This window comes from Miscanthus floridulus, chromosome 2, assembly GCF_019320115.1.
Source record: "Miscanthus floridulus cultivar M001 chromosome 2, ASM1932011v1, whole genome shotgun sequence".
NCBI classification, from domain to species: domain Eukaryota; kingdom Viridiplantae; phylum Streptophyta; class Magnoliopsida; order Poales; family Poaceae; genus Miscanthus; species Miscanthus floridulus.
Genome location: NC_089581.1, coordinates 139721534 through 139791434, shown reverse-complemented (window position 1 = coordinate 139791434; position 69901 = coordinate 139721534). Strand labels below are relative to the sequence as shown.

Below are 69901 nucleotides of genomic sequence, written 5' to 3'. Positions count from 1 at the left end.
GTCCCCCGATAAACTCAGCTGAAACAACAGATACCACCGAACGAACGCCCATGGGACCAAATTAGACAGACGAATACGTGGGCCAACCGAATCGGGCTGTTGAGACGGCAGAAACCCTCGAACCTGGGGGAGATTCGGCGGTGGACAGCGCGGTGCGAGGCGATGAGGGGGTTTCGCCTGCGGCGGCCGCGAGACGAGAGGGGGTGGGGGAAAGGTAGCCGCCGTAAGGGTTTTAGCTCTGCTAGGGCTTGGCGCTGGAGTAATATATCGGAGAGGACAAAGGGGCTCGGTGGCCCATCTGGCCGTTGCCCGAGCGGGGCCGTGCCGCTGGGCCGTTGGATGGTTTGTCTGGAGTTTTAGGTTACCGGGACTTTGGAGTGCTCACGAGCTGGTGGCGGATGCCATCAAGTAGCATAGCAACATGAGGACGGACGACACCGACGGAGAAAACCAGTGCCACCAACTCACGGCCTTTCGATGCAGAAGAGCCAGCCAAAAAAATCGGTGAGGACCATATCTACCACGACAACGTGCGGATATATGCTGACACGTGACCTATGGGGGTAATTAAATCACCATGCGTACGTTTAAAATAATATTGTAGCCAACATTTTAGTTGCATAGTCATCGCCACGTCCTAGTTGGATAGTCCTCACTGATTTTTTTTTTCTAGAGCCAGCCCGACGCAGAGCCCTTCCTGTGCCGCTTGCGACATGCCGCCCTCCCCGCCCTTCTGCCTGCACCCCTCCCGTGCCGCCGTCGCGCTGGCGTCCCTCACTCACCCATCCTCGATTGATTCTTAGCATCTAGGTTCTCTCTGAGAACGATGGGTCGAGAGGAACGAAGATGTAGAACACGTAAGATGCCACATTTTTAAGTCATGGTACAAAGGAGCAGTGGCGGATGCACGATGCGGGATAAGGGGGGCTAAAACAATGGAGATGTTGATTTGCATGAAGATTTAATGGTGAAATCAAGCTTTTGCTACAGTGATTAGTATTGAAATCAAGCCATTAGGGGGGCTGGGGGGGGGATCCGCCCCTGCAAAGGAGTATACATATTTATATTGTTTGTTGAGAGATGGAACATATGCTTACCATGATTGGAACAAAGTTCTCGGAACGGGGAACATGTTTCATTTTGGTAATGCGTCTCGAAGCAACTAATACGAACTTGTTTTTACTGTAGCTCGTTAGATTTTCATCTAGTGTCCATACAGTAGCTACGTAAACAACACAAGGCATCGAGTCGAATTGCATGGTAAGACTGTCTCCAACGAACGACCTAAACGCAAAAATGCGTTCAGCATAGTGTTTTTTTTTTACCAAAACACTCCTCCAACGGAGAACCGAAACCAGCTACCCATTATGGGTCCTCTGCGATTGGTAAGGCAAATATGCGTTTCGAAGAGAGACGACGCAAATGGTGGGACCCGTCGGGGCAGGGTGCGGCCGTCGGGGCAAGACGACGCAAGAGCTCCGCCGGGCGCAAGCTCCGCCGAGCCGCGGGCGCGAGATCCGCCGGCGCGGGCGCGAGCTCGGCCGGGCCGCGGGGGCGAGCTCCGCCGGACGCGAGCTCCGCCGAGCCGCGGGTGCGAAGAAGGAGAAGGAGAGGGAGGGGGACCGGACGCGGGCGCGAGCTCCGCCGGGCTCGGGGAAGAAGAAGGAGAGGGAGGGGGGCCGGATCCGGGCGCGAGTGTCGATGTTTTACCACCGATAGCCTGCCACAGGGGTACCCGGGGCAGTATGTTCGGGCTTCGGCGTATGCCGAACTCGATGGTTTACGCAAGAGACAGCCGATTTATCCTGGTTCAGGCCCTCGATCGTAGATCGAGTAATAACCTTACGTCCAGTCGGCCTTAGCCTTTGCGTTGGATTGATTATGATCTGCTCTGTTCTCTCTTTTGACAGGAGCATTGCCCTCCTTTATATAGTCAGGAGGCCAGAGTCCTAGTCGATTTACAATGAGATTTCCTAGTAGGATTACTTGATAGTTCTACTACTAAGATTTATATGGGAAGAATCCTAGTTGAACTAGATCTTCTCTCTCCCTTACGGGGTATCCTGTGGGTCCCGTATCGATAAACCCCCGAGCACTTCATGGTTGAGCTCTGAAAGTCTCGCTCTGCCCCTTCAAGTCTTGTTGAGTAGGAATAAGATGTCATCCGAGTGCTTTCTGGAGTGAAACCTTGTAGCGCTTCTTAGGATCTTTGAGTGGTGAGTGCTTTTCTAAAGAAAAAATACATCCATCTGGTTGTAGCCCCCGAGCCTCTTGCTATTTAGAACAAGGAGCTGGAGGATCTTGTCTTGAAGTTGTTCCGATTGTTCGTTGAAGTTTTATAAAAAAGAACTCGAATATGGCTCGTTCCGAGTTCTTTTTGTCGTAATGTCTTGAAATGGTCTGTGTTGAGGAAGTCTTTTGGTGATGTGCGCTTTTTCAAAGAAAAAGTGCACTCACTGAGTGTAGCCCCCGAGCCTCTTGCTATTTGGAACAAAAAGTTGGAGGGTCTTAATCCTTTATGTTGTTTGAAAATTTGTGTTCTGAAGTAGTCCCCAAGACTTGGATTAAACCATCGTCCGAGTAGTCTCGCGGCATCCTTCCGAAGCGGCCTTTTAGTCTTGGATTAAACCATCATCCGAGTAGTTTTGCGGCATGCAGCCTCCGAGCTTATGTCCGGGTTCCTTTTTGGTGAAATTGCACTCACTGAGTGTACGAGCCTCGTGCTTTTGGGTTTATCCCGCAGCTCCGCGCTTTCTCCGAGTTCTTCTCTTTAGAAAAGAAGTCGGATGAAGAGTCTTGATGTATCGTCGTCGTTGTAGTCTTGAGTTTCTTGTATTCTTGGTCCTTTGTCTTTGGTTCCGAGCCTCCAGAAGTAGTTGAAATGAAAACCGGGTTCCCTAGCTTAGTGTTGATTAGGCTATGGTGCTGGTCAAGCCTCCGAGCGTATATCCGTGTTGTTTTGTTCAGGAAGAAATCGGATGCGAGGTCCTGGCGTATTCTTTGATGGTCTGCTGTTGCCAGATGTAGTTGTATGGTGGTGATTGAGTGTAAATGCATTTTGTTCACGGGTTGTACTGTGCTGGTATATTCTTCCGAATATGCCCGTCTTCGAGTACTGCTTCCTCTCGCCTGAGTCATCTTTTATTGAGTCCTGTCTTTTCACTGTGTCCTTTGTTAGGCTTATTTCGTTGGTACTCCTAGTCCATGTGCGCCGATCCTTTGGTCTATAAATATTGTCCCGGAGTGCTTGTTTTCATTCATTGGATATTCTGTTGAAACCTTGGTGGTCATGAACATGGTAGTTTGTGAAGTAGAGCAGCCCCCGGGCATGTTTTGTAGTTCCTGTGTGTCTTGTCGTAGCTGGAGGAAGTCTTGTGATAGGGATTAGAGGTAGGCTAATCCCGCGACAGCATTGTGCCAGGATGTACGTGGTGGTAGTTGGAGGAAGTCTTGTGATGTGGGCTTCGTTCCTTCATCCGGCAGTTCTGGGTTGATCCTCGTCGCCTGTCTTGAGACCGTCCGGTGCAGATCAACACCATATCCAGCATCACATCGGTCTTGGGTAGACAGATGCCTGCCGGCCTTCTATGCTTCATGTTGCCCTGCCATGCTGTCGATTTCCGCCTTGAATGCACTGCGTCCGTCCTTTGAAGAAAACAGTGTAACTGATGGCGGTTTGTCCTTCCGAGTAGCAATTTGGGACACGTAGTCGTTCCAAAGCCTAGTCGTGTCCGTGTTCCTCTTTGCTACTTTGCTTTTCGTGGTGCCGAGTTCGTTGGGTCTTGTAAGATTTGTAATCTTCTATTTTTGAAGTCGCTTGTAATGTAACGAATCTTGTCTTCTGAGTTGTCTTTGACTTTTCTGTTGTGATCCCTGTTGTTCGTGAGACTACCGAGTTCTTTCTTACATAACCAGGTTCTTTTGTTCCTCGTGAGGTAGCCCTTTCTTTCTTCTTTCTTTCTTCTTGGTTTGATAGGTTGTTCTTGTATCAATCTGATAACCCTGCCGTGGCGTTGGACGGATAAGTCTGAAATCTGCCCGTTGGTTTGTACCGTTGTGAGGATTCGTGCCCTCCGTCGTTTTAGCTGCGTCGGTAAATGGACCATTGCGTTCCCACATTGTGTTTTAACGGGCTTTGTGGGCCGTTTGTATCACTGAAAAATCTATTTAAAGACCTTTTATCTTCCTTTCCCTTGTCGCCCAGCTCTTGCCTTTAAACCCTAGCTCTCAGAAATCCGCCGCCGTCATTGTCACCATCACCCGAGCACCATCATTCTAGCTTCATCTTCCTTAGTGCCTTTTTTGCTTCCGCCAGTTCATGGGAAAGAAGAAAACCGCAAGCAAGTCTCAGGCAACCTTTGTGGACGAGGAGTCATCCCTGTCTTTGATTAAAAACTAGGAGTTCGTGGCCATGAGGGCAGCTCAGAAGGTTTGGCTGGCTCCAACAACAAACGAAGACCAGCTGCGCGAGCTCGTTAGCGACGGCTTGATCCAAAGCAAAGTCATCGCTGAATGGAGAGTTCCAGGCGAGCATCGGGTTCCGGCTCCGGGTCCTGGTGAGATTGTCCTTTTTGTTTCCTTTGTCCGTGCTGGACTTTGTCTTTCTACTTCCGCCTTCCTTCATCAGTTTCTTGGTTATTTTGGGGTTAGTCTGAACCATCTAACCCCCAATGCCGTTCTCCATCTTTCTATTTTTGTTCACCTTTGTGAAGCCTTCCTTGGGATCCCTCCTTCTCTATCTCTTTTTCGCTTTTTCTTTCGTCTGAAACCTCAACCCCACCGTGAAGAAACCAGTGCCCTCGGCGGTTGTGGGATTCAGTTTCGCCAGGGTCTCAAAATTAAGTTTTTTTATTATGACCTGGTCGATTCTGTCAAAGATTGGAGTGTCGAGTGGTTCTACGCTGCCAATTTGATCCCTTCTCTTGTCGTTCACTCCGGATCTGGTCCTGTGGTGAATGACCGATGGGACAAGAAGCTTGAGTCACCTGCTGAGATTCAAGCGATCCAGCCACTTCTTGATAGGATTAGCATGCTGAAACAGCAGGGTTTGACCGGCTTTAGTATTGTTTCAAGCTTCCTTCGTCGCCGGGTTCAGCCTTTGAAAGAGCAGGAGCATCTCGGCTTTGAGTATTCTGGGGCCGAGGATCCTTCACGCATGGTCCTAGCTCTTGAGCTGACCGGTGAGGAGGTACTCGAGCGCCTCCAGAAGATGTTGAAAGGAGTGAGCGTCATTCCTCCTGCCGTCTCTAAGTTCTCGGCCATCAACCCGCCCCTAGCTGTGAGTTGTCTATCTTTTTGTTTGAGTTCTTTATGTACTCTTGCTGCATCCGTTCTTGCTTAGCTTTTCTTTGTCTCGGTGTTTTATCTTTTTTCGTAGGAGCTTGGGCGGAACTTTGTCGATCCGATCCCCCTTGATGTTCTCCCTACCGTGGCGGAGACTGGGGATCGTCTAGCTGGTACTTCTGCAATTAGTAAGTCTCAAACCTTTACAGCCCTTCCTGGGGTTTCTTTCAGATTTGTTGATGTATATGAAGAATATGTTCCTCATCTAGTCCCTTGCGGTCCTCACAGTGTCCCGAAGAGGGGGCGAATGGATGGGTCTTCATCTGGCTTGCCTGTCTCTAAGAAGCCTCGCAAACCAAGTACTCCCTTAGGTACTCCAGTTGTTGCTAGCATGCTCTTAGGTGAGCACATTTAATACTCTTTGTTCTTTTATTTTCATGTTTCTCTCTTGAACCGAGTACTTTTCATCTCCTTTTCAGCAGGTGCTCTGGTTTCATTGGCTGAGGAAGAAGAGGATGATGAAGTCCCCCTCATCATGCGGCGGTGAGTTGTTTTTCATATTCTTGTTGCATTGAATTTCTCCTCTTTGTTTTGAATTTTAGTCTTGAACTTTTTGAAGTAATCGGAGGTCGGGTGTGAGTTCTTCCGAGGCTCCCGCGCCGACTTCTTCTGAAGCTCCAGTGTCGAGTTCTTTGGTTGCCTCTGTCTCGAGCTGTACCGCTCCTCCGGTGCGGAGTTCTTCCATGGCTCCAGCCCCGGCTTCTTCCACGGCTCCGTTGTCGCCTGTCCCGCTCCCGTCGCCGGGTGGCGGGGACGTCTCCGCCATCGTGGTTCCCCCTGCGAGGCTTTCTCTTAGCTTCGCGAAGAAAAAAGTAGTCGGGTGAGTAGATTCTAGCTTTATCTTTTTGGCTTTTATCTTCCTTCCTCTGGTTTTTATTGGTGCTTCCTTTTATCACTTTTCAGTGTTTCGTCTTCTCTAATTTCTTTATCGACTTCTTCTCTGCCTCCCGCCGTGCCAACGAGTTCCGAGCCTCGAGACTCACAACATTCTGTTGATGAAGTCACCGCTAGGGCTTCAGAGCTACCTGGCGGAGTTGCGGACTTGGTCGCTCTGGAGGTAACTGTGGCCGTCGCGCCGGGTCCTTCTGAGGGTTTGGCTCCGGCTTCCCTGGAGGTTGCTTTGGTCGTTCCTTCTTCACCCCAGTCGGCCTCTCCTTCCCCTTCTCTTACTTTCGGCGGCCCCTCCTTTTTCGGTGACGTGGTGCAACAGTTCGATGCCACTCATCGGTTATCGGAGCTGACCGCAGCCTGGGGGAGCTTATCGACCCTCACGACTTCTTTTGGTGAAAAGCTCCAGGTAGGTTTTACTGCCACTCCTCTTTTGCATGCTTGTTTTTCTTCTATCCTTACGCCTTGTTTCTCTTTGCCTCTTTTTGCTCAGTCTTTCTCTCGTGATCATTCTGGCTTCTTTTTCTCATCTAAAAATGAGAGGAAGTTGTCTTCGGAGGTGGACGCTCTGAAAGCCGATCTTGACCTCCTCCGGGCTAAGTTGGAGACGGAGCGTCAAATGCACCAAAAGGAGGAGAAAGCCCTTCGCGCCCGGGTAGTGGAGACAGAGAAACAGAGAGATGCTGCGGTGGAGTCTACGAAGAATGAATGCAAAGGTGACGCGGGTTCTGCCTGTTTCTTCTTGTATTTTGACTTCTTTTTCCGCTGACTTGTTCTTGGGTGTCCTGTCTAGCTCTCCGAGTTGAGAAGCAGAAGCTCTCGGAGAGTATTGATGAAATGAGGGCCCTTGTCCATTCTAGTCATAATAGAGCTGAGGAGGTAATTACTCATGCTGAGGAAGAACTCGCCCTTGCTAAGCTGATTAGGCGCGGAGCTGACAGAGATCTTGTGCAGGCCCAAAAAACTATTGAAGGCTTGTCCGGGAAGCTGGCGACGGCTACTGAGAATTGGAATGTTTTGTGGAAATCTTTTCGTTCAGTAGCCGATGTCCTCCGGACTCCAGTGGATGACAGGCAATCTTGGGCGCAGTTCATTCCTCGGATTTCGACTCGTTTCCAAGAGTTCGCGAAGAGGTGTGCCCAAGTATGTACCAAGAATGTGCTGGCCTAGGTCCAGGTCCTTGCTCCAGAGGCGCCTCTCTCCAAGATAGCAGAAGAAGCTGAAAGCCAAGAATATCTTGACGCCGTTGAGAGGATGGAGTCTGAGGTCGAAGGTCTAGCCAGTAGGGTTGTAGACAGTCTAAATATTGACATTTCCCTTTCTGATGACAACGCCTGACTCGATTGAGCATCCCCTTGTAATATTACACTCCTTTTTAAATGAAGATTCTTTATTTTTGTTGATGTATTCTTTACCTGGGTGCGGTTGAAGTTACTTGACTTGCTGAGTACTTTGTCCTGTTCCCGTCTCTGCTCCACAAAACAACTCTGTGCGTTATTCTGACGAGACCCCTCGATTTGTCGAGTACTTTTCTTTTCTTCCTCCTTTGTGATCCGTCGAGTGCTTTGTCCGTGCTATGACTTGTTAGATGTAGATCTTTGCGTTAACAACCTTTCGCCTGCGCTATGTAAAACGACTCGGTATAGAATGTTGCCTTGACAAACTTCGGCATCCGAGTGCTTTCTTGAATGGCGCTTGTGCTTTTCTGAGGAAAAAGTATTCCTATCTGGATGTAGCCCCCGAGCCTCTTGCTTTTCGGAACAAAGTGCTGGAGGGTCTTTTGAAGTTAAATTTCAGTCGACTCAGCCATTTTGCTTTTTGTTTCAGGTGTTAGCTTTTAGCTACCCTCATTGGCGAGCTCAAGCGTTTTTTCAGCTATTTTGCTCTCGGCCGGGATGCTCAGGCATGTTTTCAGCCATTTTGCTTTTTTGTTTCGGGTGTTAGCTTTTAGCTACCCTTATCGGCGGGCTTAAGCATTTTTTCAGCTATTTTGCTCTCGGCCGGGATGCTCAGGCATGTTTTCAGCCATTTTGCTTTTTTGTTTCGGGTGTTAGCTTTTAGCTACCCTCATCGGCGGGCTCAAGCGTTTTTCAGCTATTTTGCTCTCGGCCGGGATGCTCAGGCATTTTTCAGCCATTTTGCTTTTTTGTTTCGGGTGTTAGCTTTTAGCTACCCTCATCGGCGGGCTCAAGTGTTTTTTCAGCTATTTTGCTCTCAGCCGAGATGCTCAGACATGTTTTCAGCCATTTTGCTTTTTTGTTTCGGGTGTTAGCTTTTAGCTACCCTCATCGGCGGGCTCAAGCATTTTTTCAGCTATTTTGCTCTCGGCCGGGATGCTCAGGCATGTTTTCAGCCATTTTGTTTTTTTGTTTCGGGTGTTAGCTTTTAGCTACCCTCATCGGCGGGCTCAAGCGTTTTTTTCAGCTATTTTGCTCTCGGCCGGGATGCTTAGGCATGTTTTCAGCCATTTAGCTTTTTGTTTCGTGAAAACAACTCGTTGAAGGTCATGACAAGACATGCTGTGGATGAATGCCATCTTTATTGATCATGAGTATAAACTACTACATATGTTGTTGAAGAGTATTGCTTTTCGTCGATTGTGAACGTTGGTCCCTTGTGGCTTGCATATCTGTTTTTTCTTGAGTTGTTTCTATGCGTAGAATCTTCTTAGCTGGCTGATGTGCCATGTATTGCTGACTTCTTTTCCATCTTCGGTTATTAACTTGTATGTGCCTAGTCTGGTGACTTTTATGACAATGAAGGGACCTTCCCATGGACTGAGTAGCTTATGTCGTCCGTCAGTCTTCTATATCCTTCTTAGTACTAAGTCTCCGACTTATAGTGATCGAGGTTGGGTACTCTTGTTGTAATGCCGTCTTAAACCTTGTAGGTATCTGGCTAATTGGAGGGTAGCGTTTACTCTGATTTCTTCTGAGCTGTCAAGTTCTAATCTTCTTGTGTGTTCTGCTTCTCCTTCATCGTATTGCTCTATCTTTGGGGATGTCCAGATCAAGTCGGTGGGCAGTACGGCCTCTGACCCATAAACTAGGAAGAAAGGTGAGTAGCCTGTTGCTCTGCTTATTTAAGTTCGTAGTCCCCATACTACTTTCGGTAATTCTTCAATCCATTTGGACCCATAGTCCACTAGTTCTTCGTATAATCTTGGCTTTAATCCGGCTAGTATGAGTCCATTAGCTCTTTCTACTTGTCCGTTGGCCTCTGGATGTGCAACAGACGCATAGTCTACACTGAAACCATAGTCTTGTGCCCAGCCCTTGAATTCTATAGCTGTGAAAGGGGAGCCTAGATCTGTGATGATTCGATTGGGCATGCCGAAGCGGTGCATAATGTCTTGGATGAACTCGACTGCTTTGGTTGTGCTGTACTTCGCGAGTGGTTTGTATTTAATCCACTTGGTGAATTTGTCGATTGCTATAAAGATGTACTCGAAGCCGCCTTTTGCTTTTTTCAGGGGTCCTACTTGATCTAGCCCCCAGCAGGAAAAAGGCCAAGCGGGTGGGATGCAGATAAGATTGTGAGCTGGTATGTGGGCTTGTCTTGCAAACATTTGGCAACCTTTGCATTTTTTGACAAGCTCTTCTGCGTCTTTCAAAGCGGTTGGCCAGTAGAATCCGGTGCGAAATGCTTTGCCAACCAGTGTCCTTGAAGCGGCATGATTTCCACAGCAACCTGAGTGTATTTCATCTAGGATTTCTTTGCCTTCTTCAAATGAGACATATTTTAGTAGTACTCCTGATGATGCTGCTCTTCTGTAGAGTTTATCCCCTACTAGAACGTAGTTTTTGCTTCTGCGAACAACTTGTGTGGCCTCTGCTTTATCTGCTGGCAGTTTATTTTCTTTGATATAGTCAATGAGAACTTGGGTCCATGAAGTGTTGATTATCAAGATCTGAACGCCTTTAGCCTGAATTTCATGTGTTGTTTCACCGGGTTGTTTGATAGAGGGAACTGATAGCTCTTCTATGAATACGCCGGGTGGAACTTTTGCTCTGTCTGATCCGAGCTTGGCAAGGACATCTGCCGCAATGTTGGAATTGCGTAGGACGTGTAAAATTTCTAATCCTTGGAAATGTTTTTCAAGTTTCCGTATTTCAGCACAATAAGCACCCATGTTTTTTTTGGTGCAATCCCAATCTTTGTTGACTTGGTTGATGACCACTGCTGAATCGCCGTATACGAGTAATCTTTTTATTCTGAGGGTAATCGTCACTCATAGCCCGTGGATGAGGGCTTCATATTCTGCTTTGTTATTTGTAGCTTGCCATAATATCTGAAGGACGTACTTAAGTTGTTTTCCTTCTAGAGAAATGAGGAGAACGCCTGCACCGGCCCCGCCTAGTTTGAGTGATCCGTCAAAGTACATCTTCTAGTGGTCAAGGATTGTATCTGATAAAGGCTGTTGAATCTCTATCCATTCGGCCATGAAATCGGCGAGGGCTTGAGATTTGATTGCTTTCCATGGGGTGAAATTGATGTCAAGAGCTCCAATTTCAACTGCCCACTTGGATATGCGCCCCGTGGCATCTTTATTGTGTAGGATGTCTCCGAGTGGAAAATCTATCACCACGGTAATCTTGTGGCTTTCGAAATAGTGGCGAAGCTTCCGTGAGGTAATGAGTAGAGCGTAGAGTAGTTTTTGTACATGCGGGTACCGGATTTTGGATTCTGACAGTACTTCGCTGATGTAGTATACGGGACGTTGCACTTTATACACGTGCCCTTGTTCTTCTCTTTCTATGACTATTGCTGTGCTGATTACGGTAGGAGTTGCCACAATATATAGCATCATATCTTCATCTTTCTTTGGAGGTGTCAGGATAGGCGATGAAGTGAGGTATTCTTTAAGTTTTTTGAAAGCTTCGTCGGCCTCTATTGTCCACTCGAACTTGTCTGTCTTCTTTAGTAGTTTAAAAAAAGGTAACCCCTTTTCACCGAGTCTTGATATGAAACGGTTGAGGGCCGCCATGCATCCTGTTAGTTTCTGCACATCTTTGACACTTCTAGGTGGGCCCATTTCTGTTATAGCTCAAATTTGCTTGGTGCTGGCTTCGATCCCATGCTGACTGACCAAAAATCCGAGTAGTTGTCCCAAGGGAACTCTAAATACACATTTATTTGGGTTTAATTTCCATCTCCATTTCTTCAAGTTTTCGAAGGTTTGCTTTAAATCTTCAATTAGAGTGTCTGGGTTCTTTGTTTTCACCACCACATCGTCCACGTATGCCTCCACATTTTCACCGATTTGATTCCCAAGGCAAGTCTGGATAGCTCTTTGGTACGTGGCGCCAGCGTTCTTTAGTCCAAACGACATGGTCTTGTAGTAGTAGGCACCAAACGGGGTGATGAAAGATGTCTTGCTCTGGTCTTCTTCTTTTAGTGCGATCTGGTGATATCCTGAATAGCAATCGAGAAAAGATAATAGCGCAGATCCTACTGTCGAGTCAACTATCTGGTCAATGCGTGGTAGCCTGAACAGATCTTTTGGGCAATGTTTGTTGAGATCTGTGTAATCGACGCACATACGCCACTCGTCCATGTTTTTCTTCTGTACAAGGACCGGGTTTGCTAGCCAATCTGGATGAAGGATCTCCTCGATGAATCCGGCTGCCATCAGTTTTGTTATTTCCTTTTTAATTGCTGCCTTCTTATCGGGTGAGAATCGTTGTAGCCGTTGTTTTACAGGTTTGGAGCTTTTGTTAACATCAATTCTGTGCTCAGCCAACTCCCTTGGGACTCCTGGCATGTCGGCTGGCTTCCAAGCGAAGATATCTTTATTGTCCCGGAGAAAGTTGGTGAGCGCGAGTTCCTATTTTGCCGAGAGGTGAGCACTGATAGTTGCTGTCTTGGAGGTATCGCCTGTGCCTAAGTCGATTTGCTTGACGTCGGCTTCTTTTGGTGGTGCGATGATGCTGGGCTTTTTAGCCGGTATTTCTAATTCTTCTTGGCTTGTTTCTACAGCGATTACGGCTATTTCTTTTCTTCCATTGTCGGCTTGCGCTTTAGCTGCAATTTGGATCGCCTGAACGTCGCAGTCAAAAGCGCGCTTTAAATCGCTTCGAAGAGAAAGGATACCGTTGGGTCCTGGCATCTTAAGCAGTAAGTACGGATAATGTGGTATTGCCATGAATTTGGCCAGTGCTGGACGTCCGAGGATTGCATGATATGATGAATCGAAGTCGGCGACTTCAAATTTGATAAACTCTGTTCGGTAGTTTGAAGGAGTTCCAAAGGTAACAGGTAAAGTAATTTGTCCGAGTGGCATGGCTGCTTTGCCGGGTACTATTCTGTAAAAAGGTGTGCTTGTTGGCGTAATCATCCCGGCGAGTTGTAGTCCCATTTTCCTTAGAGTTTCTGAAAAGATGATGTTAAGTCCAGCTCCTCCATCGATTAGTACTTTGGTGACGGTCATACCAGCAATAGTCGGATCTAGAACCAGTGGATAATGGCCTGTGTTTCCCACGCTAGTCCATTGGTCTTCTCTGGTAAATTGGATAGGATACTGTGACCAATTGAGGTATCTTGGTGTAGCCGGTTCTGCTGTCATAATGGTCCGTAGTGCTAGTTTTTCTTGATGTTTGCTTCTGCAATCCGGAGCCCCTAAGAAAATCACTGCTACCGTTCCCCTAGGTTTTTGGAATCCTTTGTCCTCATGGTTGTCTTCTTCTCTTTTCTGATTGTCCTCTTTGGTGTTTTCCTTACTATCTTTTCTTGTGTATCGATCATTGAAAGTGTAGCAATTTCCGATGGTGTGCCTCCCACTAGGGTGCAATGGGCAACGTATGTTTTCAATGTCATCATATCTTCTGGGTTTGGGAAACTTCTTTGATTTGTCGGCCATTGCCACAGTATTGTCTGGTCTACATTTTCTTTCTTAATGTCTGCTATTTCGGTGATTTTGCTTGTCCGGGTTGTCTTGGTTGCTTTTGTCCAGGAACCTCTCTCGTGTTTTTTCTTCTGCAGTAATTATCTTTTCTACTATATGTCTGAATTCTTCATTGTTTCTCGGATTTTCTTTGCAGAAGTCTTGAAATTGCCATCTAGCCATGATTTCGTGAGAGAAAGCTTCAATTACTTCTCGTTCGGTTATGTCATGCACTTGAGCTCGTAGTTCGCCGAATCGTCGATAGTAGTTTCTAAGACTTTCACCTCCCTTTTGCTTGAGTCCTTTTAGTTCTGCATGAGTGATTAGGTGTGTAATGATTCCTGCGAAATTCTCACAAAAAGCTCTTTGCAAATCCTCCCAATTTCTGATAGATCCTGGATTTAGTTTATCAAACCATTGGAGGGGCATGGCCTCCAGTGCCATGGGGAAGAAAAGGGTTTTGATATCGTCGTCTCCTCCGGCTAGTTCAATTGATTGTGAATATATTCTGAGCCATTGCTTTGGTTCAGTTTTGCCATCATACTTGGAGTGATTAGACGGTTTGAATTTGTGAGGTAATCACACCAATGCGAGCCTGTTCGCGAAGTAGGGGAACCTATCGTGTGCCTTGGTTTCTTTGAATTCAGATTCGGCACCTTCCTCTGGCCAACTGTTGTTCTGATGGGAACAATCTTGCGAGGTTGTCTGGGTAGGTACCCTGCTCCTAGTCTTCCTTAGTTGTTCAAATCGGTGGCCTTGATTATGTTCCTTCCTACTTCCTCCGTCATGGCTTCCACCTGGCCCAAGTCTTTCGAAAGCGAATTTCCTTTGATTTTGATCTTCTTTCCGGTGGGTTGTTGATCTGGCGGGTAGTCTTGATCGAGCTTTCTCTTCATGCGTTCTCGGGATTGTCGATCGGAGCAAGTCCTGGAGCTGTTCATACTTCTCACCAGGATGCGAAGTTGCTCCGAGTTCTTCTAATGCTTCTCGAATCTTATCGTAAGACGTATTCACCGTGCGTCTTCCTTTGACTTCTCGTTGCGATTTTCTTTTGTCGTACTCAGCCAATTCTGACTCGTATCTGATCCAAGCTTCCCTGCGCTGCCTAGCACGGTGTTGGCGCCCTTGCTTCAACTTGTTTTTTCTTTCTCTAGCTTGTTTCTGACTATCTGTTTCTCCGTCGTAGCCCTAGGCAAAGGGTGATATGTTGGATTCTGATTCATCTAATGATCTGACATAGGGTGCTTCTAGGGGATTTAATGGTGACCGCGGTCGTTGAACCATGAGCACTTCTCGTGCATGAGTCATTCTGTTATTAGCGTTAGTTTTCATGCTGTCGGAGTCGCTGATAACTTTAGTGGATGCCTCGGTGTCGTAGATCGAGTCTCCTTCTTGGTAAGGTAAAATAGCTGTTGTTGTTGTGCCGACTAGTTGGGTTCCGCTACCCTCAGGAACGGAATCCGGCCAGTGGATGATACAGTCCTGCGATGTTATCGTTAGCACGAGACCCTCCTGAGCTCCTGTCAGTGGTATCCCGAATCTTGGATTGAAAAATCTTTCGACCTATCCCTGATAGGATTTTGTCATGTTGTCGAGCCCAAATGGAAAAGAACTCGACTTCTTGAGAGAATTCTGGGGGTAATCCGAGTTGTTTTGGGTTGTGCTCTGGAATCTTGCCAAAAAAGAACTCGGTTTCTTGAAAGCACTCGGATAAAACTTCGCCTTGGAGCTTGAATTCGAATCGGATACGAGTGGTCGTGAAATCCGATTTGACTCGGATACTATGAGCTACGTGAATCTTCTGGTGAGCTGATCCGTTGCAGTTGTTGAAATAGGAACTTCTTTTAGATGATGTGGATCTTCGAGGAGATGGCTTTGAAGCTTGTCGTTGTTGTCTGCCTCGCAGATCCATGAGCCGAATATGAAAGTTGATCCCGTCGGGAAAATTATGTTGTCGAGGTCCATCGAGCTCTCAGAAGCAAAGTCGCCGAAAGCCCCTACCTGGCACGCCAACTGTCGATGTTTTACCACCGATAGCCTGCCACGGGGGTTCCCGGGGTAGTATGTTCGGGCTTCGGCGTATGCCAAACTCGATGGTTTACGCAAGAGACAGCCGATTTATCCTGGTTCAGGCCCTCGATCGTAGATCGAGTAATAACCTTACGTCTAGTCGGCCTTAGCCTTTGCGTTGGATTGATTATGATCTGCTCTGTTCTCTCTTTTGACAGGAGCATTGCCCTCCTTTATATAGTTAGGAGGCCAGAGTCCTAGTCGGTTTACAATGAGATTTCCTAGTAGGATTACTTGATAGTTCTACTACTAAGATTTATATGGGAAGAATCCTAGTTGAACTAGATCTTCTCTCTCCCTTGCGGGGTATCCTGTGGGTCCCGTATCGATAGCGAGCTCGGCCGGGCCGCGGGGGCGAGTTCCGCCGGGCCGCGGGGGCGAGCTCCACCGAGCCGCGGGCGCGAGATCCGCCGGTGCGGGTGCGAGCTCGGCCGGGCGCGAGCTCGGCCGGGTGCGACCTCCACCGGACGCGAGCTCCGCCGAACCGTGGGCGCGAAGAAGGAGAAGGAGAGGGAGGGGGGCCGGACGTGGGCGCGAGCTCCACCGGGCTCGGGGGAGAAGGATAGGGAGGGGGGCTGGATCCGGGCGCGACCTCGGTCGGGCCGCGGGGGCGAGTTCCGTCGAGCCACGGGGGCGAGCTCCATCGAGCCGCGGGCGCGAGATCCGCCGGCGCGGGCGCGAGCTTGGCCGGGCGCGACCTCCGCCAGACACTCCGCTGAACCACGGGCGCGAAGGAGAAGGAGAGGGAGGGGGGCCGGACGTGGGCGTGAGCTCCGCCGGGCTCGGGGAAGAAGGAGAGGGAGGGGGCCAGATCCGAGCGCCGCGCCAGCGCCAGAGTGCGCCGTCGCCCCACGTCGTCGCCGTCGCCATGCCCGCGTGGGAGAGAGGACCGAAGATATTTGCCTTCGCCGTTGGAAACGGAGGAATTTGGGTATCACACTCATTCACTGTGCATCACCCAAATTCTGGAATGGGTCTTTGGAATGGGTCTTTCTCATTGGAGATAGTCTAAGGGTGAGGAAATTGGCTAGTCTAACCTATCTTTTGCATTTTAGTTAGAAAATACCCTCCGTGACAAGTTATACAAATGAAAGAAAAGTATGGTCAAATAAGCTAGTCTGACCTATCTTTTGCATTTTAGTAAAAATAGAGATAGTGAAAAGCGTGGTCAGGAAAGAATGCAAAAAAACATGTTGTTTGGTTTCAAGTTTCAACCTATTTTGGTTATAAACAACTTAACAGGGCTCTGGACTCGTAGTATTGTTCCTCCCATTCATATGTTCAATCTGGGTCAAGTTCCAACCTGCATTTAGAATGATGTTTCATGTTATTTCCATTTCTCATCTGTGAATAGAGTTGTCAAAATGTGAAAAGAGACCATGTTCCACATGATAAGGCTGCTAAGGGTTGATCACATACTCCCAAGGGCGATGTAGATTACATGACCCATAGATATCATCATGAAGGACGAATACGGTCTCTTGAAAATGTGCTATGAGGATGCAAGGTCAACTACTTGGAGTCTAGAGTCTAGATGAGGTACAAAACAGTTAAAAACCTCATTACATACGATACGGGATTCATTTGTACATGATGAGTAAATCAATCTGTAACACAATTCACTAACAACATTGATATTGTAACCTTTCTTCTCGAACTTGTAACACGAGATTTGATTGATTTTTATGTTGCTTTTGTTAGTATTTTTTTGAGTCATGACTTGTAATAATAATAATAATAATAATAATAATAATAATAATACTAATAATAATAATAATAATAATAATAATAATAACAACAACAACAACAACAACAACAATAATAATAACAACAATAATAACAACAATAATAATAACAATAATAACAACAATAATAACAATAATAATAATAATAATAACAACAACAACAACAACAACAACAATAATAATAATAATAATAATAATAATAATAATAATAATAATAATAATAATAATAATAATAATAATAACAACAACAACAACAACAACAATAATAATGATGATGATGATGATGATGATGATGCTTGTATGCATGTAACTAAGAGCATTTTTACGATGGTTGGAAATGCTTCCTAACGCTTGCTGACCCTTTCTAATGCCTACCCAAAATAGCTATTTTTATTGATTTTATTCGTTCAAGGGCATTATGGTCATTTCATAGGGCCCTCCCCCCCCACCACTCACGTGACACACGTCGAACTCACCGGTCTCTCGCACGCACCTAGCTCTCTGTCTCCCTCGTCCTAGCCGCAGCCGCCCTGCTCTCTCCCTCGCTCTAGCCGCCGCTGCCCTCGCACGGGCGTCGCGCCAGCCAAGGGTTCACCCGGTCACCCCACGCCAATAGGAACTGCCTTCGTGCCCTCGCCTCCGCTGGAATTATTTCACCATCGAACTCTCCAGAAACCAGGACGACAACGAAGACGACGATGAGTTCCTGCCATTGGAGATCCAGGATGACGACGAGGACAGCGACTTCCTCCGATCTATCTCCCTCAACCGGCATCCTTCTCTGGCTCTGTCTACATCGACAGAGAGACGGCCTCTACCTCCGCCCCTTCTCCCGCGGCAAGCTCGCAACAACCCTCCGGAAGGTACCGATTAGAATTACTCTCATTCTTCTCTTATTGCGTGTAGGGCCAATTTGAGTATTGTTATGTGTATATCTAAAATCCTACAGATCTGCTATTTTATTTTTGTGATTCAGTACTAGAAGCTTTAGTGATTAACCTTTAGAGAAATTAGCGGATGATGCATCTAATGTAGTTCTGTAGTAAGCTGATGTCCATTGGTTCTAGTGGCCTGGTGGATTTGACCACAAATCCTGAAAACATGCCCAATGTAATTTGGTTCAGTGCTTCGCATCCTTTTTCTGAACCCATTGTCCCAATATTACAGATTTGAGTGCCATGATTGTGAAGGGTTGTACAGCAATAGCTGCTCGCCATGTTGTTTGCTGCTGCAGTTCGCACCTTGCAAGACTACAACATTGAGGCCTTGAGGGTAAGATGTAGTCTACCTTACATGTAGCAGCCACATAATATTATCAAAATGAAAAATTTTGAGATAAGACCTTTCATTGCATATGGTAGGTGATTATTTCATGCCACAAGTTATTGTCTAGTGCAGGTGGCCATCACCATGCTCAATATAAAATTCAGGTCATAGATTACTCTATTTCTGTTCCTAGAACTACTGTGTTTTGCAGCAGTGTATGAAAGTAATTAGTATCTGCTGACCCGTCTATTTTTGCAATGATTAACAATCATATATTTGTTCCTGGTGCTTAATCATAGTTTTTTCTATTTCTAGCTTTTTTTGTTTGGGGACACAGGTGATTTCTCAAATGACAGAGGGTGGTTTCTTATATTCTTATGTTTGTTTGGGGATGGAAACAGTGCTCAGTCACTTTTGCAATGACAGACAGGGTGCTGAATCACATTCATGTTCCTGTCTGCTTTGTATACTGAACATAGCTAGTCTCACTGTTCCTGTAGTGACTTTAGTTCGGCTTAGATAAATCAATCTTTGCTTGTCCTGACTTAATGCATCCTAGTGCGTCTGCTCGAATCTAATGGAGAATTGGCTATTTTCATGGCTCATTCTCGCGTTGCTCACGTCCTCGCTTTGTCAGACACTCTCCACGGCAGATCTATGCGACCCGAATATATCCGTGCTGATTGCAAAGAAGCTACGTGAGTTTCACGATCTCGTCATGCCTGGATGCAGGAACGTGTCATTATGGCAGAGGCTCAGATATGCTTTTTCCTCATCGTTGCTTTTCTGATTTTGATGAGAAATGTGTTTGAGTTCTAATTCAGTTCTAAGTGCTTGGTGTTGTATGCATCAGGCGGTGGCTTGAGGAGGCAGTGCTGGAGAAGATGCTCTCAGGAGTCGAACAATCAGTAGGATTTTGCCATAATGATCTTGCTATTTAAGTTACGTTTGTTGCTTGATTTTATTGCTCTGCACTATTCCAGACATTGAGGAGCAGAGAAGAACAGGGAATCTTTTTTTAGCTTTCATGTTAAGATTTCCCAGAATTATGAGACCAAATGTTTTAATTTATGCATCTTACAAGGTGCATATGAATGTTGATTTGCAGCAGTTTACTGGAAGTGTGGAACCACTTCTGATGTTGTCTTTGTAACTATATTGATAGAGCTAGCTGAGTAGAAATGGATTGCAGTCAAGAGCCCTTCTTTTGATATGAACAGTCTAAATTTTAGTTGATGTACAACAAGGAAAATCAGTATATGATATTTTTTGGTTTTCAGGTCTCTTCATCTGGAACATTTCTTGGCTGCTTTCTGACTGGACTATGATGTCCCTAGCGCCCATCAAGGTGAGGCCTTCCTCTCCCTCACTCAGATTTGTATATAGGTCAGAATGTTGCAAAATAGCATATGAAATTCCTTCCTACATGGTGCTACAGATGAGCAATGGTTTTGTTTAATAGTCTTCGTTTCATATATCCAGGCATAGTTATGATTGGAGATACTTTGTATATTTCGCTACAAGTACATATTTGCATGGAGCGCTCTCAATGAACTTGTCAAATTTATATAAAATGGAAAACATGCTATCCTATGTTGCTAATTAATAGTTTGATCAGTGATGGTGCCATCGGAGTATTTAGCTGCAAATAACAGCAACCTCCTGTTACTTGGAGACTCATGCTGGTAATCTGGCATGTGTTGTTTTGAAGTAATTGAGCCCTTTCATTTGACCGCACCAAACCTTTTGCCTCTTAAAAGTTATTTTTTCAAACGGCTCAAACAAGGATTGTAGTCATCGATATGTTCCTTTTTTGTAAGAAGCAATAAAAAGAAACCCAATCATGGCTATTATTATTACCAATGCTTTGATGATATGTTTTTTATCGCAACAATCGAAAATGGATAGACATAGATAAACTTGCTACACTTTTTGTGCAGGTCACAATTGGTCGAAGAAATGTGCCCAAGGGGAGGGTGTGGAACCCTATGGAGCAGAGCAAATGAACTAAGGTTAGTAGCATTGTAAACTACACTCAGATTTTTTTCACGTCGGTTGGGGGTCACCCGCAAAATGTCCAGCTATGGTCGGCCAGGGATCACCCGCGGGAGGGAAACTACACTCAAATTTTGTGGGGTTAAAATTTATTATCAATTGTTTTTCTCTTTCACACATCATTTGGTGGGTTTTTTATCTGATTGGCAATCACAGTGTTTGGAAGACATCATGGTTGCACAGACCAAAATGTTGCCTGTAAGAGGGAGGTGAAATGATGACAGAAGGCTATGCACAACATGAAGCTTCTCTGCTGCATATATGAAAGATTGTTTTTTATGAAGATTGTTTTATTTTTAACTTTCCCCCGTCATGCTGAAATGGAACTTCTTTACATTTCAAATGAGAGATGCAATAATTGATTAAGGCTTTTAGAAAAGTATGTGAGCACCCTTCTTCTAACTATTCTGTATGCGGTGACAACATTTTCGGGATCTATTTTCTGTCTACTCACGTGCTTTGATTGATGTTTCCCATACCATTACTAAGAAGGCAAGGATGTATTTAGATTGGTAATATTTAGATTCTGAAACCAATATTTCATTATGGAATCCTTATTGATATACAAGTATTTTTGGAATAGTAGTTCACTCTGCCAAAATGTGAGAGTGAGCGATTGACTCGTTAACACGGACAAGTGATGCTTAAATAAGTCCATAGAAAAAACAAAAAATTAAAAAATAGCCATAGTGGTAGGGATCGAACCTAAGAGTGGGCGATTGACTATCTCACAGTAGTTCACTTGAACAAAATGTGAGTGAGCAACTGACTTGTTAACATCAAAAAGTAATGCTTGAATAAGTCAATAGGAAAAACGAATTTTTTTAAAAAAATGGACAAAGTGGTAGGGATCGAACCTATTCCCTCTGCAGTCAAAAGTTGCAAGATTTACCACTAAGCTATGCTTCAGTGTGCAGCTAAGTTTAAGTTACAAGGGCTCTTTTGGAAGCAAGGGGGAGCAAAACCCAGGGATAAAAAACCTCCCACTAAAAACCAATAGAAACTAGAATGATATCCCCATGGATTACCCACCTAAGGAAAAGTCGGGATGCCTGAGGGATTGGAGTTTTCAAATTAGGCATAAATATTTGTCCGTAAAAATGAACTCATAAAAGGTACAGATTTGTCATACTTTCCTTTTCCATTGTTTTTTTTTTCAAATTTGTCTTCCAAAGTAGATAATGAATCCGTTTCGGGCAATTCCTATAATGTTGTTCAGCAGTACTTGAATGTCTTGATTTTTTGAAATTCCTATAAATATACAAAAAAAATTCAAAATAAAATAAAATAAAAATGATATCAGAATGTATCTCGGCCTGTTAGCAGGAGAAAAAAAAAACATCAAAAAATTGGCGTGCAAAATGTGGTGCACAAGGATTTGAACCTGCAAGGTGCTGCTCCTAAACCAAGTTAGCTTACCACTCGAAGAATCCCTACTTGATGTCTATAGAGCGTTGTTACTTCTTTTCTCTCCACAGTCTGTATGAAGGGGTAAAAACATAAAAAATTATGTTCGAATTTCAAATTGTTCAAACAAAGTCGGGTGGAGAAATAACCAAAATAAAAGTTATAGATCTCGATGAGTTGTACAACTTTGGTGTTGCTGACTTTTCCATTTGAAATCATTTACTGCCCCAAAATTCTGTTTGAAGTTCTCGAATTTTGAAATTCAAATTTTTGAATTGTTCAAACGAACTCATATGGAGAAAGGACCTAAATCAAAGTTGTAGATCTCGATGGGGTCTACAATTTTGCAATTGAGTACATTTTCAATTGAAATTCTACATTTTTTGCTAGGAATAATTCATCCTTCTATTCCTAAATTAACATAAAATAATTGTAATACTTCTAAATTCTGTCAAAAAAAATTCTACAAATTTGCATGGTTTTGTTACATAATCGTTAGATAAAAAAACTCAAATGATTTTAACAAAGTGACAACACACATCGTTCATGATTTGATACATCTTCTCATATAGTTATATGGGAAGAGTATGAAGATGTATCCAATTGTGAACATCTGTACTACCACTTTGTTCGAAGTTCTCATATTTTAAAATTCAAAAGCTGTAGATCTCGATAAGTTGTACAACTTTGTTGTTGATGACTTGTTCAATTGAAATAATTTACTATTCCAAAATTGTTTTCAAAGTTTATTATACAAATTTAAAAAAAAACTTCAGACTATGTGTCTATGTTGGGCCTCAAAATGATGCTCAGATTCAGCACAAATCAAGTCCTCGTTCTCTCAGCCATTGGATCATGAAATGGATCGCTGCGATATACTAGACTTGGAATAAAACCTCTTGAAACCCCACCGTCTCCTCCTCTGCTCCTACACACATCAACGCCCCCTCCTGCGCCTCTTTCCCCCTTCTCCCCATCCTCGTTTCGAGCGCAGCAGCGGCTTCCTCGGTTATCTGTGAGATGTAGTGGTTATAAAAAAAGTCTATAAAAAAACAGGTTCACTTTCTATCATGTTAGACCTATTAATCCCCTCGAATGACATGTGAGAGTGACGGTTGACTAATTATCTTGTCAGGCCTTTCAATCCACTTAGATGAGACATGATAGTGATCGGTCCAACTAAACATGAGATATATTGCTTATAAAAAAGTCTATATTAGTTAACTGCGAGATGTAATACGCATTAAAAAAGTCCATAGGAAAAAAATACAGTAGAGAGGGTCGAACCCATGGGGCCCTGCCCTTTGCGGCTAAACTTGAAACATTTACCAACTGACCTATATAAGGCTGTTTGTTTGAGTGGAAGTTTTAGGATATTTATATTATATAGTTGCGTCTGCTCAGCGCCTGATTTATAGAATAGAATTTGAAATATTTTTTTATTTCCATGTGAGTAGTATAGAACTGCACTACACATAGGATTTTTGGAAAAAAAAAATGAAGCTCACATTCACGTGCATGAGAATAGGAGAACACCGGACAACTATCTAATTTTAGGCCGGCCCAATGTGCAAAGCAGCAGCACCGCATCTTGCCTGCTAGTGCCAGCTTTGCTCCTAGAGGAAGAGGCAATAGTCCCACCTTGCCAATGCAAATAAGAAGGCAGATGCCATACTCTTATATAAGAAGACAAAAGCTAGCATATATTTGTTGAACTGAGTACGAAATAGTCCCACCTCGACTGCACAAACAGAAAGACAAAGGCATGATGTTATGTATAACTACATATGCTTGCCCATCCACCTGCACTGGCACATTATCGATGCAGTTCTTGCAATACGGTATTCTCGTTGTTAATTTACCAGAGGAAGAAAAGGCAATGTTCAGGAAAAGCATTGCTGATGGGGAAAAGCATTGCTGATGGGTGATGAAGTGGTGTGCCATGGCGAGGACAAAAAATGGTGTGCCAATGTGCCATGGCGAGGACAACAATTAGACGGCTTTAGAGTATTCAGAGTTATCTTTCCTCTCCCAAACTAACGATAAAAATATGTACGTAACGAAAAAAATATGGTGTGATCACACACATAGTTCTGAAATTAAATATTGGAAGTGACAAGAAGGATAGGTATTATGCATTGTCTGCTGGTTTCTGCACTATTAGACAACCATTGTAAGTTTGGAATCCATTTTGTCAGGTTCCTCCTTGAGTGCACGGTCCATGGATGCACGCTCTTCTCGCAGCTTGATGTCCATTTCAGCACAATGAAGCATGACCACTCTATCCATTTCTTCACGCTCATGCTTCGTCCTCTGTTCCATCTCGTAAGGTGTGCAATACAAACTGTAAAGAAATGAGGGTGTTATAGTCCGAAACAAATAAAAGGCAAGAAAACTACATTGAACAAAAGGGATTATAAGTTTACTTGAGATTTGCTGGCCCACAACTGCACTCCACATAGTTACCAGCAGTCAGTGCATAGGTTCCATTTGCCACAAGCATTCCATAGTCCGAAGCGAGTTAGGAAATGCTGAGGCGCAAGCTAATGAAAGAAATAAATTGTTGTCATTAGAAAGGAAGTACTGATCAGCGGAGAGGACGACACAATTAGAAATTATCCTTCTCAACTATCATTATTGAACCAATCATTATTCAACCTGATGACACATGGACCAAGACGTGTGAGTGGTCGATTCACTTTTAAAACCGTGGTGGCTAGTAGGTATAGAATAGATATAGAATTTGAAGTTAGTTATCTTGAAAATGAATGCGTAAAAAGTGTAGGGACCGAATGTAATAATGTCTAGTTTTTTTTTTTTTTTTTGAAACAGCCCACTAGTCCTTGAAGGATGCCCAACCCACGATTGCCTTAGCTCATATACTGCTGGGTTTATAGGGATACCTCACATTGGACAGAGAAGGGGGATTCACACAAACTCAAAGATTACAGTTAAATGATGTGTCCCTCAACAGAGTTACAGCCATAATCATGGGTACATACCAGATCGGCAGAGAAGAAAAGAAAGATCGAGAACACAAAGAACATTCAGATAAGCGTACAAACTGAAAACACAAAGAACATGAGATGGTGAGGACAACAATAGTCGGTTCAGAGTATTCAGAATTATCTTAATTCATAAGTTGCCTTCCTCTCCATGACTAAAAGCATATAATTGGCGTCGATCATCGACCAAAATAAAAGCTGTGCCAAACTTTTGGCCTTTTGAAGCCATGTGTAGAGCTGTTTGTCCCTTCTTATCTGTTCTGAAACCAATCCCTGTATCCTTATTTAACAGTGTAGTGACCACCTCACATGGCCTATTCTTGCTGCTGAATGCAAAGTCTGGAGAGGATGGTGTTCCCCGTGTGCATTAGCGATGGCCAGATCCAATGGCACTCCCTGAAAATCATCTCTAAAAAAATCCAACATCGAGTGCCTGCTAAAAAAAGGTCCAACAAAAAAAAAAAAGATGGTGAATTCCTCACTCAACACTTATGCAATGCAGGTGAAGCAGAATTTACCACCTTACTGTTTTGGACTTTTGGTGGGTACAAGGAATGAGCAACAAGAATAAATAATCATTGAACATGTATAAAAAAAAATCATTGAACAAAGCACCAAAATTCAGAAGTTATTATTTCACCCATCAATCATAGGCAGAACAAAGCAGGAACAATTTGGTAATCCTAATGTGTATCACCAGTCAAACAAATTTAACAAAGTAAACATTGCTCCAATTCATTTCAGACATTAAGATCTATGGACTCCACATCTACTTGACATTCTAGCTTTTTTGTCAGAAGAATGCTCAATTCGCTTTATTGGAGGTGACCTTCATCAAGTTGAAGGCAAGTACCCTGCCTTGATTTTCAAGCAACAGCGATATCCTCAGAGAATAGAACGAGCAGTAGTAAATCTATCTATTAAACCATCACATATATTGGCTCCTGAGCGATATCCTGAAAAAAAAAAACATTGGACAAGAGTTGAGTCTTTGTTATACTACAATAATCAGTCAACTAAGATGAAGTTTATAACTTCCAACTATTTAACACTGATGGTGGCATCTAACAGAAGCTTAGTAAACCGATATTCAGAGATCCAAAGTTTAAAACAGTTCAGAAAGACTCATAATATCACCAGGACTGATAATGTTTCAGGCATCGATGATAAACAGAGGGGGGGATGTGCAGACCCAGAAACAGAGGCGAAGCGCCGCGAGGTGGAGCTGGAGGTGGTAGTCTTTTGCCTGCTGCGCCTAGTACTTGCTGCTGCTGCTCGGCGTTCGGCCGTGGCCTGCGAAATTTACGTCCTGGACAGCAATGGCGGCACACTCGTCCTGAGCCTCTACCAGCTCTTCCTTAGCCAGATGCAGCACGACGAGAGCAGCGCCCCACGGCGGCCAGGCCCGAGGAGGCGTCAGAGTGTGGATGGATGCTGGGTGATCGAATGGGACGTGCGGACGGCGGCGCGCGAACGTGGCGACGATGGAACCTAGAAAAAATTCTTTTTTAATTAAAAAGAAGATTTTCATCTAACTAGTTATTGAATCATACATCCCAACTATGCTCCTCAAAGCATTATTTTTACAATTATGGATTTACCGTTTTACTCTTGATTAAAAAAAATAACTACGAAAAAGGAATTGTCACTCTTTTATTTGAAGTCATAATCCTCTCAACTTTGAAGGCGTTGGGAGGTGTTACGGCGCATATGGGCCCATCGACCATAGACGCATCCAACGCCTCCCGATGCCTCTCTCATTGACGCCTCTAACACCTTCCCCTCATATGGGCCCATCAATCATCGACACAGCTAACGCTTTCTGACACCTCCCCAACCATAATAAAAAAAAAGTTCTATAACTAATAGAGACAAAAAATAAAGACTACAAGCCGTCTCGACCCCGCCCTCTTCTCAGTTGACGGCAGCCTTCCTCTTCGACCATTGCCTCCTCTCATGCTGTCCCCGGCCACGGAATACCTCACCACCGGCCGTCTTGACCCCGCCTTTCTCCTCGTCCTCACCCCCACACCGCCCGTCGCTCCGCCGTGGCGTGCTAGGGTTTAGGGTCTAGGGCTCCCCCGTCACCCCTCGCCACTGGATACCTCGCCACCGGCGTCTCGACCCCGCCCTCCTCCTCCTCTTCCTCGCCATCGCCACCGTGCGCTAGGGAAAACGGTGACTCACACAAATGCGCCTTATTAGGCGACTGCAGTCAAGTATTTCTGTATAAAAAACAAGATGATTTTTGTAATTTTTTCAACAAAGTGAGTAAAGTAGTAGGCTGCCGAGGCCCGTCTGGGGGAGCACGAACATATCCGGTTCTCTCGCCTGCATGCCTCCGTGCTCGTATTAAAAAAACATCCAAATGTGCTCAAAAAATTCCAAGAACAATATAAATGGATGGATGATGAAAAGTTCTATGTTCGTATAAAATTTGAGATGCAACAAAAAAAAATATACAAGGAGAATAAAAAAGTGGAATCAGCACTTTAGTGCCAAATCCGCAGCTTTTCATGTGCTGATTTCACTTTGCTGTATCTTCTTATATAGATTTCTGTTGCATCTCAAATTATATATGAACATAGAACTTTTTATAATCTATTCATTCATATTATAGTTGAATTTTTTTGACGATATTTGGATGGTTCTTTTTAAAATCGGAACACGAGAACTTGGCAAGGGGTTTGTAGTCGGGTGGAAGACTGGAAGGCATCGAACTATGGAAGGGAGGAAATCGTCACTGCTGACATCACCAGGCTCCCGCAGGTTCCTCTGCTTCCGAGCTGTCAGCTGTCCCATCTTCACAAACGTGCTCAAAAAATTCCAAGAACAATATAAATGGATGGATGATGAAAAGTTCTATGTTCGTATAAAATTTGAGATGCAACAAAAAAAAATATACAGGGAGAATAAAAAAGTGGAATCAGCACTTCAGTGCCAAATCCGCAGCTTTTCATGTGCTGATTTCACTTTGCTGTATCTTCTTATATAGATTTCTGTTGCATCTCAAATTATATATGAACATAGAACTTTTTATAATCTATTCATTCATATTATAGTTGAATTTTTTGACCATATTTGGATGGTTCTTTTTAAAATCGGAACACGAGAACTTGGCAAGGGGTTTGTAGTCGGGTGGGAGACTGGAAGGCATCGAACTATGGAAGGGAGGAAATCGTCACTGCTGACATCACCAGGCTCCCGCAGGTTCCTCTGCTTCCGAGCTGTCAGCTGTCCCATCTTCACCAACGGCTGCATCTCCCGCCGGGTGGCACAGCATGACAGCAGATCTTCCCGCCAGACAGGTGCACCTCCTCTATTCCCGATCCCCGTCCCATCCCGTCCCCGTCGAACCGTGGCGAAGCTGCTGCTCCGTGCCTTTTGTCCTTTCCACCCCAACGGCCCTACCCTCCCGGGCAATGCGACGCCTTCTGGCTCCCCTCTCCGAAAGCGACCATACCTCCCGCCTGCATCGCTCCTCGCCACGACCGAGGCCCCCCGCTCCTTGCGCGCGTAGGTACAACGACCTTCTCCCTCGCCCCTTGTGCCTTCGCCAATTGCCATCACGTCGAGAACGAAAAAAGAGCTTCTCGCGGCAAAGACGCCGTCCCCTCACGAGTCGCGCGCTGTGCCTGTAAGGGGTCACCACTCACCGGTCACGTACACCCGATGCGGACTGCGGTGACAGGGTAACCGACGAGATCACCGGACACCAGGGCGGACAAGCCCCCTGTCCGTTTCGCAGCGGTGAAACCTCTACGGAGCCCTCATAAATTTTTAAGTAAAATCCTATAACGTGAGGGTTGAGATTTAAGATCGAAGAGCATTCAGCCCCCTCAATATTTTCAGGGTCAGCCGCTGCCGGACACCTGTGCAGCGCCGACGCCCGGCAAAGCTTCGCGCCTTCGCGGGGAGTGCACGGTAGAGCCGTAGAGGCAGGGGCGAGCCTCTCGCCCTCCGCTCTCGCTCTTCCGTCCTCGTCGACGTCGTGCGTGGCGCCTCCCTTTCAGGTTGTCCCTTTCCGCATTTACGGCGCTCACGCTTCTCGCTCCAGTCCAGTCTCCGCCCCCTTCTTATCCCCCACGCAAAGACCGGTCGGGGCAAACGGAAGCGAAACAGGGCCCGTCTCTCCCTCCACTCCGCAGACTGCATCTCATCCTCTAGCTCAGTCTCACGATCCAGTAGTTCACTAGCGCTTGTCATCGCAAGTCCAACGGCATGGGTGAGGGTGAGGACGACCAGCGGAACCAGATGCTGGGCGTGGGCCGGGACCATGAGCCGGAGCGGGCGGAGCCGGAGCCGGAGGAGGGCAAGAAACCTGGGCCCGGCGAGGTGGAGGCCGGCGGCGACGAGACCGGCACCGGCACGGCGGCGGCGACCTGCGACTACTGCGGAACCGCGGCGGCGGCGGTCTACTGCCGCGCCGACTCCGCCAGGCTCTGCCTGCCGTGCGACCGCCTCGTGCACGGCGCCAACGGGGTCTGCTCCCGCCACGCCCGCGCTCCGCTCTGCGCCGACTGCCGCGCCGCCGGGGCCGTCTTCCGCCGCGCCTCGTCCTCCGCCTTCCTCTGCTCCAACTGCGACTTCGGGAGGCACCGTGATGGCGGTGACCCGCCGCTCCACGACCGCTGCGCCGTGCAGCCCTACTCCGGGTGCCCTCCGGCGGGGGACCTCGCGGCGCTCCTCGGGGTGCCCCTCTTGGACAAGCCGGCCGCTGAAGATGGTGCCTGGTGGAACATCTGGGAGGAGCCGCAGGTGCTGAGCTTGGAGGATCTGATCGTGCCCACCACCCCTTGCCATGGATTCGAACCTCTCTTAACGCCGTCCTCGCCCAAGGTAGTACCAATGCCTTCTTCCCATATATCACTGCCCCACTAAATTTTAGTCATGCCTACGTTATATTCTTCCCATATATCACTGCCCCACTAAATTTTAGTCATGTCTACGTTATACTCTGACGTGTCTGATCTAAATTCTCAACTGGTTATCCGATCCACAAGAACCGGAGCATCTCACCGGACGGGAAGATGAACGAGGAGATCCTTAGGCAGCTGGGGGAGCTCGCAGAGTCTGATGGCGGTGTGCAGGCATCAGCAGGTCGTGACGAGGCAGAGCAAGCTGGTGGAGATCAGTTCCCTTCCTGGGCGTCGCCACAGTATGCCACTGGACATGGCAATTTTGGAACAGAGAACAACCACGAGGTTGCAACCATGCCTACTCCTCTTTACGAGGTTTGATCTGCGGACTTGAATCTCTTCTATGACGGATTACCCCCGTTTTTTACAACCTAAAACTATGGATGTAGACATGTAGTAAGGATCTTTCACTGCATTTGTTCACCCATTGAGGAGGCATTGAGGGACAGCATCGTTCAGAAACTTATACCTAGACAAGTTAGTGTCTGAAGCATTTCCATTTGAATGGCAGAAACCATAGATGGCATATTCTACAACATATATATTTTTTTCTCAAAACGTGCTTTGCTTTTGCATTAAGTCATACCTATCTGATGAGGGATATATTCTGATCGAAACTGCCTCAGTCTCATGACTTCAGCATACATCTCACGGGAGTAAGGAAGTGAGCAGTGAGTACCCATGCTGTTCACAAACTATGGATGAAGTCAGTACTTATAGAAGTAATGAAAAATCTTGTTATTCGCAAAACATGTGGTTTCTTCTCACTGGATAAAAAATTCCAGTAAAATTTTTGCCACAGCATCAATCAAAATTCAAAAACTATGCCAAGGGAAGATAGTGTCTGAAGCATTTCCTATTGTATGGCAGAAACCATGCATATTCTTCATCATATGCTTAACACACTTTCCATTGAGTCATAGCTATCTTGAAGAGGGACATATTCTGAATCTGAGGTTCCTAGTGTCAACAGCTCGACACAACACTTTGGAATCAGAAAGAAGTCACTGTAGTTAAGAATCTTGCAAATTCCATTTGGATAACTGGAATAAGACCAGAATAACTTGCTTATGATATATTGATATGGTTCTATTGCTCCCTTTTTCTCTTTTCTGGCTATACCATCAAAAGATTCGATTAATAAACCTGAAACAATGATTTGATACTGCCATAGTTTCACACCTCGTTCAGGAAGTAGTACTGCTACATGCTGTGGTTGAACTTAGTCATGAAAAAGGAGAAAGTATGGGGTGTAAAATCAAAGAGCTCTGGAAAACATAAATGTACACTTCCTCTCAGTGCTCATACTTCTGTACACAGTGCTTACTTATTTGGACACCAATTAACAAGCTGTTTTTTATCTGGCTGGCAGAATGGCAGATGGAATAACTGTGATTTGGATGCCCTAAATGTTGCATGCAAGGTCGAGGTCGCATATGATCAGGTTCCAGTCAGCTCGGCTGAACCGTGCTTGTCATCATTTGCTCCATTGTCAGAAATCTGTCCCAGCATGAGCAATGGTAATAGTATGGAGGACAACCACCAGGCTAATCCTGGCATTGCCATGCCCATGCAAGGTCTACCCAAAAGGACTGGCTTTGATGTTGTGCCTTGCCCTGATCGTGACTCGGTCATTTCGCGCTATAAAGCAAAGAGGAAGACAAGAAGGTGAGATATGGATATGCCATGACATGATTCTTGTTTTCCCTGACAAGGAGCGGTAACTTCTAATGTACATAACTGTGCTGCAATGAAACTCCTGCAGATTTGACAGGCAGGTCCGGTACGAGTCGCGCAAAGTTCGTGCTGATGGCAGGCTCAGGATCAAGGGGCGTTTTGCAAAGGCAAACCAGACATGAACCTAAATTTGCAATATGCTAAGCATCTTCCAGCACGAAGAAGAAAATTGATTAGGGGCGATTCCGCGATTATAATGCATAAATGTGCCAGAATTTTGTTTGCCTTCAGTTCAATAGCTGATAACCATAGCTTCATATACAGTGGAATGATGTGTGTATATTGCTGTCATGTGACTAGTGGCTACACTACTTTGAGAGATCAAACACCTGTATATAGTCCTACACCTACATAGTATGTGATTTTGTCACGCTGGAGATAATAAGAGCACCGTTATGTTTGGTTTGGTGTAGTTATTGACTTATTATGCAATTTGATTTCCAATGCAAAAGCTTCTTTCATTGATGAGCAATGAACATCGTTGTAATGCAAGAATTGAGAAATGATGTTAACATGGGATGGTGGAAATGTGGAATCTGTTAAGACGAATAATTCATATTCTGTGGTGTGAATTTCTTTCAACAATTCAACAATCGTGGAATTATATTTTTCAGTGTTTACTGTTAAGAAACAGTGGGCGAAAACATATACTGTGTGCAGACAAGATTTCAGCTTCTTTGAACCAACAATGATTTTGAGACAAACAAAATTTCTCTTCCTCCAAATCAGAGAATCATCATACTATGGTACAATCGAATCGTAAGTTGTGTTTGCATCATGTGAAGTCAAAAAGCTCACCTTTCTGCCTGTTCGGCTGAGCTAGCTTGTTCGTTGCTGGTTTGTGAGTAAGTACTGCTGACTGATTTGGGTGAGAGGAAAAACTGTTCCTGACTGGAAACACTGTTCGTGTGAACAGTGCGCGTGTGAGAGGGCTGGCCAGCACCAGCCAGCCGCTCCAGCCGAACAGGCACAATTGTCGGCATAGAATTTGCAAGTTCCTTTCTCCCGGAAAGTGACAATGGAGAAGGCCTAGAAGATGGTCTGCTCGCCGAGCTCCTGTCCCGCCATCCCTTCCCTTATCACTCTTTGGAAGAACTGCTCGAGCGTGTCCTTGCCGTAGCTCGGCGTCTTCTCGTCGCTGTACTCTCCGGTCTCCGGGTCCAGCAGCAGCATGCTCTCTGAGGCATAGTACCTGCCAATCTTGCCGAACTCGGCGGCGTCCTCCAACCCCGGGAACAGCTTGGCCAGTCCATCGAGCACCCAGATGACGGCGTCCATGATCTGGATGGGCACCTTGATAAACTTGGGCTCGCGCCCGAGCAGCCGGAACAGCATCTCCCCCTGCTCCAGCGGCGTGAGCGCCTTCCCCGGCCCGCCGATGGGCAGCACCTTGTTGGCCTTGTCCTGGTCGTAGACGCAGTCGGCGATGAAGGCGGCGAGGTCCTCCTCGCTGATGGGCTTGCAGGCGCAGAGCTTGCCGTCCCCGAACATGACGTACGGCTGGCCGTTCTTGACGATGTCGACCTGGCCGCCGAGGCTCTTGAAGAACGCCGTGGGGCGCACGACGCTGTAGGTGAAGGCGGGGTCCCGCGCGGCCTCCGCGGCCAGCTCCTCCTCGAACTTGAGCTTGGCGCGCTGGAACTCGAGGAGCGGCTTCTGGACGCAGATGGCGGAGAGGAGCACGAAGTGGGTGGCACCCAGACCGCGCGCGGCCTGGAGCGTGTGCAGCGTGGCGCGGTAGTCGACGCGCCACGAGTCCTGCACGCCGCCGCCGCGGCTGGCGAGGCAGCAGACCGCGGCATGGACGGGGCCATGCGGGGCGAGGTCCGCGAGCAGCGCGACCGGGTCGGTGACGTCGGAGAAGACGACCTGGGCCGGGGCGAGGTCCGCGACGACGTCCTCGGGGGAGTTGCGGCCGCGGATGCCGCTCCGGGACCGCGCCACGGCGAGCACGCGGTGGCCCCGGCGGAGGAGCTCCCGGACGACGTAGCGGCCGATGTAGCCCGTGGCGCCCGTGACGAGGATCGTGGTCTCGGACGCCGGCAGCCCGCGGAAGGGCTGCGCCGCCGGAGCAGGCGCCGGCGGTGAGGCCGCGGAGGAGGCGAGAAGCGGGCCCCGGCAGCGGCGTCGGGTGGCGGTGCCGGGGAAGGAGAGGAACCGGGGAGCGGGGCGGGTGGACGACGGCGGCGTGGCTGTACTGGTGGTTGGGAGGCGGGAGGACAGGAGGAGGGCCGCCATGGCAGTGGAGGCGGCGGTGTTGGACGGAATGCGGGAGGCGGAGCGGCGGGCGACGTGGACGGGGAGGCGGGAGATTGGGGGAGTGTCAGAGTGCGAGGAGCGGGGCAGCGTTTGGGGGGGGGGGGGGGGGGGGGGGGGGGGGGGGAATCCGGTGGTGTGATCCTTGGTCTGGGACACGGCGGGCGAGCAGAGCAGAGCAGGGCAACGGATGGATCGCATCACAACAGTTGGGAGGGGTCATTTCACTTGCGATCTTTTTTCGAGCAGACAGGAGACGAGGGCGAACTTGGCAGCGTGATTTTGGGCTCAAACCTTTCTCAGCCCATGGGCCGGTTCGCAATCGAGACCCCGCCACAGAAAAACGTGGCCCGTCAGAGCCCAGCGTTCATAATAATCATAATAAAAGCGGAACGCAGTGACTATTCTGTCTCCGCACAAGAAACCCTAGCATCCGCCGCCGCCGTTGCCTACAACCCTTCGCCTGCTGGCTGTTGTTGCGGCTTATTTCGATCGTCGTCTCTGAATTAGGTCTTCTATATTCTTTTTCGCACCTCCAGGGCGCCGTTTCGTTCCTTGTCTTGTTTTCCTCCCCTGTCGATCCGTTTTCAACGAGGATAGATTTCTCTCGTTTTTTCCCCTGTCGATCCGTTTTCACGTTTCAGTGGAGCTGGATGGATTTCTCTTGGTTTGTTTCTAGAACCGCGTTTCTAGAACCGCAAAAGCTTTGCGTGATACTCAAATGCTTATTTTGCTCCCCGTCGTTTGTTAAACTACTAGGGCGGTTGCTGGATTGGTTTTCCGTGCGGGTTACTGATTTGAGTGTTTGGTTACCGGTGATGACAGCGTATGGCATGAGTCTCGATAACTATTTTGCGCTTCGGGTGATCTCTTGCCCGAGTTATCGCCGACGAAGATTAATGTGCCAAAATGCTAATCTGAGGCCAAATATGTACTGTAATTTTCTCTTTTTTTCTCCAAAAGATGAAGAGACTTCTAATTACCCCAAAAAACTGCTTGTCCCCAAACGGATTTTGTACTGACTGAATTCTCTTTCTTATAATCTATCTACTGTCAATCTTTACAACATCTGTCGATTAAGGGCGATCCACCTCAGAAAAGGTGGGTGTGTTTGAATCCTGGATTTGGAAGGGACGGGTTGCTTTTTCATGTTAGTGGCTTAGTGCTAGATGATGCTGCCGGCTCTAGCTCAGAAGTACACATTCCTCCCAAGACACAAGTGCTATACCGGTAAATCAAAGTGAACTTTTATTTAACAGGATAAGATACCATCTATAGTTTTTTATATACACATCGTGTGTTTTAGAGATTAGTCTATACTACATAGGTTTTAGAGATTAGTCTATACATAGATAGCAAGTTAGCAACAATACCGATGCCACATGGCCAAGAAGCAAGTCTGGTTAGGCCTATGGATGAAACATGAAAGGTGTTATTCTCACCAGTTTATGGATGAAAGAATGCTTCTAATGTTTCTACAACAGTCCACGGCATAGCGTCATTGATCGAATACACAATCTGATTCCAGTTCATTGCACACTCACGCAAAATTTGTAGCTGGCTTGTTAATGGCTCGACTTGGTGCAGCTTGTTTACTTTCTCTAATGAGTTGTGATAGCAATTTAGCTTGTTTAGTTGAATTGGGCCAACAATTTAGCTCGTTTAGTTCATGAGCTAGCTCGAGCAGGTTTGCAAGCCAAACGAAAAAACCAACAAGCACATAGCCTCGGATCTTCGTCTGTCCGTGAAGCACGTTGTGACTCTTCCCCCCTCATCTCTGACTCTTATTCCTATCTCCTTTTCTTAGTGACTCCCACGATCACAGGTGTCTATCCCCCTACGCCCAATGTGATGGTGCATCATCCGTAGGGAATTGTTCCTAAACAGCAGCTAGAACACATTAATGGTATACCTAACTCTCAGCTGGAACATATTCGCCCTGTTCGTTTTGGCTCGTTTGACTTATAAGCCGTATTTTTTCAATCAACGAATAGTATTTTTCTCTCACACCAAATCAGTCAACGGTATTTTCAGTTATTACTTATCAGTCAAACAAACCTAAACGAACATGACGATTGCTAGCATGTCTGACACTGCACCACACACCTGTCGCACCTTCGCCCTCCACCATAGAAGCCACCAAGCTCAAATTGACTTAGGAAACGGAGATAGCCAGGAAACAAAATACATCCTTAATGAGCAGGGAAGGCCAGCTCATCTTGGCTCATTTTCAGCTCGTTTAGCTCGCAAGTACGAAAATCAATAACTGAATAAGTTTTGGATCCCATCTATTGAACAAACGAATCAATGCATACACAAATACATATGTATGGGTAAAGGACAAAGAGCGCCAATTTTGTTCCGTATTTGTGCTATTGTGTACCTTGCACCGGTAAATGATGCGACCAGTGCAGTGTATGCTTGTTAGAGCAAGCCACACTCCGGGTGTTAGCCTGGCTCTAGAAAAAACACAGCAGTTGGGCGCTTTTCTGTAGCCCGGCTGGCTAGCGGTGGGTGAGTTCCGCCACCTGCCGATTCGGCGCTCACCTCCAGAAATACGCACAGTCCCGGAAGGCCGGGACCAGCGCGGGCGTCGGCGGGAGCTCGGGATTCACGGCGGGCGCCTCGACCTTGACGGCGGCCCCGTTGGAGTCCGCGGTGGGAGCCAGCTCCGCCTCGTCCCGCTACTCGACGGGCGGCGCCTCCCCGGCTGCGTTGGTGCAGAAGGCCAAATGGAAGGAGAGCTCGGTCCGGCGAACTCAAGCGGGTGGGTGTGGCCTGTGAGGTCATCCGCCCCGGGCGCGAAGCACCTCGGTGCCAGAGGGGGAGGTGGAGGTGGTGCAACGGAGATGGCCGTCGTACGGGGTCCGATTTGGCGTCCTCAGCCATGGCGCCACCGCAAGAATCTTCCTCGTTGTGCCCGCCGTGGTCTACTCTGCTGTGTTGTGCCCACCGTGGTAAGCTCTGCAGCGCCACGCGGGAGCCGGCCAGGACCAGGACAACGACGAGCAGGAGGAGGAGGTGGGGAACGGAGACGGAGACTAGCCTCGCCGCCATCGCTGCTTGCTGGGAGGGTGCGTGTGCTGCTACTGCTAGTGTGTGTTGCCGCTTTCCCTGCAAGCTTTGGTGGGCTTTTTAGCCATGTTGAGATGCTGAAATTTTGGGGAGAGGATTATCTTTCATTTATTAATGATGATGGGCTAATCGGAGATTGCTGGGCGGCGGCAGTGAATGCTTTGCGTGTCCTAGACTCCTGTTCGCCGGAGCCCGGAGGAGGAGGCTGGGTTCGTCGGAGGGAATATCGACCTCTCCTTCCTCTGCTGTGCCGCCGTGGTCAGCTGTTGGCCGCCGTGCTCGTCTTGCTCTGCTGTGCCACCGTCACCGTTCTCTGCTGTTGCCATGTGCTGCTGCCTGTTGCTCGCCGCTGTCGTGTGCTGCTGCTCGCCAACGATGCCTGTGACTACATCAAAATATAGTACAGACAATCAACAAATAGGAGTTGGCTTGGCAGGACATGTTATGGTCGCACAGGCTAGGATTTTAGCTAGGCTAAAAATTGGCCAGGACAAACACACCCTAAGTTGACATGTCGAATCGAGCCAGCTCAAGCCAGAACAAACCGAGCTGAGCTAGATATCCACTCCTAGACTCCTGTTCGAACATGTAAAAAACTTATCTACACTAGTGGGTTGCAAAGAGTTGCTACAACAAGCATTTGGTTGGTAGGCATCTGCAAGTTGTAGCTACGTAGCATTGTTGCTCGAAGGGTACTTTCAAATTTCAGTGGTGACTTACGAGTTAGCTTTAAGTATATTGTTTTTATATTTTAATAGAAGAGAGAGAGAGAAACCATCTATTGATCAAGAGCTAGTCTTATACGTATTTTAAGATCATACGAAGTTATGTGGCGTCATTCATATTATGAGTTGTGCGCTAAAAGTTAGTGTTATTAAAAAAAATATATTAGAGCTAGTGACTATCACCTACTGTTGAGGCTACTGTTGAGGCCTTGAGGGTGTCCTAGAAGGATCGAGCATTAACTTTGCATGCAAAAAGAGCATACTAATCATCCACCCTGTTGGCTGGTTGGTGCTGGTGCTGGTTTGAGCTGGCTGGTGCTGATTTTTTATGAGAGAAAAATATTATTGGCTGGTTGAATAAGTCTGGCTGAAACCAACAAGCGAATAGGATGATCATATCATATAAGATCTTCTGATTTTGAGCCAATGAGTGCTCTCTGATTTAGGTTGCTCCCGTGCCTATGCATCCTCCGATTTTGCTCTTTGTCTAGGTTTCTCTTTCTCATCCTTAGGCTTGAGATATTTTTACTCAAAGACTTTCACAAGAATAGCCCGCTGCACTTTTCTGGTGATAAGGAGCCTAACTAGATGCAATTTCTGATGTTCAGTAGCAGAGTCATAGTAGCCTCCACATGCATTGATCTCCATGCCCTCAAGCTATCTGATGGAAAGGCACTATGTAAGTAACATTGCCTTTCATATCCAATTTTCTAAATGCCACATAAATTGTGCTGCTTGAAGTATGCTGAATTGTTTGGAGTAGTAACCTTCACTGGCCAAAAAAATTGTGATTGTTTTTTGGCCCATTCGCTTCTGAGTCACAAATCCTTCTCCCTTAACCACAGATTTGTATCGCATAGATGGGACATAGCCTGGTAGCCGCTTACTGTATATTATCCATACTAGCTTCGCTTCACCGGATTAGGTAGTGGTTGTTGTTGTTTGTCAATGCATACTTACATGATTTCTTCAAACAATTGTTTCTGCTTCAGTGTAAACACCCTAACCGATTTTGTTACATTGCTGACAGTATCAATGGATGATTGTCATCTCAGCTAAAAAAGTTAACTGTGCGGTACATTTACAGTTGCATTCTCCTTTGCCTCCAAAACATTTTTGGACCGTCTTCCTCTTCCCTTGAATTCATATAGTGCAATGGTTTTCTCCAGCTTTATAATTGACCTATAAAAGAAGATCAATTCTTTTTAGATACCCAAACTTTCTTGGATCCTTGAATGTTAGTTACCTAGTCTTTGGTACCTAAATGGTCTTCTTCTTTAGGCCCACAATTGATGTACCAATGAACTTAGCCTTCACATCATTGGCACCCTTAACAAGCATGTAACAAGAAACAAATTTAATTGATGATACACTAGGTTGCTTGTTCTTGTTAGTCTTGCAATATTGCTTTATAAGCCCAACTTGCTTGCATCTATTGCAAAACGGACCATTACCTTTCATAAAGCTAGCTTTGAGAGTGACAAAGGTCGTCTTGTCTTTCTAGGGTGTATAGCCCAATCCATCTCTATTAAGAGAAAACCTTTGGCTACCCAAGTATTTTAGCAAGCGGGCATCTCCACCATAGGCATTACCTATGGCACGAGTGAGCTCATCCACCTCCTTCTTGAGGGTCTCATTTTCCACCATTAATGAAGCATCACAAGTGATACCATCACTCAAAGGTAAAGTGGAAGTAGTAGTGCTACAAGAAGGGTTAGTGGGAGCAACAACAATAAGCTTATAAAAGGATTCATCAATAATATCACATGTTAGTCCTACATCACATGACACAATCACTTGCTCCTTCTTGGCTTCTTCCTCCTTGACTTGCTTGAGGAGAGAGGAGTGAGCCTTTTTAAGCTTAGAGTGAGATTTGCCAAGCATTTTATGGTCTTCCCTTAGACTCTTATGAGAGGCATTTAGCTCATCAAAGGATTGCTCAAGAGATTTGATCTTCTTGTGTAATTCTTTGCACTCCTTTTTCTTCATCTCAAAGTAAGTGTGCATTTGCTCACACATGTCCATGAGCTCCTCCTTGGTGTACTCCTAATAATCTCTTCTACAATCATCACTTTCACAATCATCATCACTCACATCATATTTTACCTTGTTAGGCTTTGCCATAAGACATGTCGATGGAGTGTCGAAGATGGAAGGCTTGTTGATGGCGATGCTTGCTAGTGCTTTCTTGATAGATTTCTTCCCATCATCACTAAAGCCATCACTATCCGAAGATCCATCACTATCTCAAGTGACCACATAACCTCCACCCTTCTTCTTTTGGAAGGTCAACTTCCTCTCCTTCTTCTTTTCTTTCTTGTCCTTCTTGTGCTTCTTCTTCTCATCCTCATCATTGCCACTATTGTAGGGACAATCTGCTACAACGTGATCAAGGCTCTTGCAATTGTAGCATCTCCTCACATATTCTTTGCTCTTGTTGTTGTCTCTTCTCTTTTTTGCACCATAGCCCTTCTTCTTCATGAATCTTCCAAACTTACGCACAAAGAGAGCTATGGCTTCATCATCAATGTCACTAGCATTTTCATCATCACTTGATTCTTTTTTCTTGGACTTGTCCTTGTTCTTGGATAATGAGCTAGCCTTGAATGCCACACTCTTCTTACTCTTGTCTTCATCTTTCTTCTTGTCATCCTTGTCAACCCCCTCCCTTTCTACATGGTATGTCTCTTATGTCATGATATCGCCTAGTACTTAGTTAGGGGTGAGTTGCTTCAATCCTCCTCTAATGGTGATCAACCTCAATGTCTCAAATCTAGGAGGTAAGCACATCAAGAACCGATGAGAGACATCATCATCATTGATCTTCTCTCTCAAAGCCTTCAAGTCATTGACAAATAATTGCAATCTATGGAACATCTTCGGAATGCTGTCATCATCCTTCATCTTGAAGCTTGTTAACTTGTCCTTGAGGATGTATAGCTTAGCACTCTTCACTACCGGTGTGCCCTCATAGGTCTCCACCAATCTCTTCCACACTTCACTAGCTTCTCACAATCCTTGATTTGCTCAAACACCTTGGAATCAATGGCATTGTAAATGGTGTTGAGAGCCATTGTATTGCATTGCTTGTTGGCCTTATCGGTGTTGGTGAGATTGTCCGGATCAAGAATCACATAGTCACTCTCGGTCATATCCCACACTTGGTCATTGATTGAACCAAGATATATCTCCATTTTTCTCTTTCAATAATCATAACATGTGCCATCAAACAATGATGGTTTTGCCCCCCACATGGTTGAACACAACTTGAGCCATAATTTGACACCGAGGTTGTTAAGCCTTCAATCAAACGGCGACCACGGTTCTGATACTACTTGAAAGGTCCTAAATTGCTACAGGAGGGTGAATAGCCTATAAAAAATTCTACAAATACACTAAAGCAAGAGGTTAGTGCACTAAATGATGAAATGCAATTTTGCTCTAGCTCTGCAAGGATTGTAAGCCACCTATTCAATAATTATAGTTGCTATGATCACTAGGCACAAACAATGGCTATGTCACTACTCACTAAGAGCTCTCAATAAGTCTACACTAAAGAGCTCCACTAGGTAATACTAAACTAGCAAGCAAGACAAGCTCTCAAAACTAATTACACTAAAGAGCTTGACAACTAGTTTGCAAGAAATCTAAAAAAGTGAGTATGATGATTATACCGCCGCATCGAGGAATGAACCAATCACAAGACGAATACCAATTCAATCACCGGGAGAATACTAAAGGGCAAGAGACAACTAATTTTTCTCTCGAGGTTCACGTGCTTGCCGGCACACTAGTTTCCATTGTGTCGACCAACATTTGATGGTTCGGTGGCTAATAGGTATCACACACCTAGCCCACCACAAGAGGCGTCGCAAGAACCTACCCACAAGTGAGGTAACTTAATGACACGAGCAATTTAATATAGCTACCTTACGGCTCTTCGCCGGGGAAGGTGCAAGACCCCTCATAATCACCGGAGCCAGCCACGAACAATCACCAACACGTGCCAAAACTCCTTCGCTGTTTCAAGCCGTCTAGGTGGTGGCAACCACCAAGAGAAATAAGAAATCCGCAGCCACAACGATCCACAAGTGCCACTAGATGCAATCACTTAAGCAAATGCACTAGGAATCACTCCAAATCTCACTATGATGATGAATCAATGATGGATATAAGTGAGAGGTGTTTGTTTAGGCTCACAAGGATGTCAAGTATGTCAAAGTGCCAAGAACTTGAGCCCCAAGCCGATACCTTTCTATTTATAAAGCCCCAACACTCAAAGAGTCGTTGGGTACTCTCGAGCTGACCGGACGCACTGATCGGACGTAGCCCATCGTCCGATCGGCCATCATCCGATCGCTCCGATGGCCGCCATGTGTCCCCGTTTAAACCTCAGCCATCAGATGCCAACGATCACTTAACGTTCAATGCGCAGTCAAACAACCGACCGGACGCGCTGCTCCAACGCACCTGACGCAGAGCCACGTCGCGTTAGTTCGATTCCAATAAGAGTCCAGAGATGTTTTTCGTCGACCGGACGCGTTAGGTCATGAGTGACCGGACGCGCTCGGGAGTCTGGTCAGCGCCCGGATCTCTACCTGCAAGAACCCTGTCAACGTCAGTGTACGTTAGCCGCGACCTGACGCAGCCACTGTGCGTCCGGCTGCACGCTGACCCCTACGTCTGCTTGCCTGAAGAAGTGACCTAACGCACTGATGGCAGCGTCCGATCACTCCTCGCCCTTCTCGGCCGCAGCGCCCCACTTCGCTATAATTGACCGGACGCGCTGGGGTGAGTCCAATCACCCCGTGGCCAGCGTCTGACCGTGGACTATCTCCTCATTTTCTTTTTCAAAGTCCGCAACCTCTTAGCCCTTACTTCCAACTTGCTAACCACAAAGTGTAGAACTTGTGTGCACGTGTGTTAGCATTTTTTAAAGTATTTTACAAGGGTTAAAGTTAGAACACTAGGTTCCTAAATGCATATGCAAGAATCATGTTATCTAGTGGCACTCGATAAACTGTTTAGCCAACGATCTCACATCTTTATAGTACGACTATCGATCCTAAATCACTCACACCCTTTATGGTGTCTTGAGTGCAAAACAAAAACCTATATTATACCTTTGCTTTGATCTTCTTGGTTTTTGTTTTTGTTTTTCTCTTTCTTTTTTTTCCAAGTTTAAGCTTGATCATTTTCATTTCATGTCCACCTTCATCACCATGGACCTCTTACTTGCTTCACCACTTGGATTGAACCACCTTATGTAATTCTTACACTTAGATCAAATGTTAGTCCTAGGTTTTATCAATTATTCAAACTAAACTAGGGCTTTCAAATTGCCGCGGGGCTCTCGCTAGTTTGACATGTTCTTGAATCTTGACAAGCTAGCTTTCAATTTTTTTTTTGAACTTTTATCATGTTGATATACACCGGCCAGCAACCATAAACTTGGGCTTTCCCAACGCTACAGGGTGGCATGCTGTTCCCACTGGATCGGGCCTCCGTGTCAGAATGAAGTAGTATGTGCTTACAATGTGTAAGAGCAAGTGCAAGGCGTATATCACGGTTAGCCTCGGTAAAAAGCTAACCTACACATAGGAATAGTGACTGAAGACATCACACCCCATCTTAGGCTATGCTGACATAGAGCGCGCTCTCTCTCCGGATACTTTTTACAGTCGTGCTTATCAGTCATGATACAGTGTTTTTCTTTCACAATAAAATAGTATTTGTCGACTTATAAACCACAGAAACGATCAAGCGAACAAGGTGTTAGCTTTATCAGATGAAAAGCAAATGTTGGGCGCATCGCGTTCTCTGATGGTTACTTCTGTATTTTGTCAGGTGAGATATATGTGACTTTTGCAGGTTACTGGCGGGCTTGTGAGGTCAGCATTTTCTTACGTATTTTTTCTCGTCCAATCCTACATGGCCTGACGAAGCCGAGCGATGGGGTGGCTTAAGGGCTTGCCCAACGCTACACCGTACCTGTGTGCCTGAGGTTCCACATCCACATGCGGTGTCCACGTCCATTCTCATGGTGGTTCCGCAGTGTGTCAATATTGCTTGTAGAAGATACAATTGCTTCGCTTGACAAAAGAGAGAAGCTGCTATCCAAGCGCTCGTTGAAAGCCGAAAGCTGCAGCTCTGTGATGCGTTGGAAGCTAAAAGTGAGACACAACTTTAAACCACCATCCTTGTTGGTTTGCGTTGGCTCTGCCCTAATAGGCTTCTACATAAGTAATCATAGCTTTATCCGACACAAAGGTAAAGCATGTATGGAGGGTGCATTGAGGTGACGAGACATCCAACATGTAGCGGAGAGAGAAATACAAGATAAGTGTTTCTCGCAGAAAGTATGATAGGTTCAAGGAGAACGAAAAAGACAAATGTCCCTTGTGTTGAGAAAATATTAGCTTCAATACTAGTTTTCATACATAGAACACAACTTCTTTGAGGGCTATTGATGCTGTATGGCTACGTTGCTGCTGCCAATTTAGTGGAATTATTAAAAGATAAAACTTAGTTGATGTCTACGAGTTAATTATTTGAATTCATTCTTTTAGATTTATGGCTCTCTAAGTGTGCATGCATTACGTCTCCTCTTGGAGCTAGGGCGAAATTCGTATGTTTACTCTTGTTTTCTCACACTGTAGGTTACAGTTTCTTATAAGTTTGATTTTAATTTGATTGTGCAACTTATTGTTTCATTCTTCTCCTCATCTCCTGTTCTCTATGCAACATAAAGCTTTCTCTTGTCTCCGAAAGGACCGAATGGCCTAAAAGAAATGTAACTTGGCCTATAAAACCCTCTTTACACCTTAACTCAAGTTTCTACAAAAACAAACTAAGTCTATTATGAGCTTCACACGTTACCTTTCATTTTTTTTTTCTTTTTGACAATCACGTTACCTTTCATTTGGATGCACTGCAACTGCACATGATGATCGGTTGCTGACCCTGAAGAAAGTGGAACTTTCTTGTAGTCCTCACGCAATGGATCGGAGGCGAAATGACCACAGGCACGGGGGTCAGGCTGGAAGAACAAAAGCAAGTGAAGGGACCGGAAGGCACGGGGCGCAGCCAAACTGTTCGCTCCATCTCCTCTGTCCCGGGCCTCTTCCGCTCTTTCTCGTGCGCCGCAGAGCAAAAGGGCAAAGCTCCACGCCTTTCGCTAACTAACAACTCCTACTCTTCTAGCGTCTGTTTGGTTGCCTTCTCATTTTTGCCCAAGTAAACCAAAACTGGCTTGGTAAAATTAAAATTTGTCAAAGTTAAGACAAAAAAACATAGTTGTACATTTGGTTGAGTGCCATAAAAATAATATAAAGTACCTTTTCTCTCTTACGCAATTTAATAAGTTTCTAAAGATTTGCTAAAACTTTGACCATAAACATCAGTGCACCAATCCTTTTGTAATAAACTAACTGATGGCTAAAAATTTTAGCTTACCATGATTTTGGATGGACAAGAATTAGAAGTCAACTAAGCAGATCCTAAGTACTAGCCAGCAAATTAAAGTCGTGCCTAGTTTTTTTTTTCTAGATTAGGTTGTGCTAAGTTCAGCTAGTTGCAGCGCGCTACTGACCTACTGTAGTTCTTGCTAGTGCAAAACAACACCTGCACAGCTAAACCGAGCCCGCTGTGAAAGAACATAACACATGGCTCGACGCACACTAAAGGCAAAGCCTCTATTTAATATGAGTTCAAATGGCTTCAATTTCCTGCTACAGAATACGTGAAAGAATACGTGAAAGAGATGGAACCAAATAAATAATGGCTTCAATTTACAGAGTACGTGAAAGAAATGGAACTAGTAATAAACAAATAAATAAAATAATGAATTCACCATCTTCTAGCAGCCTGTTTGGCTAGGGCTGAAACGATCGTATACGATCGTGGATTATTACTGCTGGCTGGTTTGGTGTGAGAGAAAAATATTGTTGTGACTGAAAATTTACGATCGCTTACGACCAAGCGAACAGGCCGCTAAAGAGAGATAAAAGCAGCTCCTTTCTAGTTGCTACAACACACACAGAAGCTAAAATTAAAGTTGAATGGAGCTCCACCAAACAGGACATAATGTAACCGTCTTTCATTTAAATTGATTCAATCTCCTTTTAATTTTATAGAGAATTAATTATGTACTGCACTAGCATTTATTATTTAGAATTCATACGATTTAAGGTCAGATCAAGTTTAATTAAATGTAACAAAAACAATTAATTTACTATTATTGGTATGAGAACAACGTATTATATGGTATGAGCACCGTAGAACGTATTATATATTCGTTGCAGTGTATAGATATATATTTTCTATAGTATGGATATAACATTAGTAGGACCCATTCGGTCTGGCCGTCCAAGAGAGAGGAGGAAAGATTGATCCATCCATCGATGGAAGCTACGCGTGCAGGTGCAGGTCGGCGTCTACTCTCCAAAAACGAAGACCAAACCTCACACGCCTCTCTCACCCATCTCAATCCATTCCATGCCCTGCGCCTGCGGCATCGTATATATATGCTGAACGATGAATATTGATGATAAGGTTGAACTGAAGGCCAGGTATATGTGTTCCTTTGTTCTGTTCTGCTGTCGTCTGACGCAGCGATAGACCACCACCGGATGAGTGAGAGATACTCCTACACGGATCGCCATACCTGCTACTGGGCTGGACCGGCCGGAGAGGTCAATTCCAGACATCCACATCGTCTCATCTCATTTACGCAGTACGTGTGTCACTCTAACGCTGACTCATCCGTCCACAGCTGCATGAAGTCATTTCGTTCAACGGCGGTTGCTAGCAAAAACAGTGGTACTACTTCTCTTATTCAGGGTAGCTGTCATCAGTCTAATATATATACAACGTCGGTTTTCATAAATTTCTTAATGGTCGGCTGGGGCCGGTAACTGTGGGGTCCTTGTTTACTTACGCGGAGCAAGGCGGGTGGCCCGACGGTTGTGCGCGTGTTGTGCTGTCCGCTACTACTACTAGCGCATGCAGGAGTACTGCCAAAGCTGTAGTAATTAACCGATGATGCCGATGGGTTCGAGAGCGAGTCCGAGACCGGGACTTAGCATGCTCGCGTTGCGTCCCATTAATTCCGATCATCAGCTTATCAAAAAAATAAAGATATTCCGATCATCAGACAGCATGATCCTCCCTCCTCCCATCGCTTTCATCCGGATCCATCGACGCCGACTCCTTTCTCTCCACCCTTGATTTCTCTCGGGGTCTTCCCGGGCCCTGCTGCCTCGCCGTCCATCCAAAATCCAAAAATGGCTGATCTTATCTTGTTACTGCCCCGCCCGATCCTTTGGTTTCAGTTCACTTTGAGCAGGTCACCACCGTATAGGCCATCGGTCTGTTCGCTGGTTGATTTCTGAACTGATTTGGACTGATTGATGCTGATTTGTTGTGAGAGAAAAATACTATTAGCTAATTGATTTGGACCGGTTAAAACCAAGCGAACAGGTTGGATGATGTCAAGCTAACTCAATCCACCGCTACCTGGATGCCGGCCATGGGTTGGGGGTTAGGCCTCGTTTAGATGCCAAAAAATTTGGCAAAATGCACTGTAGCGGTTTTCGTTGTTATTTGGCAATTAGTGTCCAATCATAGTCTAATTAGGCTTAAAAGATTCGTCTCGTGGATTTCGTCTAAACTGTGTAATTAGTTTTATTTTTTATTTATATTTAATGCTTTATGTATGCGTCTAAAGATTCGATGTGACAGAGAATCTTAAAAAATTTGGCAAAATTTTGGAAACTAAACTGGCCCTAGTACTCCTACCTGTCCTATCCAGATGAACCACGTGGCCGATATCCATGCACATGCTACTCACCACGCTGTCAGGACTCAGGACCATGTATGTACTATGTTAGATTTTTACATTAGAGACGCGGCTAGACAATCATTAGTGACGCGAAAAAACTAAGTCACTTATATTACATCTCTGATGTGAAGCCAAAAGTGTTTTTCTATCTCCCTCTAATTTATTCATACTTCGATGAAACTTTATTATTGTTGCTAGGAAAGAGGCATCTTTTCAAATAGAGACAATACGAACACACAGGAATACACACCTTATATCTTTGAACGTCTTAAAGAAACTAGTTTAGTAAATCTCCATATTGGCAAAGCAATCACAAGTGTCTACGTCCTCCATCATGTAATATAGTGCATTCAGTTATTTAAAATTTGTTTTGAAATGTTAAAGGTTTCAGATAACAAAAAAATAATGTTCACTAAATAGAAATGTTTAATTCAATACTTGCCATGTTTGTGTATAAGAGAATTGAGAGTCTACCGTTTTAATCATGGGGAATAGAATTGGATTTCCATAAATTAGAAAATTAAGTGAGAGATACATGCGTGTGTACCTCATTATTGACCGATAGGTGCAGTGGGATAGTTGTTTTTCTTTAGATGTACGTGAAGGTGTGATACTTGGACTATGCATGGTTCGCCATCAAAATTGTAAGTTGCTATATACATGGCTGCACTCAATTGGTAAGGGTGTGCATTTAGCAAATGAGATGAATTTTATATAATAGGAGGTGTTATCAAATAATGCAAGGATAACAAAAAGGCCTAATTGTTGTTGTATATATATACTAGCTAGAATAAAGCCATATTTGGACCTCATTGTAGTCGTGTAGATAGTGAAATAGAGTATGGATCTCATTAATATAATATAATGATTATTGCCATTGTATAGAGAAAATCTCCATCGTAAAGGGCTGCATAGATAGTTGAACTCTAAAACTTCATTATAGAATCCAATGTTTGGATCTCATTACCATTTTTCTATCTTATTTTTATTTTTCTTATAGAGATCCAAAAAGGGCTAAATAATAGTGTTACGGGGGCAATTAAGGGGTGGCATTGGCAAGTTATTACACAGTAGATTTATATGTATCTGTTACTACCTTTGTTTTTTATTTACATATTATACTAGATTTAAGTCAAATATTTATATCTTTCACAATAAGTTTTTTTTAAAAAAATTATATAGGTTTATGACAAATTTATATTTTTATATTCACTATAAAATATACTTCCATAATATATACTTTAAAATTGTTGTAAAACAATAAGGATTTGTTAAATGGATGGTCAAATATAATAATATTTGACTTAAGACATATCTAATATGACATGTAAAAAAAGAAATGGAGGGAGTAGCTGCGAAAATGAAATCCTCGTAATGATATAAATTATTCATGTGCATCGTAGGTGGTAGCATTAATGAATGATTATTAATAATTAATATGGAAGCAAATCCCGTTTCCAAACGGGTGGATTGTGGTGGTGAATTGCTTGGATGATATGGCTGACTTTGATGCGGCAGCGTGGATGTACGTACGTACACTTGGACGGGTGGGATCGCCCGGGTTGGCGTGGCAGCGCGCATCGAATCGGGGGAAAATCGCGGGCGACGGGGAGAAAAATCTGCGCGGCTTGGCGGACTCCCGAATCCTCGCGCGCGGCCGGCGCCCGGCCCTCGGCCCAGGCCCTCAAGGTCCGGGCGAGCGGCTATATATGAGATGGAGACGAGCCGGGGCGGTTTGCCAAGCAAAAACACGGCAGTTCTAGTCGATCTCGATCGCAGGCGCAGCGCAGGCAGTGCACACACAACTCGTTCTCTCCTCTCTCTCTCTCTCTCTCTCTCTCTCTCTCTCTTGCATCCTCGACGGGCGATCCGAAGGGGGGACGATGGTGTCCGCTGTGCTCCGGACCATCCTGGTGACGGGCGGCGCCGGGTACATCGGCAGCCACACGGTGCTGCAGCTGCTGCAGCAGGGCTTCCGCGTCGTCGTCGTCGACAACCTCGACAACGCATCCGAGGTCTCCCTCGTCCGCGTCGCCGAGCTCGCCGGCCACAACGGCGCCAACCTCGTCTTCCACAAGGTGCGCACACTCTACGCGTGATTGATTGCTTCCTAACCTGCCGGAGTGCCAGTTTCGCTTGTTTAATTTCTTCCTACTGAGATTTTAGTTAGCCTTTTTTCTCTCTCTCCTGACTTGCTGAAGTTCCATTGTTGGGATCGTCGCCTCGATAGAAATTTTGGGGTTTGATTCTGATGATGGAATTTTATATTATTTGTTTAATCATTTTTCTTTTCCACAAACTAGTAACGGAAATTCCTCAGTCGTACTTAACTTGTTTTTTTTTGTTTCGTTTCCATTCATTGTTTTATTTCCTACTAAAATCCAAACGAATCAATGGACAAAAAGGGGCAGGTATTGATTTGTGGGGAGGTTTCTTTCCTGCTTGACATGGCCCATGCTCTCCCACGGCGGTTAAGGACCATTTCCTTCTACGTCTAGTCTATAAAGTTAGAACTACTATAGTTGTAGTAGTACCCATCTAGCTCTAGCTGTCCATGGTCATACACCAGTACACCACCCATCATCCTGTCCACGTATCAGCAAGGCGAGTCTTCAGAGGGGCATTCCATTCCCATACCCTGGAACTGGAAAACATGGTTGCTTCACCGCGTCGACGCCGTTTCCTTTGGTTCCCGTGGCAATCTGGACGGCAAAGACCATTTTTGGCGGCTCATATAAGCCAGCTTATCGGCATACAGTATTTTTTTTCTTTTTTTAATAAATAACCGTATAAATCAGCGTAAGCGGCTTTCTTCTTCGTATCTCTTTTCCTTCGATTCCTTTCTTCTACACTCAACAAATGATGATAAACAAGACAGAACGCGTCGTCGAGCCGGCCTCGCCTCCTTCTGCTCTGCTTCTGTGCCTGTGCGGAGATCCGTTGGTCGGGTCAACCATTAGCCTACTTCCACTCCCACGGCCCGTGCGCGCAGCCAAACCTGAATTGAACCTGACCTGCCTAACTCCAATCATCCATTTCCGTTCCGTTCCATTGTTGAATGGTGCGTGATTAGCGCCGAATTATATTGACCCCAAATTTAATACACATCCCATCTCGCCTATTCTGCACCTGCATATTCATTCGTCAGATCGAAAGAGCACTGTACTATCAGCCTGTATCTGGCTTATAAGTCAGCCAACAGTGTTTTTCTCCTACACCAAACCAGCCGGCAGTACTTTCAGCCATGGCTTATAAACCAATACAGCCGAAACGAATAGACTGATATATGTACTACCTCCGTCCGGAAAAGAATACAATTATAGGTTGCGTGCCACGAAACGTTTGATTAAGTTTTATAAATAATATTCACATTTATGGCATTAAATTAAATTAATTTATTATGAAAATTCATTTCGTAATTAATCTAATTGTATTTATTTAATATCATAAATATAGATACTTTTTTACTTAAGTACTAAAATGTGATATTGTGCTAGAATTATATTCTTTTTAGGACGGCTTTAAATTAATTTATTATAAAAATTTATTTTGTAATTAATCTAATGATATTTATTTGGTATTATAAACCTGGATATTTTTTAATTTAAGTATACTGTGCTAGAATTATATTATTATTATTTTTGCGATTGAATTATATATTCTTTTAGGACGGAGGTAGTATATCCCATCTGTTTGTTTCTGCATACTTTTTTATTGAACGAAACTGTCTGTTCCTGCATTACGCAAGCAACTTAAACTGGCCTTCTAATTAATACTGCTTCTGCCTCTGCAGGTTGACCTTCGCGACAGGCACGCTTTGGAGGAAATCTTCTCGTCCCACAGGTAACCAACAACGCCATTCCTTTCCCTTTCCGAATCCCAAATGGTCGAACCAATCGCATGTCAGGGACCCAGTTCAATCTACCTTCACTTTATAGTACCTTGTTTGTTATACATTTTATGGGTGGCCTCTCGAATGTTCCAGCAGCATACTACACAACGACAGCTGCTAAATAAAGTACCCTCCAAACTAAACTAGTACTTAGCAGCTATGATGAGTCCAGTCGTGGTTGCCAACAATTACCACTAATGATGTGCAGTAGTACGCCTCTACTTTATTTATTCGTAGCAGATAACAATGTACCATATACCACCTCTGCTGTTTGTAGTATTATATACTATCACCATGACATGCATAACCTGTACTTTGTCGGAGCCTGCCAATCAAACTAACTGTCGATGTACCTGCCTGCCGTATCACCATGACATGCATAACCTATACTTTGTTGAAGAGGTGTCAAATGATTGGATTCAGTTCAATTGACTTGAATTGATTCCTGGCAAGCTGTTTCCGGAATCTGCCGCTCTTCTTTATTCAGTTTAATTGACTTGAATTATTGCCGAAATTGGCATGATGTTAGTTTTAATTTACTAATTCGGTTTTAATCACCGAATCTGCCGCTTTGCTTGCATTTCTAGAAAGCAAGCTGTCTCTAGTGCTTGTGCTGCATGTATATCTTGATTACCACAGCTCACCTTAGCTAAGCTGTCTGCCTATCTGTGATGTTCACTTTCTCGGCGCCGCCAGGGCGCTTGTTGTTGGTCACTAAAATATTTGACAGTTTCCCTTTGCTCCTGACTAACACACGACCACTCCGAACTGTGGCTGCAGGTTTGAGGCTGTCATTCACTTTGCTGGGCTCAAAGCTGTTGGCGAGAGCGTGCACAAGCCCCTGCTTTACTATGACAACAACCTCATCGGCACCATCACTCTTCTCGAGGTGATGGCTGCAAATGGCTGCAAGAAGGTAACAGACATACATGCCTCTTTTTTCATACGAAGCCATCTTCTCTGGCCCTGCGTGTTTGGGCACTCATGTTTGCTTGCTTTACAACTTGTTTCTGTTGGCGTCGCCTACTTTGCATTGCGCATCTGCATGCCCCCAGCTGGGGCTCACAGGATACCGGTGTCCTAGTTTGCTTCTGGACCAGGTGCCACTGTCCCTTTTTCGTTGTCTGCCAGCCAACTTGTAAATTTGTGTCACGGAGGTGCCATGCATGCTGTCCGTGACAAAATCTTCAATGCGATGGTTCCAGATTCTGCTGCTTGTGTCTCGGCCATCCATCCGTCTAGAGTTTTCTGTTCAGTAGTCCCAGCTTGCTGTGGTGATCGCTTGAGCTTATTCAGAACTACTTTTTCAGCCGCCATAGAACATTGTTTTTCTCTCACAACATTTCAGCATAAGCCAAATTTCAGCATCAGCGAACAAGGCGATTTATTCTGGTACGGTACGGGCTAGGAACTGAAAAATGACCATCCTCGGCCATCCATGCATTCTTGTTTAATATAGTACCTCAGCACTCATTTCAGCTTAGAATCCATTATCTCGCATTAATACAGCAGGAGCCCGAGTAACGTATGCATCACCATCAGTGTGTCTGGAAAGCTAACTGAACATGTTTCCTGGTCATTACAGCTGGTGTTTTCATCATCTGCAACTGTCTATGGGTGGCCCAAGGAAGTGCCATGCACCGAAGAATTCCCGCTTTGCGCCACCAATCCCTATGGGCGGACCAAGGTTCCTTTTTTTTCTTATAAAAGTTTCTTGGTCCAATACTGCCTTTTGTTCAATGATCATCTATAAATTACATAAAATGTATGATATACCGTGCTGCAGCTTGTGATCGAAGACATCTGCCGCGATGTTCACCGTTCGGACCCTGATTGGAAGATCATACTGCTCAGGTACTTCAATCCTGTTGGTGCTCATCCAAGCGGATACATCGGTGAAGATCCCTGCGGTGTCCCAAACAACCTGATGCCCTATGTTCAGCAAGTCGCTGTTGGGAGGTTACCTCACCTCACAGTATACGGAACAGACTACAACACAAAGGATGGAACTGGGGTACGTACTCTATTGCTTGTGCTGCTCTGTTATTGTCTAATGGTAGATAGTCCAGTCCAGAAACTCAGGTCGTTACTGATCTATATGTTACTTCTAAAAAAACTGCTAGGTGCGTGATTACATCCATGTTGTTGACCTGGCTGATGGCCATATAGCAGCCCTGAGGAAGCTCTATGAAGACTCCGACAAAATAGGTCGGTTGCCTATTGTTGATTCTAAACTTCATGGACAACTCAGCTGTCGTATATTCAAGCAATCAGCTGAAGCTGGCTAATGATGCGATGCTCATCTATTGTTTGGTTGTAATGCATGTAGGGTGTGAAGTATACAACCTGGGGACAGGGAAGGGGACATCGGTGTTGGAAATGGTGGCTGCATTCGAGAAGGTTTCTGCGAAGGTAAAATTAACTTCACTTACTTTAACCATCATGCACGCATATATCTTTGCCAACTGATTCTGACTGGCTGAATTCTGTACAGAAAATCCCTCTGGTGTTTGCCGGGCGAAGACCTGGAGACGCAGAGATCGTCTATGCCGCAACTGTCAAGGCAGAGAAAGAGCTCAAATGGAAGTAAGTATGCTGTTAGCTATGGCTTGTATGCTGCTGGTGCAGTTTGACGGATTCCGCGTGGCGTTCTCCCGATCCAATCCTTATTTATAACGAAAACAATATGAAAACTTGCAGGGCAAAGTACGGGATCGAGGAGATGTGCAGAGATCTGTGGAATTGGGCAAGCAAGAACCCATACGGCTATGCTGGATCAAGCGACAACGACAAATGATTCACCCATGCATCCATCTTGCAGTAGTAGCAAGCAGCAAACTGAGCAGCAGCAGCCTATACTACCATAATTAATAACTCATCATATGTAATAGTCATCTAATTAGGGGATGCTGCGATGGGCCTCGTTTCTTCAATGTATAGAGGGAGGAGTAGGGGGTTCCATCTCATCTATCCATCTTGTTATTCTTTTTTTTTTATCATTCCTGAACGATTATTAGGCCAGCCTGATATTACTCCATGGTTGGTTGCTAGAAAAGGAATAAACTCCAGGCATACCTAATTATTATAGATATACAAGGTATATTGCAGCATCCTTCTCCTTCCAGTTGTTTGCCCGATTAGCAGCATATGCAGCCAACATCTGCTGGATCTGTGCTGACACAAGTGCAGCCACCTGCTCCCGGTAGTTCGCTGCAAGGCCTCGCAGCAGCCGGCACGCTGCCCGTCTGAGCGTATCTGCATCGCTACCCTCAGAGTCACGCCTAACATATTCCACCCAATTGCCCTCAAACAACTCCTCATCCTCATCCCGCAGGCGCAAATTAGGCACAACAACACTATCACATATCTGCTTCATTGCCTCAGGACTCCCAAATAAGGCATGGTGCACACTCTCGGCAACTGTAGTCAAGAACCTTATTGCAGTAACGGCAAGCTGTGCACGGGATGGAGAAGCGGTCTGCGCCATGAGGAGCCCCCACACAGCTTCAACAAACTCCTTCAGGTACCCCCTAAACTCCTCCTCGTACTTCTCCATATAAAGCTGCAGGTTATCACAGACAGCAGCACGGAGCGCATCGGGGGCACCATCTGCCTCGACAGGCGGTGAGTAGGATGTGGTGAGGAAAGCTCGGAACTCTGTCATCCACTGGCCCATGTTATCCTCGAAGAACTCAGGCAGGTCGATGGAGTTAAGCGAGTAGAAGATCTCGCAGCAGAGGCGAAGGCACTCAAACACGGGGCGGAGCTCGAGCGGGTTGGCCGTGGTGGCTGCGGCCTGAAGGCGGCGGGAGGCGAAGAGGAAGACCTCGAGGAGTGGGGCGGCAAAGATGTCAAGGCAGTACTTGAGGTCGAGGCGGAGGGCATTATTGTCGAATGCGTTGCGGAAGCGGGAGAAGAGCGACACGACGGCGGCGAGGAGAGAGTTAGTAGCGGCGATGTCCCCCGCGTTGACGGCAGTGCCGAAGGAGGACACGATGGACGGGAGGAGCGACTCCCACCTGGCGGGGAAATCGGAGGCCGCGGCGGCGGCGAGGGCCTCGGAGAGCTGCGCCTGGATGAGGGGCGGGGCGGTGAGGAGGAGCTGGAGGAGGTGCGTCTTGATGATGGCGCAGTCGGAGGCGGGGAGGTGGTCGGCGGCGTCGGCGTCGGGTTTGGGCCACCGGCTGCGGAGCAGGTTCTTGAACTGGACGGAGGCGGCGAGGCGGGCCTGGAGGTCGTGGCGCGGAGAGGCCGCGAGGGCGAGGATCGCCAGCGCGAAGCCCGGGGAAGAGGCGGCGGAGTCGATGCTCTTCTCGGCGGCGCGGCGCGCGGCGGCGTCGGGTGAGAGCGACTGCGCCAACCAGCCCGCGAGGGTGTCGAGCGTCTCCGGCGCCACCTCCATTTAGCGCCGCCGCGGGCCGGCGATCTGGGTGGGAGAGGGAGATCGGGGTGGGTGCGGAGTAGGGTAGCGAGGTAGGGTTTTTGAAATCCTCCTTGCCCTTTGCGTTGCGGCTTGCAGAGGAAGGGGAAGGCCGGCGGAAGCGAGGCAGACAGACACAGAAAAATGGGGGCGACGTGTGAAGGAAAGGGAAAGAGCTTTTTACCCGTGTGCCATTATAAAAGATCGAAATTATTTGTGTACCATTAAAATTTTTAAAAGTTCTCCATTATCCTTGCACGAAATTCCTTTTCCCTGCGTGCCACTTCCGTCTAATTTGCCGTTAACAACAGCTAATGGCCAACCGAAAAGACGATTTTGCCCTTAACGATAGAATGCATCAAAATTTTGATTTTTCTCCTGGTGCCACTGTAACCCTATGTGTTGAAAAAAAAACTTCACTTTTTCATTTTAGCTCCGGCAACATCTCAGCGGCTGAGAAGCGCTCCGGCTGTCGGTCCCCTTGCTCGGCATGCCGCGTGAGCGAGAGAGATTACCTGTTAGAGTCAAAGCTGGTTTTCTTGGTTCCGTGAAGCTCAAGGTTTGGAGTAGTACTTTCTTTGTTTTAGTACATATAGTCATATACTGAACTAGCAGGCAACCCCGCGCTTTGCGCGGGCAACAGTGGGAAAAAAAAGGTTGGTACTGGGCCGTGAAAAAAAAGGCTGGTACTGTTCCTTAACGGGCGAGTACTGTCCATGAAAACCCGGTACTGTTCATGAAACCCCGGTACTGTACATCACACGTTTACTGTGCCCGGAACAGTGTTTCGTGAGAGAGGTCGGAGATTTCAGATGGCACACGGGGCGAGTACTGTTCATGAAACCCCGGTTACTGTTCATGAAACCCGGTACCGTACACCGCACGTTTACTGTGTCGGAACAGTGTTTCGTGAGAGAGGTCGGAGATTTCAGATTGCACGCCTTTTACACTATTGTATAGATACACCGTGACTGTCTTGTAATTTATGATACTAGACTGTTACTTGATCGGTTGATGAGACCTACTCGTGCTGTGGTGCGCTCTGGTTCTGCATGATCGCTCAGCTCAGAGCTACTGTAAAACAAGACTCGTGTACTCTAAAGTGAGCCTAACTCCATCCTTGGAATAGAAACGAACATCTGAAATCCTATGATATTGCTCTGCTGTGCACCCTAATTCGCAAATGTTTCTCCACTAAGTGGCAGTTTCATCTCATCATTCCCGTGTGTTGGAAACAGTGTAATAGATAAGTTTCATCTCAAATAAAACTCATTTCATTTGAGATTTATTTGAGTTCATCTTTCCTTAAAAAAAACTCATTTTATCTCATGGAACTTTTATCATATATCTCTCTTCATCGATACTATGTCACGTCATCTTATTTAATGCTCATGAAACTCTCGTAAACCTATATTAAGACTTGCCTTATTAGTGGGCTTTGGATTTCGGTCCTAAAACAGTAGCATATTCTTCGTTTGCATTTCAGACCCTACTTTTTTTTTGTTCCATTGTACTATTAGACTCTTCTTCACCAATTGAAAATGTCATTGTTCCAAACACGAGATATGCCTCTGCGTGAGGCTTTTCCCAATGTCATGCTTTTACCTGGAGCCCCAAGTGTCATATAGGATCGGATTAAAAAAAGATGCTCTATACTTGTCATAGTGGCTGACAGAAGCCACATATGCTTAGGAAGAGATAATGTGATCCATATTAAAAAAGAAGAGGGAGAGGAAATAAAGGTGATGCATGATGAAAGAAAAAAGTTTTTTTTGCAAACCATAAGTAGTTATAGTTTGCATTGTGTTAATAGTAGTTTTAACATTTTCCTAGTCTATGTGGATCACTTTGTATACCAGCACTAAGAGTATTAGCCTGCATTGACTTACTGCAGGGGATGATGGGCCATGGCCTATGGAGTACTGTAGAGAGATGCTGAGTGCTGGCAGCTCTGGCCCATCAACTTTGGAGCAAGCACATGCACGCTCTCTTGCTATCATCTCGGAATGGCATGCTCAGCTATTAGAGTGTGTTGTTGCAGACATGAGTGAAGTGTTATTTTTTTCTTCAAATTCCGTATAAAAAAACAAATGCACATGTTTTTATTGTCCAAATTCCGTAGCATCTATGGCATGGGTCCATTGAACTTGAACCAGGAAGCTCGTTACATTTGGGCCGAGATAAGGTCCACTGCTGCTAGACCATGAGCGGTGCTGGGCCTCGCGGAGCACGGCTCACGTCACGGGCGCAGGCAGCGGACGCGTGCAAGTGGGCCCCGCCTCCGCAGTCCGTCACCTCCTCCTCCATCCTCCCAAGTCCCCAGACCCCAACCCCGCATAAAACCTCGCCGTCTCCGACCAGATTACTCGCTCACTCGTTAGTTTAAGGGCGCGTTTAGTTCCGAAAATTTTTGGCTTTTGGCTACCGTAGTATTTTCGTTTGTATTTAATAAAAATTGTTCAATTATGAATTATTTAGGCTTAAAAGATTCGTCTCGTCAATTACAGACAAACTGTGTAATTAGTTATTTTTTTACCTATATTTAATATTCTATGCATATGACGCAAGATTTGATGTGACAGATAATCGAAATTTTTGGTTTTTGGGTAACAGGGCAGGCCACCGCGTGTGGACAGCGGCGGCGGCGGTGGCGCATGCGAGACGAGACCTCTGAGGACACTCCCTCCAAACCTGCCGTTCGTGCCGCTTCTTCCCACTCGCGGCGGCCCGTGACCACACCACTGAAACCCACAGCCCTGGGCACAAAGTCGGCGGCGATGAGGAAGGGCGCCGCGGTTGGCGCCGGGCCGGCTCCCGAGCGGCGGCCGTCCTCGGATCCGCGCCGCTCCGCGTCGGATTGCGGGCGGCGGGGGCTGGGGTTGGGGACCGTGGGGGCGGGGTCCGCGGCGGGTTCTGGTCGCGGGCATGGTCGGGCGACGCGGGATCTGAGCCGCCATTGATGGGTTTTCTTTCGAGCATTTGGTCGCGGATGTTTTGTTTTGGTATGCTCTCTGCCTCCTCCTGCTCGTCCTTCTCCTCCTCGGCTCCTCGCCAGTCGCCTCTCCTCGTGCTCGCCGTCGTCGTGCCAAAAGGCAGAACGACTTATAATCTGGAACTGGAGCGAGTATTCTTGAGTCTTTTCCTTGTGTGCCATTATAAAAGCTCGAAATTCCATATGAGCGACTAAAAAAGTTTGCACATCCCCTGGACCCAAACCCTAGATCGGCTGTGCACGGACCATTCTCCGTTTCGGCCGTCGCTTCACACCGCCGTCACTACGGTGCCGCCTCGCCGCCGTTCCATTCCCTGGCGGGGCTGGGAACCGTGCGGTGGTGCCTGACGCGGCTTACGAGTCGGGTTTGGTCTGCTGGGGCTGCCCTCATTCGCTACTCCTGATGGATGGATAGATGGATGGATGGACCGTGCATAGAAACAGCGGCGGGGCCGCAGTGGTGATCTCCTTCACCTGCTGTTGCCTGTGCTGTGCTGTGCTCTGGATGTCCCCGTTCATGCCTGCCTTTTCATCTCCAGTTCACCTCGCGTGCGCTCTCTCTCTCTCTCTCTCTAGCGACATTCGCAGTGGGCCAGTGGTGAATCTGAATTAAAATGTGGTAAAAGGTGACATCTTGATCCGATTCCATGCGGAATCCGATCCATTTCCATCCCTACTGACGAGCACCCGCCAGGTGTGCCAACCCCTTCTCTTCCCTTCCTGCTGTGTGAAGCTGAGCACCCAAACCCTAACTTAAGCTACTCACTCCGTTCTGAATTTAGAGGCGCACTAGTTGTACAAAAGCTTTCGGGATTTACAGGCGCCCAAGCCAAACTTTGTCACTCACGCCTCCCGTATTCCTGTCTGTGCGCGGGTCTGTTTGCTTTGAAGACTGGGAATCATGCCTTGCCCAGGCACCTCACCCAGGCCGTCGATTTCCAACGTGGATCTGATCTAATTACAAGTGTATACATGTATTATGCCTACTAAGAGCATCTCGAAGAGTTTCCAAAACCCACTCCCAATCTTGATTTTTTGGATAAATCGATCCAATTGCATGGAAATATACGATCGCGTATCGATCGGCCAATCATGGTGGCATACTGTCATTTGGATAGGCAGTGTGAATGGGATCAGGATATGTGATGATGAGGTATAAAGAGGTGGTTTTCTGGCTTGGGTGTAAGCACCCTGTGGCCATTGCAAGTGAAATTTACTTTGGGTGATGGTGCTAGACATGGAAATGGGCCTGAACCTGTGAATCGAGTGCTGATGAAGGGCGATGATGCCTACCTTTTCTGATTGCATGCCGTTGAGCAATCAAAGCTGCCGTGAGTATCTAATTAGAGCTGACCCTCTCCCCTCTTGAAGCACATTTAGTCATCCCTTTTTGTTTGTGGTTCTGCCTAGGAAGGTCATTTGGATATGTGACAACCAGCGCAGTGGCACTTACATTAGGATGGTAAATTGTGCAGCAAGAGAAGGTAGGGCTTGGTTTTTATGATTGAGCAAAGGTGATGCTGAGCCCTCTTTTTTTTTTCTCTTTCCGCCCTTTGCAACTATTCTCCGTTTCCGTTTCAAAGTTTTCCAATCAAGAAAATTTGCTTACATGCTGATGTCAGAACTTGGCATTAGGGGCATGTTGAGCAGCCAGCAGCAGCAGCCCTTCCCCAACTCCTGATGGATGGATGGATGGATAGATGGATGGATAGACCATGCATAGAAACAGCGGCGGCGGTGCAAGTGGTGATCTCCTTGCCTTGCTGTTGCCTGTGCTGTGCTCTGGATGTTCCCGTTCATCTGTGCCTTTTCTTCTCCAGTTCACCCCAGCGTGCTCTCTCTCTCTCTCTGTCTGTCTGTGTGTGTGTGTGCGCTCAGTGTTTGTCTGTCTGTCTGTCTCTACTCCGGTCTTCATTGGACCCTTCGCCAGGTCTTAACCGGGCAATTTGCCGGCGACGAGCATCCAGGTCTCTCTCTCTCTCTAACTTAAGCTATTTGTATTCGGATCTGATCTAATTACAAGTCTATACATGTATTATTATGCCTGCTAAGAGCATCTCCTAGAGTTCCCAAAACCCACTCCCAGTCTTGATTTGTGGCAAGATTGAAAAAAACTGCTCTCCAGCAACTCCATATCTCAACTCTCAATCTTTACGCACTTGGGTAAATCGATCCAATCGCACGGAAATATACGCGTGCGTATCGATCGGCCAATCTTGGTGGCATTTGGAGAGGCAGTGTGAATGGGATCAGGATATGTGATGAGGAGATATAAAGAGGTGGTTTTCTGTCTTGGGTGTAAGCACCCAGTGGCCATTGCAAGTGACCATGCTAGACATGGAAATGGGCCTGAAGCTGTGAATCGAGTGCTGATGAAGGGCGATGATGCCTGTCTTTTCTGATTGCATGCCATTGAGCAATCGAAGCTGCTGCGAGTATCTAATTAGAGCTGACTCTCTCCCCTCTTGAAGCACATTTAATCATCCCTTTTTGTTTGTGGTTCTGCCTAGGAAGGTCATTTGGATATGTGTGACAACTGACAACCAGCGCAGTGCCACTTACATTAGGATGGTAATTTGTGCAGCAAGAGAAGGTAGGGCTTGGTTTCTATGATTGAGCAAAGGTGATGCTGAGCCCTGTTTTTTTTTTCTCTTTCCGTCTTTGCAACTATTCTCCACTTCAAAGTTTTCCAATGAAGAAAATTTGCTTACATGCTGATGTAAGAACTTGGCATTAGGAGCATGTTGATGTTGAAATTGAAGTTGTCTTACCACGTGGCAGCAGCCAGCAGCAGCATCAAAAAAGAATAATGATTTCCTTGTTCTAAGATTTAATCTGGTTGTCTATTAGAGTGTTGTGCGGTGCCCTGCTATGGGCCCCTTTGGGATGCGTTTTTTCCCCTGAATCCTTTGTTTTTTCATGTGAATTTGAACTGATTCATTTCTGGGTCCCTTTGGAACATCGGAATTTGATAGGGGAATACAGGAATATCGCAGAAATCAGTTCTTTTTCATAGGAGAAATGTAGGATTCAGCAAAAAAGTCCTGCATTCCAAAACAGGCCTGAAATTACTGTTAGATTCCTGTGAAATTCCTACATTCCGAAGAGGCCCTAATGCAAGCAATCTAGGATTACTGGTCCCTGTTGGACCTGTACTTCCTGGTGCCATCCTTCCTGCTCCATCATGTTGCCTTTTATGAAGCTGAGCAGATGGGGATGCTTGGGAACCATGGAGTGGGTTTGCTGTGGCTTCTGGTTGGGGTTTGATTAGGCGATCTGGGATCTGGCCTGCGATCGATGGTTTTTTTATTGTTTGATTTGTAATTTTATATCCTCCTTTGCCCCCCTACCCCGACCTCGCTCTCCCTTGTGTGTATGCACACATGTGCGAATTTTCCACTGTTCGTTTAAATGGATGTTTAGCCTGTTTACATACAGTTTAAATGCTACACGGTAGTACGCCGTGTCCGTTTAATCGACAGTTTATCCCATTTAGACGGCAGTTTTGTCTGTTTAAGTGGCTGTTTAGCCCGAATAATGGCTAAATGACAAGTGACCGACTGTTTACCATTTAGATCCACGGTGGAGCTGCTCCATGGTGAATCTGAGATCTAGGCCCTGTTTGGCATAGCTCCAACTCTGGGTGGAGCTGCTCCACTCCAGAACTCCAGGTGGAGCCAGCTCTAGGTGGAGTTGGAGCTGTCTGATTGAGGTGTTTGGCTGAGAGGGTGTCCCCAGCTCCAGAAAAGAGGAGTTTGAAGGTGAATTGTCATTCTTGCCCCCAACTCATGGTCCCACCTGTCATCCTCTTATTCTCCTCTTTTCTTCCTCGGGGACAACAAAGTAGCAGGATGGGGTGGTGGTGGTTGTTTCTTAGGGAATGGGCGAGCGGGGAGGGAATGGCCAAGTCCAGCGACAACTGCGGAGGCACCAAGGGCAGCGGGGGAGGGCCGGCTGGTGGGCTCGGTTGCCGAGGAAGCGGAGGCAGCCGAGGACTCGTTGACACGAGCGCGTAGTCGGTAGGAGAGGTCGATGGCGTCGCGGTGGTTAGGGTCGAGCGCGAGGAGCGCCAGCGCGTCGGCGAGGGCGAGCTTGTGGCGGCCGAGCGCCTCGAGCGCGCGGGCGCGGCGGAGGAGAGCGCGCGGGAAGCGTGGCTCGGCCTGGAGCGCGAGGGAGCACTCCTGGGCGACGGCCTCGTGGTCCACGGGGCGGAGCTGGAGGAGGCAGGTCGCGCGGTTGCTGTGGAAGACGGCGCAGTCAGGGTGGCCGCGCGGGGCGAGGCGGAGCGCCAGCTCGTACTGGCGCAGCGCCCCGGCGTAGTCGCGCGACTGGAACAGGCGGTTGCCCTCCTCCTTGAGCTCGTGCGCGCACGGCGGGCACGGCGGCCGGATCTGGGCGGGCAGTCGGACGGGGAGGGAGTCACGGCGCGGGGGCTCGGAAAAATAGAATCGAACCGTTTTTTTCTGTAATCAGTGGCATTGGTGGGTAATTACCCATCAACTCCACGAGGAGGTTCAAAAGAGAGGGTTCTGGAGCAGCAAATGAGGTGCTCCAAAACTCCACCCCCATTTGCACTATAGCTCCATGGAGTTGGCAGCTCTATGGAGTTTTGGAGCTGGGGTGTTTGGCTGAATTTTTTGTTGGAGTTGCTGGAGTTCTGGAGTGGAGCCATGCCAAACAGGGCCCTAGATTCACTTTTTCAGTGGTGGAGCTCTGCCAAAAAGGCCACTAGGAATGGGTTCTAGTCTGGTGCTGATGTGGTGATGACAGCTGCACTGTTGTCTGTTGGTACTGGTCCATCCACCTAGCCAACAGCCACCTGGGACCTCCACTTCTCTAGGGCCTCCCTTTCTGTGTCATGGCACATTGGCATGGAGACTCTTGAGCTTCCGGCAGTGGGTCAATGGCAGCAGCAAGGGGTGGGAACAGAGTTGGGGGTTCATTTAGGCTATGGTTGGTGGATTGGGCTGGGAGCGTGGTGGTTTGGATAACATATGGGGAAATCTGCATTCCAAACAGGCCCGAAACTATATCCTCTTGTTTCCTCTCCCACCATTCTTTCTGCAAACATGTGGGACATGTTCCACTTTTTTCTGGTGTTATATACAAAATATTTTTATGGTTTATATCATGATGCCTTATGAGTTATGACTTCCTTTTTTGTTTTGTACTATTGAGTGGCTATGATGATTGAACTTTCCATTAGAGAACTTCTGCACTCTAGCATCTTCTGAGCTGGTCCCTGGGATCTTCAATTCTGTTTGTTCCAGGGGTTGTTCTTCACTTGCCTTCCTGCTGGATTTGAACCTGGGGCCTGGGTCATTGTTAGTAGTGTTGAAAACGGACGGAAAAAATCCCGTTCCGACCCGTTCCGTTTTCTACTTTGTTCTGTCCATTTCCGTATTTGTGGGATCCCGTTTTCGTATTTACGGAAATGGGAGAGGGTTTTTTCCGTCTGTTTCTGTGGGATCCTGTTTTCATGCGGATTTGACCCGTATTTATTCCGTTTTTATCCCGTTTTCAATCTATGTGAGATATGTCTAGAATTTGATATGTTCATAAACCTACTAATCGCCAATTATGCATGTTAACACATGGCGTGCTAGTGAATTTTGGACCGGTAACTTCGTACGTGTATATTATTTTGTCACTTCGTTCAGGTATACTCAAGAATATTTGATCATGTTATTCTAACTTAATTTTCTGGCTCTCCATCCGTATTTGTCCGTTTCCGTATTTCTGTATATCCTCATCCGTTTTTAATTCCGTTTTTTCCCGATTCCGGTCCCATTTCCGCTAAAAATATAGAAATGGAAATGGGAGAGGGGTTTTTCCGCCCATTTCCGTCCGTTTTCATCCCTAATTGTTAGTGGGACTAATAATATGCCAAGTTAGTTCCATCTCATAAGTTGCTACCAAAGTGCCCAGTCAAGAAAGAAGAAAATAAAAATTATTCTCATCTTGGGCTATGATTAACCACCATGGCTGACATAAACGCCTTTGAGCAATAAAGGCTGCTATGGGAACCAAACTGGAATCCTCTTCTTCTCTTGGAAACCTTTTCAATTATGTTATAATGGTAGTGGCTTTGTCCTTGGATGGTCATGTCATTCTTCATGGGTGATAGCCAGGGCAGGTTCACCTATCAGAACAAGTTGATCTGGTGATCAGAGATGATGAGGATACGGTTGAATGAATGAGCAAAGGCAAAGGTGAGCGCCCCCCCCCCCCCCCCCCCCAAAAAAAAAAAAAAAAAAATGAAAGAAAAGGAAAGGAAAAAAAGAAGTCCTATATGTTGTTGGTTCATGTTTTGTTGTCTAAGATATGTATTCAACAGTAATTTTTTTTCCTTTTGTTGCATTTGCCTTAAACCTATGTATTCACATCTGAATTTTGTTGATTTGTAGGTTGAAATGTTTCCTAATTTCTGCCGTTGATTCTGCTATGAGTGTTTGCAATGGCCTTGGTTTGCATGACAGATACTTTCGGTTAACTTTGTTCATCCCAGAATTTATTGCAGTAATTTCATGAGATGTTTGAACTTAGGAGGGAGGGCATTGTGTTTTCGCAATTACTACCTTTGGGTCATCACAGCTATTATAGCCTTGCAGGGTACAGCATTGATCCATTTTGATAGTTCCTATAGATTTCTTTGTTTTTTCTGATTTTTTTCTCTTGCCTGTTGACGTTCCTTTCTTGTTTGGAACTGTTCTTCAGTGTCTGATGATCAGAAGCCCCAACCCTATAGAGCTATTACTTTGCAATATCCTGAATTGTTAGCCTTGTTATTTTGCTCAAATTGCTACCAAACTAGGATGGGTTTGGCCATAACAAGTAACCAGTTTGCAACTAATTGTTGTCATTGCTGCTGTGCTGCTGTGGTGGTGGTGTAGTACATTGTATATATTCGAATGAATGCTCCTACTTAGTTCATTTAGAGAGGGAGGGAGTACATGGTGCTTCTACAAATATTGTGTTGATACTGGAGCAAATCTGAGCCATTCAGAGTGACATTGTGCTTCGACTAGTATTCTGTTTTGTCATACTTTTGGTTATGATCCTCATACTTATGGTTACGATTCTCTTTCCTTAATGATCCTGCCTTTTCTAGTGATTTCAACTTGGAACCAGGATCATGTTACTGATGGGACCAACCTATCAACTTGGATTTGATGCATCTAAGATTCCTGACCTGGGTAGATATGGATGCATAGATTCCTTGTTTTTTTGGTTAGGATGCCCATGCTTACTTGGATGAATTGCTCATTTAGTCATTTTGTTCTAAAGAATGTTTTCTTTTCCCACAAACTCATATTTAACTACTTCCATTCTTCCAACAATACTTTGGGCAGCCAACCTTGGCGTTAATGGTCCTAAATCCTAGTTGCGCGCCATGACCTTGATGAATCTTGGTTGATTGAACAAATGGATAGACATACTAAATTACTATCATGAGCGTGGCTGTACTTTTTGGTCATGTGTGTGAAAACTTCTCGATGTGTGTGCAGTTCACATGGGAACATGCTATTTCTTATCATGTGCAACATAGCCTGCATGTTTAGGTCATGGTTCATAAGTTTGGCCGCAAAGGCTAAGATTAGTTAGGAGTCGATACTATACTTTATTGGGGATATAATCATTAACCTGTGAAACAGCACAAGGTCAACTTATCAGAACCTTGCCCTCTGACTGCTGCTGCTTGTTGCTCCTCCCACCGATTGAACCACACGAGCTCTCATGAAGTTGTCGCGTTGCATCCTTCTTAGGTAACCATCACCATCCTTCTCATGTAACCATCCCAGATAGTCGCTCCTCTCGTGGTTTGCTAATTGATCTGAGCTGCTGAGTTTTGCCTCCATGAGATGTGCTATCTAGCTAGCTAAAAGTTCTAGAAGATAGATTTTTTAAACAATCCAGAACCATATCTATTATCTAATATGTTGTTCTAATATATGTGTTCAGTGTGAACATTAGGAGCAGGGTCAGGGGATGATGTGATTTATGGAGGGTTTTTGAATAGTTTGCTCCATGTTCATTCTGTTATGATTGGATGTATGAGGAATAACAGAATTTTAAACATTGTCTGCACATAAGTTCTTGTTCATTAATAGGTTGAAAAACTCTGGACGGAAGCTCTAGAACAGTTCATTGATAGGTGCAAAGACTAGTCTAAACTAGCATGACAATACAAATTATTATATATATGATGTTTCATTGATAAATACATTATCTAAAGCAACACCCTAAATGCTCATCAATAGGTAGGAAAATAGTCTACACGAACAGATACAGTTCTTAGTACAATGATATAGTGTAAGCCCGTCAGTTTAGATTGCATACAAACTTGGTGTGGTGCTGCATAAACAAATATGTTACCTGGTCGGTCAGGATGTGCTGTTGGATCTTGGAATAGCTGCATTGATATTGAACATTGAAGATGGTTGTTCTGCTTGCAGTTTGACTTCTTTTAGATAGTTTAATTTCTTTTTATTAAAAACTAAATGAATCTAAGTGGGTGAGGTTTGCCTATGCTGGAGGAATCTTTGTGTCATAAAGAGGAAGGTTATTCCTTTAATGAAATGATCCATGAAACTTCATAAATGTATAAGAAGATTCGAACTCTTTTAATAAAAACGAACATCTGTTTGTTTTTGGGATTTTTTTTTTAATTTTAACCCTTTTTTGAATATAATTTTAAATCTAACACTGTCGGGTTTTTTTTAAAAAAACTAACACTTTTGGCCGTGTCTATTGCCCTAGCGCGGCTAAATGTTTGTGCCGCGCCATGCATGGTGGCGCGGCACAGGGCTGACGTGGCGTGGGGTGGCTTGGGGGGCCGATGACGTGGTGGGTCCCTTGTTGCGTGGCGCGGCTGGACCAAATATACCGCACGAGTAGCCACACCACCTAGCCGCTGCGCCTGCCGTCGGCCTGGGTGGGCTATCTGGATGGTAGAATCGAAACGCGTTCCCGTATTTTGTTAGTTTTTTCACAGCCGAATGATTAGTTTTTCGTCTTCCATAATATGGTTATGCACCATTTTAACTAATCAATTACGAAAAATTGCCACCGGCGTCCAGATACGTCGGGATTGTCGGTTCTCGAACGTAGGGTACTTAATCTCGCCGGCAGTGCTGCCACGACTTAAAGAAACGAATAAGAAGCAAGCTTGTCACATAACATATTCATTGTTTTGACATAAGTTTGAGATAACATAACCAAATAACCTCGCAAGTTTCGGATGCCAATATTCGTTTGACCTAACAAACTAAGACCCAGGAGTGTAAGGATCTCTTGGATGCCTCTGTCTCTTCGGATTTGTTGGCAACACATTGGGAGTGTAGCCAACGTCGGTATGGTCGCGTTGATTGTGCGTACGGCTCGTACCTTGTAGGTATATGATACGAACGATTACTTATAATTCTTTATGATCGTTAGTTTATGGAGCCTACGTATTTAAATAAACTATCTTTGATAAGACATGTGAGGCTCCTTGGGTACCAAGCGGGGCACCACCTAGCTGAGACATGCTGATCTCGTGCTGCGTCCATTCGTCCCATTGGCCATGCTGTCTGTGGAAGCTCGGGGGTTCGTCGTCGTCATCATCGTCTTCCTCGTCCTCGGTTGTAGGGTCCTTCCCAGCGCTATGATGTGGTGGTGTACGCACCGCGGAAGTGGCACTTTGCGTTATCGGTTGAGAAGAGCCGGCTGGTGTCCTCAAAGAGGCTGAAGACGTGCTACCCGACCGCGCGAGGAGTGGCGGTTCCTCATAAGGAGTGTCCATGCAGCTCTTCTTCACCTTCTGCATAAATAGACGTTAAAGTTAGTTTATTACCCAAACGCATATACACTAAAGAAATATTTTTGAAACGAACAAGTTTATATTTACCTCTATAAAAGCCGCGAGAACGCCTGGTCCCTGCCCTCTAGACTCGTGAAGCCGAAACGCTGCTTTGTTCGACAGCCTTGACAATTGTGTCGCTTGGGTATAGAAACGCGATTAGACATTTTTAGTACACATACTTAATACCAAAAGGATAACAAATTGTACCATTCAAGTATTTTATCACGTATCTTTGAAGCGGGGCTCTCTGTAGTTGTGTGTCCTCCCTAGTGGTAATGTCGTACACATCTTCGATGACATATTCCTCTGAGTCCTCGTCAATCGCCACGTCAGTGTCGGGGGCTTATGTGTCCTTGTGTGACTCGTCCCTAGTGACAGGACTTAGATAGTCCTGGAGCTCCGGAGAATCCCAAGGACACCAAAACACCTGAAATTTCGAATTTGTGTTAGGTTGTGATATAGTGTACATCAAAGAAGACACTGCTATGATAGTATAGAGAGCGTAACCTGGTGCTGTGTCAAGACATCGAGACAGTCTATATACTCCCTGTACTTGCGCCACGCATTTCCTCTAACTAATTGTGCTTTCGTCCAGATATACAGAGCTATAGGGAGTGTATCATGCTCGTTCCATTGTTGCATTGAACACGATAATGAATTAGCAACAAATAATCTTATCATATCTAATTGCCTTGAAGAATATAATGAACCGAAGTACTTACCGGTAAACCATTATTAAGGGGCCTCCCAACGTGCAATTGTTCTCAACACCAAACATGGAGTAGGTAGGAGCAACCCCTGAGGTTCGCATGTCCTGAGGTGCGACAGCAGGCAACGCATAACTGTTGATACGTCCATGCCTGGACTGCGCTGCCCTAGCTGTACCCCGCTATGTTCTCCCACGGCTGGCGAAGTATGTCAAGGAAAATCCAGTTGATGGTGTTGCCCGAGGCGTCTGGGAAGAGGAAAGCATTAAGAAATTGCCAGAGCCACACTCGAGCGAACCTGTCGATCTGTGCCTCCTCAGCTTGTGGGTCCAAGTACTCAAAGCGCTCTGTGATCCAGGACGACGAAACACTGGAACTTTTCCTGTAATTGATCAAAGAAAATGAGACCCGATGCCAGCTGTAAAGCAATGCAAGTATTAAATAGGCTTGAACTACTCACTTCGTTTTTTGGAAGCATCGTCGTCCGGTGGAAGAAAACCAGTAAACTGAGCCATCAGCTCCCTTCAGTGATCGTTGTCAACTATCTCTGTCACTGGAAGTCCCCCCAACCGAAGGCCTAAAATAGCCTTCACGTCCTGCAACGTCAAGGTCATCTCGCCACAAGGTAGGTGGAACGTGTGGGTCTCAGGCCTCCTCCTGTTATAAGAATAGAACGACTGTTAGTTGTTTCTAATTTGTTACAAGAAAGTTTACATACAAAGAATGCACTCGCACCTGTGTACAGCTGCAGTAAGTAGTGCTGGGTCAAGGGGTGGAAGACCGTGGTTGACAACATGGACAAGCTTGAGGAAGCCGGCACGTCGTATGTAC

The 69901-nt window shown here is 45.9% G+C and overlaps 6 protein-coding genes and 1 long non-coding RNA gene across 9 annotated transcripts in view; 2 read left to right on the top strand and 5 right to left on the bottom strand.

Moving 5' to 3' along the window:
• Positions 1–252, bottom strand: part of LOC136531228 (probable nucleolar protein 5-2) — a 4049-nt gene extending 3797 nt beyond the window's left edge. Inside the window, exons 1-2 of one of the 2 annotated variants that reach the window (XM_066523910.1) lie at positions 124–252; positions 1–18 (exon numbers count right to left, since the gene is read on the bottom strand). The exon at positions 1–18 is cut by the window's left edge and continues 93 nt beyond it. The gene's annotated coding sequence lies outside the window, so the exon portion shown is untranslated. Of the gene's footprint in view, positions 22–123 lie in introns of both variants that reach the window. The other variant, XM_066523915.1, reaches the window with a different exon arrangement.
• Positions 253–22495: 22243 nt separating this feature from the next.
• Positions 22496–54196, top strand: LOC136531219 (UDP-glucose 4-epimerase 1-like). Its single transcript, XM_066523904.1, has 10 exons — positions 22496–22500; positions 49044–49293; positions 51009–51058; positions 51888–52023; positions 52693–52794; positions 52894–53121; positions 53231–53315; positions 53437–53519; positions 53602–53693; positions 53808–54196. Exons 2-10 carry the CDS (start codon positions 49099–49101, stop codon positions 53902–53904), a joined length of 1068 nt encoding a protein of 355 aa, XP_066380001.1. The 5' UTR covers positions 22496–22500; positions 49044–49098; the 3' UTR covers positions 53905–54196.
• LOC136539866 (uncharacterized) lies at positions 23695–26168 on the bottom strand. The gene is made up of 4 exons (XR_010779778.1): positions 25855–26168; positions 25492–25618; positions 24084–25095; positions 23695–24001 (listed from the first exon to the last, which is right to left on the bottom strand). It is a non-coding gene; the product is annotated as an uncharacterized lncRNA (long non-coding RNA).
• Positions 28602–31730, top strand: LOC136531193 (zinc finger protein CONSTANS-LIKE 13-like). Of its 2 annotated transcripts, none has more exons than XM_066523890.1 (4): positions 28602–29501; positions 29666–29866; positions 30954–31249; positions 31347–31730. In XM_066523890.1, exons 1-4 carry the CDS (start codon positions 28884–28886, stop codon positions 31438–31440), a joined length of 1209 nt encoding a protein of 402 aa, XP_066379987.1. In that variant the 5' UTR covers positions 28602–28883; the 3' UTR covers positions 31441–31730. The 2 variants fall into 2 exon arrangements, with proteins under 2 accessions (XP_066379987.1, XP_066379985.1); XM_066523888.1 differs by having other exon boundaries at positions 28614–29501; positions 29666–29896.
• On the bottom strand, positions 31934–33664 carry LOC136531209 (divinyl chlorophyllide a 8-vinyl-reductase, chloroplastic). Its single transcript, XM_066523898.1, has one exon. The coding sequence runs from the start codon at positions 33554–33556 to the stop codon at positions 32348–32350; it is 1209 nt and encodes a 402-aa protein (XP_066379995.1). The 5' UTR covers positions 33557–33664; the 3' UTR covers positions 31934–32347.
• LOC136537161 (exportin-2-like) lies at positions 54190–55509 on the bottom strand. The gene has a single exon (XM_066529218.1). The coding sequence runs from the start codon at positions 55507–55509 to the stop codon at positions 54190–54192; it is 1320 nt and encodes a 439-aa protein (XP_066385315.1).
• Positions 55510–62328: 6819 nt separating this feature from the next.
• Positions 62329–63088, bottom strand: LOC136537160 (protein CLMP1-like). The gene is made up of 2 exons (XM_066529217.1): positions 63083–63088; positions 62329–62982 (listed from the first exon to the last, which is right to left on the bottom strand). Exons 1-2 carry the CDS (start codon positions 63086–63088, stop codon positions 62329–62331), a joined length of 660 nt encoding a protein of 219 aa, XP_066385314.1.
• Between the last annotated feature and the right edge of the window lie 6813 nt (positions 63089–69901).

Bases quoted from the DNA above. Each gene is read 5' to 3' on its own strand.
- LOC136537161 (XM_066529218.1), bottom strand. From the start codon at position 55,509: ATGGAGGTGGCGCCGGAGACGCTCGACACCCTCGCGGGCTGGTTGGCG.
- LOC136531219 (XM_066523904.1), top strand. From the start codon at position 49,099: ATGGTGTCCGCTGTGCTCCGGACCATCCTGGTGACGGGCGGCGCCGGG. The intron at 49,294-51,008 runs GTGCGCACACTC...CTGCCTCTGCAG, and splicing joins CCAACCTCGTCTTCCACAAG to GTTGACCTTCGCGACAGGCA. The intron at 52,024-52,692 runs GTAACAGACATA...TGGTCATTACAG, and splicing joins CTGCAAATGGCTGCAAGAAG to CTGGTGTTTTCATCATCTGC.
- LOC136531209 (XM_066523898.1), bottom strand. From the start codon at position 33,556: ATGGCGGCCCTCCTCCTGTCCTCCCGCCTCCCAACCACCAGTACAGCC.
- LOC136531193 (XM_066523888.1), top strand. From the start codon at position 28,884: ATGGGTGAGGGTGAGGACGACCAGCGGAACCAGATGCTGGGCGTGGGC. The intron at 29,502-29,665 runs GTAGTACCAATG...CCGATCCACAAG, and splicing joins TAACGCCGTCCTCGCCCAAG to AACCGGAGCATCTCACCGGA. The intron at 29,897-30,953 runs GTTTGATCTGCG...TCTGGCTGGCAG, and splicing joins TGCCTACTCCTCTTTACGAG to AATGGCAGATGGAATAACTG.